The following is a 71,730-nucleotide window of genomic DNA, read 5'->3' on the forward strand; positions in this document are numbered from 1 at the left end:
GCACTTCACAACTCTCATCTGTTTTCTGCTGATTTTTCTTTTTCTATCCAGTTCACAAATTCAAGCTGATACATTGGCAAGTATATTCAGACTCTCCTACTTTGATGTCATAGACATGCTTAACTGATCATTTCCATGAAGGATTACTGCTCTCTAACAAGGCTTAACTTTCAGCTACTACGGGCTGTAGACTGAGAATTTGGAATATTGAGATAGTTGCATTTTCACAAGAGGAATTCAGGAGGAATTTTCATACTGTGTCTCCTATAATGTGGATGAAAGTTATAACCTTCAGCATTGCATTTTTAGGCTCCCTTTAGCCTAAACCCATACCTTGTATTTTTAGGCTCCAGGGGTGTCACCTCCCCTCACCGTGCAGCGCCCCTTTTGGCGGGGCAGCGCCTGCCCATGCTCAGCCTCACCGTTACCGCCGGCGGCCTACAGGCCGGGCGGGGGCAGCGCCTGCGGCCCCGCTGCCGTCGCGAGGTGGCGCTGCAGGCCAGCACTGGCGGCCGCCGGCGCCGCGTCCCCGCCCCTCCGCCATGGCCGATGTAGAGGACGGGGACGAGCCGGGTGTTCCCCTCTCGCACCCAGGTTCGGCGGGCTCCAAGGCGGGCGGTCCCGACAAGATGTTCTCGTTGAAGAAGTGGAACGCGGTGGCCATGTGGAGCTGGGATGTTGAGTGCGACACCTGCGCCATTTGCCGGGTGCAGGTCATGGGTAAGCGCCAGCCCGCAGGCCCCGACAGCAATGGCGGCCGCCCCCGCTGCGGGGCAGGGGTCGCCCAGTCGGTGGGGCAGGGGCTGCACTGCCGCCCTACGCTGCCCCGCCCTCATGGCGGGCGGAGGAGACAAGTACGGCTTACGGCAGAAGGGGGGCGGCTCCGCCGCGCCTCCTCTTTCTTCTCTGCACCCTCTCCTTAAGGAGGGCGCTGCGGCCCTCGGCACCCGGTGGCCGTCTCCTCGGGGGTCTGGCCCACAGCGCCCGAGGGTGCGACACGCGGGTGCGGGCCCGGACGGTCACCTCAGGCTGCATGCAGTTGCCGGGGGAGCGTCTCCCCGGAGCCCCCTCCCTTGACGGCAGCGGGCAGCTCTTCCCGCGCCACCCTCCTGCCGGGGGAGGCCGGAGCGCCCGCTGGGCTTCTGCCCGGGGCCCGTCAGCGTGAGGAGAGCGGCACTCGGGGAATGTGTGCCAGGCCCGGAGGCGTGCTGCTGGCCTGCCGCCCTGCCCTGTGTAGGAGTGCGTGCAGCGTGGAGGCCGTTTCCTGCGCGTTGGAAAGCTCCTCCAGCGCTGAGTTAAAGCCGAGCTGACCAGAGTGCTAGATGTGTGGTGTTGCTGGTGGTGGGTGGCTGTTAAAGAAGCAGTTGTGGATGTAGATGCAAATTAACTTCCAAAATCTGTTAATCCAGGCTCTCTGTCGCTTCTGCCCAAGCCTCCTAATTACTGGTGCAGTTTAACGCGTGTGAATGCGCCAAAAAATCTATTGAAAAGGTGTTAGTTTATCTGGTTTTGAAATCTGGAGAATCACTTTGAGAGCAGCCTTATTGTTGAGTGCCATTACTGTTTTCTGACATCTTTTACGAATATGATATTTATCCTGGATCTTTGTATAATTTTTGAATTCTTACTCTATTATGTATCTAATCCAATTTTTACTGTTGTGCCAAGTTGTCATGGACATAACTGTCCTCTCACTTGGGCTTGGTACAGTCTGACAGGAAAAAAGACCCAGGATTCCCTCCAGCAGCTTGCTTTTATAGGTCCAGGAACCATGATATTGCAAATCAAGCCAGGCTTAACAGAATTGAGACACAATATGTAATGCTGTCATTTTTCATACATGCTTTACTGAGAGCGTTCTTTGGAATGGAAAAAGCAGAAAGGTGTGTTAGGAAAAAAAAAGCCCAGACTGAAGTGGTGGGAGATTCCCATCTTTTATAAGCATGTTTTGGATATTGTCTGCTTTTATATGGTGAACAAAGACCCAGAGACCACCCTGGAAATAGGAAATTGGCTTCATCTGCCATATAAACCATAATATTCTGTTCTAGCCAACCTATAACAGGGCACTATAAAAAAGTCTTAAATGAACAAAATCTTACCCAGAGCTTTTATAAAAGTATAAAATAAAAAAGCATGTTTATAATTTTTGATATCTAGACCAAGGGAGTACTTTTCATCTGAAACTAGCAGAAAAATCTGGTAACCATTTTTTCTGAGAGCAAACCACATTGTTAAAACGTGAAACTTGATTATTACTTACTTCAGTTTAGCAATTTCACATTGACCCTGCTAGTTCCACTCTGGCTCCTGTAGAGCCACTGCGTCTGCAGGAGCCTTAGGTTGGAGGCAATGCCAGATTTCAGCTGGTACTTGATTGAAAACTAGTTTGATTTTTACAAGGGAGGAAAGTGTTAGCTATCTTAATTTCCTGCTGGTTTAACTTGAACCAGTGTGGTCTTCAAGGATCACAGAAACACAAGGGAAAGAAGCAATAATGCAGGTGTTAGCTGGGAAGGGCTGGGTTACAGCAGTAGTGACTTAGCTTTGCTCAACCCTTCAGACATCTTTGTGGTTATGATGCAGGAGTGGTGACAGCTTACCTTGGTGTGGTGGATAGTGATTTCTGTCTTTAGCTATCTGTACTGCTTCTCTGTCTGAAACTGCAAATCTAGGGCTGAGATAGGAAAGCTGATGTTATGGTGACTACTAGTCTGCCACAGCTTGCTTCGATGTACCATGGTACAAGTTGAATCAATTTGAATGAATCTTCCCAGCATCTTGGCCCTTAAACGGCACAGAAAAAAACCTGACGGGAACAATCAGGAACCTCTATTTCCTGTCTTTTTATCTCACTGAGGAAAGGGCAACTGTTTCAGAGTTTCTGTCTTCTTTGTTCTTTATTACCTGCAAAAATGAGGAGTATCTGGGCACATGAAACCTAAAATAGACATACCGTATGTGGCAGAGAAAGCAAAAATATTCAAATCTAAATTCCTGTAGCATATCATGTTCCTGGCATGTAGGAAAATATGGTCTGACTAATGACACGTAGGCCAGGGCCAACCTGTGGGACACTTGTTTAAACTATCACCTTTTCTTTGGAGGAGATGAAGATGTGTTTACTCTCATAATAGTTGAACACTTTCTGTTGTGTGTGGTAGGTGCACATAAGTCTGCAGCCACCAGTGCAGGGCAAAGGAGAAACACAAGCATTTTTCCACTGGATGTTTGTGGCACAGTGCTAAGCTTGTAAGTTGTAACTTCTGTATCTTACTGAGTCCTGAACCTGCCATCCAGTCCTATAGGCACACACTGGAATGCATAAAGATGATAAATATTTTTAATTAGATACTGTTTGATGTTTATCTGTTTGTTTATGATTCTATGATTTATATTATTAAATTGACCAGTATGTTTGTACATGTATGTGACTCTTGTGAAAATTGTGTGCAGGTACTTACTAAGGAAAGCCACTATATGAAAAGCAGGAGGAGGTGGGGGTTATGGTGAGAGATGTACAGCCAAAAAGAAAAAAAAAAAAAATTTTGTGAATGATTTCCTTAAAAGGAGATGCTGACATCTGGAAAACAAAGTCCTGTAATTAGGGTTTGGCTTTGTGCTTACTCTGGTCTTAATATGCCTGAGTGCCTTGGCATGGATCTGCTGCTTGTTATATCTACAAAATGGAGAAGGTTTTTTTTTTTTTGGGGGGGGGGGGGGTGTTTGGATTTCTTGTTGGTTTTTTTTTTTCCCATCAAAAGTTATGAAAATACTAAAGTCATGGAAAATAAAACTTGTTGGACAGTTTATAGTCTTTCTGATCTCTGTCAGGTATATATTTCTTTGTCATGTGTCCTGTTTTAAAATTTAAGGGGTAATTTAATGTTAAAGGGCTGAACTAGGCATCAGAGTTGGGATTTTTACCTTTGTAAATTGGTTTTAGAGTTTTTATTTTCCTCTGACAAACCTATTCTTAAGATGGAATCCTGAGAATCAAATTGAGTCTTGTTCTTGTTTACTTTTAGATGCCTGTCTTAGATGTCAAGCTGAAAACAAACAAGAAGATTGTGTTGGTATGTAGTGATTTCATTCGCTTGTTTTTCAATTGAAGCTTCTCTCAGTAGGGAGCACTTTAAAGTTTGAAGGGAATACTGATTTTGTTAATGCTCTAAAGTAAATGTGTTTCATTCTGTGTTGTGTCATCTTTTTACATTAGTAATACTTTATACTTTGAGCACTAATAGAATTAGTTTTCATGTCAGGCATGCAGTAGAACAAAACTTCAGATTTGCAGTCAACACATACACAACTGAGAAGTTTTAAGTTTCTGTCACCCTGAGTGTAGTTGGGGCGATCATAATGTACACTTTTGAAGTGGTTAGGAACAGGCTGCTTCTTTTTTTTTTTTTTTTCTGAGTTGCATGCCAGAAGACACAATGGTAATACCAATAAAAATCCTCTGTTTTGAAATCAAGTGTGTCTGGGTTAGGGGTTAGAAAGTGGTATTTTTTGCAGTCTTAATTCAGACATTGTGGAGACAATTGCTTGTTTGTTCATTCTTCATTTCAAAAAGTGGAATCACTTGAGTTTTCCATAATGCTCTTTAATCATAAATATACTTTCAGTTGCATACCAATATATGCAAAAGCAAATCTTTATTGTGGTGTATTTTAATCTGAAATAGTGAAAATTGTCTCAGTTTGCTTTAAATCTTTAACTTTTAAACCAGTGGTTAAGCCTTCCTTATTCTTTCTGTTTTGAAGTATATTCTCTCAAACTTAATCCACTGTTGGTTTTGATGATTGTTTTAATGAGAAAAGGGATTTGCTGTTCCATGTATCTTAATTGGCTTGCTGAGTGTCTTATTTAAGATAGTCAGAGAGGAAAACAAACCCAGAACATAATTTACAACACTCATTTGAGTAGTACCCTTGTATTGTAGTAAGAAGAATATGAACTAATAAGGCGAAAACAAAGTAACTAATACTGTTCAGGAGTAGACGGACACTTCTTGTTGTGTTGAAAGAGTTGTAGCCTATGAATAACTTCTGGTCTAAGATCCCATTTTGAGGCTATTTATTGTATGAAATGTGCTTCCTTGATGTCATACATTTAAGTTTAAACACAGCATTTCAGGTCAGAGTTTGGTGATATGGTCTTTCATGATAATAGTGCCTTGGCTATAGTTTGGTACTGGGGAAGATAAAGTGAAGAACTTGGATAGTTGAACTTACTTCCTGGGCAGAGCTGATAAATGTGTTTATACATTCACAAAACTGTATCGCTTTGTACAAGAAAGTGAGAATATATGCATTTCTTTGTTGGTAATTGGAAATAAGTAAAAGGATTGATGATAGATAGAGAACTGACTAGTATCGTAATGATCATAATAATCCAGTCTCAGTGGGTAAATCAGTGATGACCCGTTTTGTCTCTGCAGCTTGCAGTGGTTATAAACATCTGAGAATGATAGTTTGGACCTTGCAGTAGGTGTTAATTGGACAGCTGAGTGTGACTGGAACGTGTTCTTTCTTCTTTTTCAGTGGTTTGGGGAGAATGCAATCATTCCTTCCACAATTGCTGCATGTCCCTGTGGGTGAAACAGAATAATCGCTGTCCCCTCTGCCAGCAGGACTGGGTAGTCCAGAGAATAGGCAAATAAAAGCACTGGAAGTTGGTGGTTTTTTTTTGTGTCAAACTTACTGAAGCAGAGAATGTCTGACATGTTATGCTCCTACAGAAGAATGGAACATGTCAATTGTGGCATGATTTATTTAGTTTTATCTGCTAGAAGATAGGTGTGGCTTTGTCCTATGCTGATTGCCGTACCAGGAGGGGTGGTCAGTCTTACTGCAGATGTTTCCACAATAAAAAAGCCAAGAGACTCTACGTTAACAAATGTATCTGTTATGATTTGAGTGTTAACTGTATCAGAGCACAGAAGTGTGGTAGTGTAGATTATACCCTAAATACAGTTTATTTAATGTTTTTGTTTGGTAAATGAATTAACTTGCAAGGGTGACCTTATGTGTAAGTCTGAAACACTGCATAGTTTACTGTCAGGATCAAGAAATTGTTTTCTGAGTAATACTGTATACAAAAACAGTGAGAGTTTTTTAGAAAGTATTCTGGGTTTTAATCTAAATACTGTGTAAAGCATTTGCTATATGCTTTTTCTATCACACTATACTAAACATTTCTAATTTAGCTTTTATGACTTCAGAAAATTTTGTTTTCTTGTATCTCTGTCTGTTGCTACATTATATTCTATGCATGATTTTCACAACTATAGCATTAAAATTTAACTCCATTCATAATTCTTTAATTTCTATTTCTGTTAAAGATAATTGAGACATGTATATTTAATCCAGAGACTTTTGGTACAAAGATATGTATTTGATATCAGCTGTCTGGGGGCATAAACAATCCTGCTGGTTAGCTGAATAATATAGAAGGCCAACAAAACTACTAATTTAATAATCCCAAGGAAACCAGGTACTAATTAAATTGAGGGAAAAATGTTTAATTGTTTTTCGTGAAAATTCAGTTAATAGAAATTTATCATTTTATTGGTTACAATGTTTTGGAAGTGGGAGAAAGTATGTAATTTTTGTGGAAATTCTCAATACAGCATTTTTTATATATATATGAATCATGTCTTTTTTTCTTACAAATATTTAAGTGCTTGCCTCTGCCTTTGATTTTCCCTAAATATCCAAATTAATTACTATTAATCTGACCATATGATGTGGGATTGTTTTTTTTAAATATATAGAATGGGTTGAATTATTGCTTTAAATCTGTAACAAATTCAGGCTTGTTAAAACGGATAATAAACCTGGGTGAAATTGAAAAAATATTATATGCGTATCAAGTTTACTTTAAAGTTATCACCTTAAATGTTTAATGCATCTCTTAGCAGATGTATTTCTGTCTAGTTCTGTTTAAAGAGGTTTATCTTCTCTGTATAAAAAAGTTCCAATGTCAGTCTGTGTCATCAAGCATACATGTAGAGTTTACTGTGGTTTTGTTTAATACTTGTAATCTTGTTTTTAAAATATTTTGATTTTTTAAAATATAACTTCTGTTTCATTACAAACTGAGATCAAAGAATTTTCTCTGTCACTGTTACATTGTATGACATTGGTTGTTATTATCGCAGATGATGTCCGTCTTAAAATTGAAAACAACTATAAAATAGGTTAACAGTAGTAATGAAGTGCCTTTAGCCCTTATGTTGTTGAGGAGTATTTGTGTAAAATGATTCTTCCTAAAATGACTGAGAAAAAATCTGATGGGATGTGGAAATAGGTTTTTTCTGTCAAAGTGAAACTATATCTATTTACCACCTATTTTCTGTGCCAAAATGGTCCCAGGCTCAATCTTCTAACCTCTGTTAATTCCATCTAGTCCCATCAGAGGGCTTCTTTCTTCATTTTGCTTTGGTTTGTAGGTGAATATGGAAAGTACCAGAGTAATTTTCACTCTGCTTTCTGTTCACATCACCTGCGTGACAAGAGCAGCAAATAATTGTAGAAGAGCTTTCCAAAGTGTCGGCTCAAATAGGCATTTACGCAGATGAGGATGGTTAATGTTGAAATCAAAGCAGCTGATAGTTGTGTATCTTTTTGAGTAGTAACTAGAGGTTCACCTAGAACAAAAGGTAATAAATTATGTCTTGCATATTTTTTCTGAGATTAGCTGAAGTCCCAGTCTTTCTACAACTCTGCATCAGAGAAATTTTCTTCCGTTCCAAAACATTCCTTGACATTCCATTAGTGTAATTCTTATTAAGTACCATTTTTAGTCCTGAATTTGTTCACCTCTTGTACATGCAAACCAGATCAATTTTGTTTCTCACCCGAATATACTGTTTTATTAGTAGGTAACATGAACTTAAATAGTCATTATTGACCGGTAGATTAATGCTGATCTGCTTTTCTCTGTTGTTTAATAAATGATGGGCATATCTTGCTAGAGTCTTCTCTCAGAAGTGACTGGAGTTATGAATATGCATCCAAAGAGCATACTTTTTCACTTTGCTTTTTATGAAGCTATGTTCTTTTAGAGAAAGTTTATGTTCCATACGAATTGGGATTCTCATTAACACAGCAGAATGATTTTTAGAGCTCTGAATGTGTCTTTCTTACACAGGTACCATAAACATCAGGTGTTTTCTTGATTTGCTTAGACGTGAATATATCAGCAGCTGGTGTAAGCTTGAGTTCACCCTCAGGTCCCCAGCTACCAGCGATTTGTACTGCTGTTCAAGCTCTGATAGCATTCTTGTTAACTGCAAAATAGGCTTTGATGAATTTTTATTTCCTCCTTTCTTGCTCTTCTGTACCCAGGATGTTATGGGAATATGTTGCTGTAGGCACTTTTTTCAGGAAAACCACCAGAAGAATTCCACAGTTCTTCCTCTGAATTTTTCCAGTTTTGCTTTCTCTGCTGGTACTAGCTGCATTGTTTAGTCATTTATGTAATCCCCTGCATGGTGCTTGCATTCACCTGGTAGAATTAATGACTGCTGTACCAGCAAGACTTTGAAGTACTCAGCTTTAGAGTACACTGTGTTCTGCACACATAGCAGTTTGTGATGGATGGCTCTCTCAATCACAGCTAGAAAAACACGCTGCTAATGTAATTTTTGTAGAGAATAAGCATGAGTTTTATGCCAAATCTATTCAATGCAGACAGGGTTAAGCATGGAAAACCAAAATGCTACATAGAGTGACAAAAAGCAGCAAAGAAGGGCTTAGCACTTACTGTTGGGAGTCTTAGAGGTGCCTATTGTTACTCCTGATGTTAGTATTTGTGATTCAGCTCTTCAGTGTGCTCTAAGAGTGAAAAAAGAGAAAAGGGAACTTGACCTTGACCTCAGGAGTGCGGCTTGACCTCATTGCTACTGGAAGAATCATGGAACTGCTTTTCCTGATGCCATAAATACCTTCCTTATATCCAAAGAAAGCTTTAGCAGCAAAATTGCATGACACATGACAGAAGGGGGCTTAGCCCCGTAAATGCAACACATAATTTTTCTTTTGGGGAAAAAATGGGGCACAGGCTTCCTGGTAGTCAGGTGGAATTTGCCTTCACTTGATTATAATCAGCTTTGTTCTTTTGTTGATGTCACCTCAACCATACACTGTTGCTATCTGCCACTTACTGTCATAAAGCTCAGCAGGGAAAATAAACTGAGGCCATAGTTGCATCTGGCAGTGTCTTGGCAAGATTTGGCTGGTCATTTGAAGTGTTCTTTTTTTCTGTGAGTAGGATATGAAGTCAGAACTATGTTTTGCATATAGGGATCATTATTTTTAGAACAGCAGCAGGTCTTAGCCTCTGCATGTAATCCGCTCAGACAGAGCCACATGAGGCATCAAGGTTTGCGTGAGGTATCTGTGGAGCTCAGTCATTGATGTTGAGTGTAATTTGAGTTGTGGAAGCATGGATGCTCAAAGCACTGAATTGTGTGATAATTTTAAGTTCAGTGCCTCATGATGTCCCTGCCTGTGGCAGCGGGGTTGGAACTAGGTGATCTTTAAAGTCACTTCCAACCCAAGCCATTCTATGACTCTGTCTTCATCTGTGTCAACTTCTGTTTCAGACATGGCAGATATGTGATAAAAGCTTTTTATGAAATCAGATCCAAACTTAAATAATTCTTAGTACATTGGTGTGCCACTAAGTTTGGAGTGTGCACATATTGCAAACATGAATCTGCATATTCTCAGCAGCCAGGGACAGTGCATATAGAGGATATCTTCATACATATAAAGGTTATCGGGGCCCATTCGAAAAAACACCAGCTGAACAGCATGCATTTGATGCTGCCAATGAAAAGGCTTGCCTAGGATGTCATCCCTCAGCTATACATAGCAAACTCAAAGCTCCTTACAGAGAAACCTCTTACCAGTCACTTTCCACAAATGGTGCATGCACCTAAAAGTACTTAGTCAAAATCCTTCAGAGGTATTTAATGCAAAAGCAGTTAGTCTGTGGTGTTGTTTAGAAGCCTGCACGCACCACCAGCAAGGAGGAAGTGCAGGGCAGCTGTAGCACAGCGCTTGGGCTAGTTTCTCATTTTATTTCAACCAGGCTCTGCCACCCCAAGAGCTTGTCAAGATGTGTGACATGGGGGGGCTTGACAACCTGATTGCCAACACAGCCTATCTGCAGGCAAGGAAGAGTGGAGATGGAGACACAAAGGAGATGCAAAAGAGACGTAGGAGCCTCTCGCTGCCCAAGGTTGATCAGTGCAGAGATGTTAGACAGTCCATTGTTGCTGATTATGACAACATCTGTGAGCAGCAGCCCATTGGCAAGAGATTCTTCAGAGACTTCTTAGAGACAGTGCCAGAATATTTGGTAGCTAAGGACTTCCTGGATGAGGTGTCAAACTGGGAGTTGGCAGAGGACAATGTCAAGAGCAGTACCATGGAGAATATGATCACCAATTTTCTTAAGACAGGCTCCAAAAACTATCTGGCTTTCATGAGCTCTGACTTGGCCAGCAAATGCCAGGCAGCTACTGCAAATGACTATGAGAATGTTGTGCAGATGGCCAAGGAGGAAACCAAGCTCTTCCTTAAAGGCAAGCCGTTCCAGGACTTCCAGACCAGCCCCTTCTATGACAAATTCCTCCAATGGAAAGTTTTTGAGAAGCAGCCAGTAACTGAAAAATACTTCTATGAGTTCCGAGTGCTGGGCAAAGGTGGCTTTGGAGAGGTAAGAGCTATACTTTTACAGATGTGGGTCATTCCTTCCCTTTCAAGACCAGCAGTTGGGTTTACAAAGAGGAACTTGCAATGGGTTAAGTAGTTATCTAAAGTTTTGCAAAACTTGCTCCTTCAGATTGTCCATTTCATAAAACTTAGCCTGAGTTTATCTGCGATACGGGGTCCAGATACCTGTTAGTGAAGAGCTACTCTAGAACTTTTATGTTCTGTCGATGCTAGTAAAAAAGCAAGTTTCTTTACAAAAGCTTGTGTGACTGTTCATATATTTAATCATTAGTATTCTCCTTAGCACCTTCTTAGCCTGTGCTAGCACGCACTCCCAGATAATTCTAGATGTGGTTTAGGGAATAGCACAGATTAGGATCTGTTCCCAAACGCAGTATGAATGAAGCTACTTTTGTCCAGATGGAAGACTAGCTATACAGGTGCAAGCTGTATATGCCACATATCCTTATGGACAGAGAATTGTTCCTTTTATTTGCTAATACAAGTCTCTTAATGGTATCCTCAAGAACTTTGCGTGAGGTGCACCATACAGTGGTCCGAACAAAGCAGATTGTACACTTGATTTTATGCTGATTTTCTGTGCTAATATACTCCACCATAGAAGTTAGCTTCAGCAGCTACTAATAGGTATCTGTGATTCCCCAGTTCCTGTCTTGATGCTCTATAGTCTGTATGTATAAAATTCCTTCATTACCTTTCTGCCTGCATCTTGCTTGTCTAGGTTTGTGCCATCCAGGTGAAAAATACTGGCAAGATGTATGCCTGCAAGAAACTGGATAAGAAGAGGTTGAAAAAGAAAGGTGGAGAGAAGATGGCATTACTGGAGAAAGAGATCCTGGAGAAGGTCAACAGCCCTTTCATAGTCACACTAGCTTATGCCTATGAGAGCAAAAGCCATCTATGTCTTGTTATGAGCCTCATGAATGGAGGGGATTTGAAGTACCACATCTACAATGTAGGAGAAAGGGGTTTGGAAATGAAGAGGGTCATCTATTACTCAGCTCAGATCACTTGCGGGATTCTGCATCTCCATTCTATCAAGATTGTGTACCGGGACATGAAACCAGAAAATGTCCTCCTGGATGATAACGGCAATTGCAGACTGTCTGATCTTGGATTGGCAGTGCAAGTCAAAGAGGGAAAAAGCATCACTCAGAGGGTGAGTATAAATTCATTGAACATGGGTGGTGGGAAAGGAAGCTGTTCTGTTTCTAATGCATCCAGGTCCAAGACTTAATTCCCCAGGATTTGTTCTTTACTAAAGACCTTAGGTGGTCATTTCAATCTAAGAGACAGGTGGTAAGAAGATTTGGTTGATTAACTCTCTAGATGCTGCTGTGTAGTAAAATAACTTCTCTTACTCAGAAATGGTAGAATCATGTTTACTTGTTTCTCTTAGATAAACTCCTGAACCGATCATTTTAGAGAGGCTAACACAGGTTCCTGGAGCAATAGTGTGTAGTCAGGGATTTAATTACTTGGTTGTTTAATGAGTAGCAGTCAAAAATATGACTTCTCCTGTATTCCATTTTTGCTTTTAGAAGAATAGTTTCTTGTAGATTACTCTGAAGTAATGCTGCTGATTTTATTGCAAGTGTTCATGGTGCTGCACAATAAACCACTGCCATCTTTCCCTCAGTAATTAATTCCTAAAAAAGTCGGTAGACTTGATCACAGTTTGCAGATGTGTGTAGGAAGAAAGAGATGGATGATTAGCTGGTTTCTGTTGTTTGAATCAGATATGCAGCCTGGAGTCATCCCAAACTAACCTAGATTTGTAATAATGTCATGAGTTTTCCACAAGAAAGGTGTGTTCAGGTAGCTTAACTATGAAAAAAGCGTATTTATCCCGAGGAGTCTGGAGCTTAAAGATGTATATAATGAGGGAATGTGTCAGAAATATGTATATGAGAATATGAAGAAATGAAAGCAATGTTGTGAACTGGTCTGACTGCTTTATGTTAAACTCCAAGTCTTTCAAGTTCCTCTTTAGAAATCCAGTAGAAGAGAGATGACCTGCTGGTAGCCTTTTGGATCATTGAAGTACACACATCTTTTGATGCTATTTCTTAATACAGTGATTTGTAGTTTGATGGATATTTTTTTTTCCTGGCCATGTAAAAAGTTAGTATTATGAGAAGTTTTAGTTCTCAGTGAAAGAAATTCTGGAAACTTACGTAGTTTAGATAGGAAGTAATTTTTTAATGAGACTGCATTGTTTTAGATGTGAAAATACAGTTTCTGTGAAAGCTAAGGTAGGCTTTTAAATAGACCTTGTGTGAAATGGGAATGTTTTGTTTGTGAAGATGGAATTTTGATCTGTGAACCCAAAGCTTTGCAAGTTACAGATGTATGCAATTGCTATGATATAAAAAGAAATAAAAATTGTTTTGTCCAAGGGCAGTTTTTCTACTTGCAACTCTGTAGGGATTGGCAAAAGAAACAAACAAAAAAATAAAATAAAATGAAAGTGTATTTAGAAATGTCTAACCACTTCTATTGGTAGTAGGGTAGAATCTCAAAGCAGTAGTAGACAAAGTTGTTGTTCCTCCTCATTTTCTGTGACAGTCATGAAGTTGTATAATGATTTTTCTTCTCTTGTTGTTCACTGGTTCTAGGAGTGCTATTCACTCTTATATGGGTCCTTTTATTAGAGAAAAAACTGCATTGGATAATACACTACATGATTGTAGTGTGTTAAAAGGGATTTCTGCTAAAGGCAGTTCTCTTTGTGCAAGAAATTGAAATAGAAGGAAGAAAAGTACAAATATTTTTTTTCTCATATTATAACTATGAGGGCTATAAATGAATAATAATTCCCAGTATTATTTTGCATTTCTGTAAAGTTGACCTTATTTGAGTCATTTGAAACCAACTACTACAAACATTTATATAGTGTTAGATGTTACTACTATTTTATAGTAATATCTTACACAGGAAGACCTAAAAACACCTTTACAAAATTCATTGCATTGAGCTTCACCATGTATCCCTGTAATAAATAAAATTGGTACAGTTAATTTTTATTTACTAATCACAGTTATATTGTGACTTAAAATTGGCAGAAAGTTTATATCATAGCATGCTTTTTGAGTATGACTACCAAATTGTTATCACTTTTATACAGTCTTGAGAGAAGGTAGTTGTATACGCTTGGGTTTTTTAACCAAAAAGATACATGGCTGAAAGACAGATCCATTAAATTAAATTTAATCAGTTGCACCATTTTGTGGACACATAAGGGCAATTTTATAAGCTAAAGCAGAAAATCTGTTCTTCTAGGCCAAATTTGTACTGTACTGTATATCTGAGTGAAGTGCTTGTTTCTGGATTTTGGATGATGGTCCCTGAACTTAAAATTTTCAGTCACTAACTATAGGGAAAATATTACTGATTATAACATAGAATCTTTTCATTTCAGCTTATTTAACCATATACAAAGAATCCTTCTGGTTTTATGGATGTTGTAATACAATGAACTTCAGAACTCCAGGAGTTCTGAATTTAAAGCCTTGTAACGCTCTTTTATGACTTGGATCTTCCATATCATGCTTAAAATACTTTTCTATTGCACTGCAAGAGTAAGGCCTAACTTTGCTTTAATTGTGTTCATAACTCATTCTATTGCCTGAAAGTAATTAACTAATATCCATAGTACTAGATGAAACCATGGTTTAACTGTCTTGTACAGTCATTTATTTGACCTGTTAAGATAAGTTTTGCTTAGCCAGTCTTGCACATATTATGAAGAATTAAGATAGTTTATTTGTTAAATGTAAAGTGGAAAGGATTTTTAAAATTGCATCTACTGTGATCTTTCTGTAAGGTGATGTATTTAAAAATTTGGCTTTTTTTTCTGCTGTCTAATGCAAGCTTCCCAGCTTCCGTTGTTCAATTGTTTGTTTTTTTTCGTTTTATTTCATGTTTTTCATCTTAGAAACCAGTAGCAGCAACTGTTGAATTTCTTGTTTTGATGAAGTACTGTTTCAGAGGGGGGGAAAAGTAATGTGCTTTTCTCAGTTGTATTGTAACATTTTACTTTCATTGAACAGATTTCTACAATGCAAGCTACCCTTGCATTCAGTAAAGCTATTCACATTATGCGATTGTGGTCATGCTAAGTATGGACATCCTGTTTCAGTCGCATGCTCTGAAATAAAGAAGCAGAATGCCTTTTTGAAAACAGAGCACTTTCCTCCAAATTGTTTTCTTCAGGTGTGAACTAAATGAATATTAAAGATGAAGTAAAATAATTAAAGATTTTTCAACAACTGTCTAAAAATACCTCTCAGCGATTTAGTTTTTTCTTCTTGAGTACTAATCTTTTCATGATCTCTCAAGTTCTTCAGGTGTTAAGTGGATTTTCCTTGTGAGTAAGCAAAATAACATAGAAAATTCTTCCCTACTTTCTATTTATCAGGAGGAGCCATTTTTTTAAGTGCCTACTTAAAAATATATTCATCTGCCTGTGTTTAACTGTAACTATGCTGGTATGAAAATATCTCTTAATACGCTGGAAACAAAACAGCGGGTTTTCCACCTTTTTTTCTATGTCTTTATTTTTTGCTGCATATTATAAGTAGAAACATCATGTGATGACTTTGATCATTCCTTATACAAGGAATCCTATATGGATTTGTGTGTATTTATTTAATGATATTGCAAAAAATAGAGTATTTTGATGCATTCTGCAGGTTTTGCACACCTCTAATGAGTCACTGAAAATAAATTTCTTCTGCTTTCAAAGCATCAAAAAAAATCCTAGCCCCCCATGTATGAATAAATGCACATCACCCATAGATCAGCTGGAGGATCCATAAATCCCTTTTGTAAATCTTGTTAGGGATTAGGTTATCACATGGCACAAGTGATAAGCTAGTTAACGAGTTCCAGTTTTAGACATTTTCCAAGTTTTCAGTAAAGATTTCTATGAAACTTTAATGTTTATGAGCTGTTTACCAGCCCAAGATTATTTTCTTCGTGAGGGAAAGGTTTTATGAATTTTAGAGGGGTGACTTCAGTGTGGTCTTCTTATAATATGTGTTTATACTGCAGAAAAAGCACTGTGCAACTCATGATTTAATACTTATGTAATTGAACAAGTAGCCTTGGTACCGTTTATCGTTACATACACTCCTTTTGAAATATGTGTGCTTTATATCAATTGTTTGTAATTATAAATAAAAATACCCTACTTACAAAAACAATGCTTCTTGCAAAGGTCTAGAAAGAGTTGGATACCCAGCCTTAGTTTTCTTTCTTGCTGCTAAAGCAGCAAGTGGAAACATCTGCTTTTCTATGTGAATGTTATTTTGAACATACATAGGCAGTTGTAATTGGTACAGTAATAATTATGGAGTGGTGTGCTGATTGGTCTTTGTGAAGTGCTAGCCGGCTTTAAAATGGAGAAATCATAGAAAACCTTCCTGTAAGTCTGAGCAATAACAGTAGGAGGCAATTGAAAGCTGCTTACAGTGTATTTTTTCTTCATGAAACAAACATGGATGAGATGGGATTTTCTTATGGTATATACATGTACCTGTGCAATCTACTTAGAAATGTATATATGCACCGTTAGGCAGAGTTCTTACTGACATCGCTGGAAACAGAAATAAACTCTTTGCCAGTGATAATTATTCAGGACTTTAGCAAATATCATGACTTTTCATATAAAATGCCTGTAGGATCTGTTCTGATGTGTTGATCATACCATGCATAAACTAGATAGTATTTTAAAATTGTGCCTTTTTAAATGTTGACATTCTCTTGGGCTTATACAGTTGAAATGGGCAACAAGGAGAAACTAAGAGCCTGCAAAGATGGTCTTTGTGCAAGCAAAATGTTTTGTATAGTTACATACTCGCTTGGTTGATTCTGGAACTAGTTCTTTGTGCGTGTGACAGAAATGAGGAGTGTGCATTCAAAGTTTATCCACTCGAACAGTGTAACCTGGCATCCTTTTTCTTGAAATCTCTGTCACTTTTTCACATACAACTCAAAATTCACTTTTTGTATGAGTCAAACGCTCCTTCCCATATCCTGAAGAGTAATACTACTCAGTTTCCTGAGAATGGTTGTGAGAAAAGTGAGCATGTTCTGTTTACTACTACCCTCATATCCTCCCCATATCAAAACATAGAGGACTTAGGTCCATTTTTCCAGAAGTCAGTGTGTATTTGCTGTTTATTTCAGGAAGAACTTTTTGCCCTTTCTGGGTATGGCTTTTCTGCAAAGCAACTGTTGCATGTAAATTGTAAAGTACTTTTGTGCAGATGCATGTGAGCCAAAGAGCTTAAATATTGACATAATAACAGTGAAAAATAAAACAAACATTTTTGTAGTATTTATAAAAGTGCATTCATATCTTCAGAGGTTTCAAGCTTCTTCACAGTTTTCCTGTGGTATGTTTTATATATTTCAAGGACGTAATAATATTTTTATAGGAAAAACATGTTTTGGTTAAAATCTTACTCAGAATGTCCTTTTGCCCTCCTGTATGTTTGTTTATTGTAAGATTCTATTTCTTAGGAAAACAGAAGGAAATCTATTTAGATGTTCCTGAAACTTGCAGTGTAATTTCAAGGCAGTAGAGAAGTGGGAGGAGGGTTTAGACTTGTAAAATAAAAAATAACTCGTCAAGCTATTCTACAGTTGACCTTTAGCCACTGTCACATGCCGTTCTTATTGGATAAGAGTCTATAAAAGTTTATTCTTCCTTTGCATTTTGAAAAATTACAGCCCTTCACTTGTTCAGGATTAGTGACTGCTTTTTTACAGCTTCAAAACCACCATTCTGCTTATGTATCTTTAAGTATGACATGTAACACTGACTATATTTTACCAGCAGAACCTTGTTCTTAAAAGTGTTGATAATCACAGTTGTTATAAAGTATGTCATCATGATAAGTATTTCAGGGTTTTTTAATCTCTGAAAATATAATTTACAGAATGCAACTTTATCTGCTATGAATGCCATGATCACGAGGGGAGCAAAAATTATCTTGTAGGACCATTCTGCCTCCTGCACTTTTGGAGGTGGCAGAAAGGGTAGCAGAAAGGGCAGTCATCTAAAATTCTGAGACTGCAGCGTGTCTCATGAAATGCTTTTCTTGCACACGGCGTGCCACCCATGAGACCTGTTTTTCTGTCTAGGAAAAGACATTGGAGCCATTAATCTGACAGTTAACAAATGCTATATCATGTTCATAAGAAAGCAAGAGGTAAGATTCCTTATCAGGTTCTTAGAGCTGCTAGAAAACTTAATTAAACTCTTTGAACTTTGAACGCTATGTAAATACGACTCTTTAGTCCCTTTGTCTCTTTAGGCTCATTATTTATTATAAAAAATTATATACATTGTGAAATGATCTCTTTGGTAAATTATCTAGTGGGCCACTTGTTGGTTCAACATTGTCAAAGAGGTTTTTATTTTGTTGGGTAAGAAATGCAATATTTAGCTGATAACTGTTGATTTGACAGCTTTGACCAGAAGCAGTATTGCAGGAACTGTAAGCTATGGGATGATGAGGAATGTGGTGCATCTGTTCTTCTTGGACCGCATGTGATATTCCATTTACTGTAATGAGCAATGACTTTTTTATGAAGACAAAATAGAACTCTGAAATTACACAAGCAAGGGAAAACTGTGTGGGCTTGGTTTTGTGCATTGTTCAAGTTTATAACCTGATAGTGAAAGACAGCAGGTTCAAAATACATAGAGGTGGTTCTTAACACAAGGGGTAGTTAAGCTGCAGGACTCTTTTGCAAGAAAGAATTTATGTGGATTCAGGGGGAGAGTGGACAGTTGAGGGAAGACAACTTTATTGAGCAAAACCATTTCTGTCTCTGGAAACCCTTGAACTGCAAACAGTCTGAGTCTGGAGAGAAGTATCGATGTGCATGCAAGGTTCTTATTGTCTTCTCTTGGAATCCATTTTTTTTGCTAATTCACAGACTATAAAAACCTTGCATATACACTGATGTTATAAATCCAGTAAGATAGGTACTGGCCATATGGGCCTTTAGTCTGATGCAGCCATTATCCATCTTCCTGGATTTACAATTTTGAAGAATTGTACCTTCAATGTTAGTCATAATCCTAAAAGATAAGGTGGATGAAATCCCATGGATTTCCATGACAGCCAGGCCTCACTGTCATTTGCACTGCTTGACCTACAGGGGCTGTACCTACACTGGAGGGCCAAGACCCGTAAGGGGGCACCTTGCAGTTTTGTTCTGTTGGTCACACTGGCACTGAATCCAGAATTTCTCTTTGTCCTGTTTTAGAGAAAGCCACCTACATGCGGTGCTATGATACTACATTTGCATTCAATATAAAGAGCTTCATAAAATATATACAGAGCTAAGTAGATGGATAATTTTCTGCCCTATTAATACTGTTTATGGCATATTCTGTGGTCATTAAATAACCCATAAACATCTCTGAAATGAAATATAATTATTCCCGCATTATAGATGGGAGATGGTCAGGAGAAATTTGAAGTGAAATTAAAAGGAAAATTATGTTACAGGAAGATTAGAGAACCTGACAGTTCTTGAATTCTAATTGTGTGGTTATGAGTCTGTGCCAAGTGTTCTGCTTGTCCTATATGCTCTCTCCCTACAATGTCTGTTTACTTCACTGACTCTGAATGCATATTTCTTCTGATGATACTTCACCAAGGTGAGGATGTTAGCAGGTTCTATCTCTGATGGGGATCCGAGGAAGAAAACAAGGAGGTACTCTAGAGTCCAAAGTTAAAATTGGTGCCCAGTTACTGGTTTGTCCTTCCTCAAGCCGTTTATCCCTTTACTTTTCATACAGTGTGAATCTAAACTGAAAACCATGCTGTAACTGTGTCTGTTTATCTTCCCAGTTGTGAGCACAGACGCAGCCTGCCCTTACTGTCACAGAAGTGGCTTTCTCTTTCATTTGTGCATCTTTCTTGATTTCAGACTACATATGTCCAAGCTTAAAAGAGTAAAAACAGATGGTAGATTTTATTACTACTCCAGTTTGAACCCAGAGGCAATCTTGTTTCCTTAGTTGTTTTTTTTTTCTTTCCTAATATAGCAGAAATTTGTTTTGTCCCTTTTGTGCTTTTATCTATGCAGGGTTTTTAAGGCAGACAGGCTTTCCTCTTAGAATTATGTCCCCGTGTGAAAAAAACTTTTGTCTTGAATTTTATGTAAGCATGTGGGATTCAATAGCTCCTGACTTATAGTCTTTCTCATTATCTTTTCTAGTACTCTGAACAGGCCTTCTTGTGTTTCTCTGATTCAGTAGCCCATCAGTTTATGATGGGCTGTCCCATCATAAGGTCCTTCCCTTTCCTAAGCATTAACAAGATGCCAAAATCTTTGTTCTGTGAGACTTTACAAGAGTGCCTTTTCTCCTAGTTGGATTTGATTTTATTTTCTTTTAAGATAGTTGCCTATTCATTTGATCAACTGGCTTCTTGTTGCTGTATGAACACGTGGTGAGAACGTGTGGAGGAGCTGCAGTTATGTGTGATTCATTTAAATTACGCTCTGTTCCTCTTCACGGTGGCTCTTGGGAGAAAAAATTAAGATTCTAAAGTGAGTGACAGAGGAAGATCAGTTCTTCTCTACATCTAGGGCCTATTAGCTTGTGTGCAGAGAAGAGTTCTCTGTGGTCTGTTCCTGCATTCCTGCAGGGTCTGTTAAGGCCATTGCTGAAGGAGGGGAGGAACAGCTGGACAACAGAACAAAGCAGTCAGTGGCACCCCTTGGAGGAAGGAAGGACCAAGCCCCAGGAAACAGCTGATAGAGCTAAACTGAGCTTGTTTTTTTTCCCGTGTTCAACAGTTCTTGTGCCATGGCAAACAAAAGATAGACATTCTGATTTGCTTTACTGTTTGGTTTTTAGTATCTATTGAGTTTGTTTTGCAGAGATCTGTGGGAAAAGGTAGAGACAGATCTAAATGCCATTTCTCCTCATTTGCCTGTTTCTGTTCTGATGAAAGTGCTTCAGAGAGTTCTGTTTCTTTCTCCCCTGCCTCTGCTAGAAGCTGGGATAATGCTGGTGTTTAAGGGACTTTCCCTTCTCAGGACAGCAATCTGAATAGGATGTCTGAGCATAATTACGCTATGGGCCTCAGTCTGCCCAGAGCTGTGGTGTGCCAAGTACCCGTTGACTGTACTGGGTACTAAGTGCACTTAGTGCTTCTCAGGATCACATCTTGTATTATTGAAAGATTATAGTTATGTGACCTTTTAAAAATTTATGCAGGATCTCATCTCACAAAAGAAACATTTGTGTACTTTCAGATGAGTCATTTCTACTATGCCCTGTCAAACCCACTCAAAGCACTTAATGGAACTTCTTCACTAATGTATATGAGGATAACATTTGGTCATTACATTTTAGAGGATTATTGAAAAATTGTATTTTGGGTTGTTCTCAAGATAGAGAAATAAAGGGAGAAGTAGATCTTTAACTGTTTTCAAAAGCAGGTAAATGAAAATTTAATTGACTGAAATTGAATTACTATTTTTGTATTTCAGACAGCACATGCAAGTTAAGGCATCCTGCTCATTATCACAAAAGACAGTACGAGATGGAAAGCAAACAAGAAAAAGCTAGTATTACTCTTAACTACAGAGTTATGTGACTCTGTGGGGCATATGATTTCTGCCTTCTGTAAAAAATGTTTGGATAATACCATATTCTTTGGCTCCTTTGTGATATTCTTTTGTGGTGTCCCATTAGACACTTCCAGGTAAATGAAGATGTAATTCCATGTGTATTTGTGTCTCTGAGATCTCTTGAGTCATCAACACATATGTTAAATGGTTCCTGGTCTTAGCAGGAATCCTAGAGGAAAAAAGAAGATAATGTGCTTGTTCTTAGCATCAGTCAAAACCTAATGCACATCCTAGTGTAAAGCTGACAAGAAAGGAATTCAATTTCTGAGTGTGGGGTTTTTTTGTATTTCCCTGTTGCCATTAATAGAGTGAAATTTACCCATGTAAAATAATATCCAGTAAGAAAGGGTTTTTCAGTTAATATGCTTCTAAATTTACTTATAAATTGTATTGAGTGAAAACAACTATCAGATCATACAAACCTAGTGATTTTTTTTGTGTTAAACACACCTGTAACCCATAATTAGGGGTATCCATTCCGAGGCATGATCAGGTAACTCTGACTGAATTAAATCTTGAATACCAGCCCATGAAAAATAGAGTCCTTTTCAAAAATAATGTGTTTATCTTTTTTGTGATATCTTTTAATTCCTTTGCTTTCTGTTTTTAGGTATTTTCCCCTTTTACATTGGAGTATAATTTACAGTATATTAATCTACTCCTTTGGGCTGCTGGGAGTAACCTATTACTTTGATTCATTTTTGCTTTAGGAATCAGTGGATACATTTTCTACCTAATGAAATATTTTTTTGCTACTCAAATCTCACTACTGCTAGTGAGAGCTGGATAGTTTAAAAACGCCTTTCACTAAGTTCTCCTTACCTGTTTATATAAACCTTTGAGTCAGCGAGGCTGCCTTTCATGTTGCCACGGTATCTTTTTTCTTTGAAAGATGATCTGATTTTTGACATTTTGTTTGGTATAATGATTAGTGCAGGGATGTTAGGTTTTAGCTTTCCTCTAATACTATCTCCTTCCCAAGAAACAGAATTAAATCTTCATTTGAAAGATGTATGTTCTTCCAGTTCCAGGGGTTTGAATAATTACTTTGTGTTCCTGAATACAGAAAATGCTTATGGTTTTGTCATCTTTCTTCCCAAATAAATTTGGCAAAGCTCCACATATGTATAAATAGTGGAAAAGACTAAAATTTAAGCTCTTTTCTTCCTTTCTTCAAATTCTGATTTTGATAAAGGTTGCAGAGATCTGTATGTTTCTTCCCCCTGTTTGTTTATGTGTTTCTTTCCCCCTAAACATCAGTGCAGAGTACTTGCAAAATGTGTTTCTGCTATGAAATGGTAATATGTCAGTGGGTTTTGAGCCTTGGGGGTTATGAGATCAGGTTTAGATTCCTGCTTCTCAGCCGTGTTCCTTCATTATGATTATAGGAAAGCTTTAGGATTGGTAGTGATTTTTTCGAAGATTAGGTGTAAGTTTTGATGAAGTTCCATGAGAAAAACATCTCTCATAAAATTCTGAATTGGAAAGGTTTGACGTATCAGAGGAACGAGATAAGTTTCTAGACTTTTCTCAGATTGAGCTGGATCAGCTCAATAACAAGCCAGAAGATTTCAGTGCTACCGATTTAGAATTTTGACTCTTAATTCTTGTTTACAGTAGCCCCAATCACACTCTCTTACCATGTTGGTCCATCTCTACTTTCTATTAAACTGTAGTCATGAAGTCGTCTTGGTCTGTGATTATGGTCTTGTTTTCTCTTGTGTTGAGTACCATGTCAAAGCACAGAGTTCTTCTATATGGGGTGACTTGTTGAAGGTTATGTGGAAAATGCACATGGGAGAGACTGAAGTTACCTGGCAACTATTTCTTATGAAAAAGTGGAAGGAAAGAGAGGCAGTCTGAAAGGAGCTGCCTTGAGACACAATTACAACCAGAGAATTCTGACTTTTCCAAGTCAGATTTATCCAGTTCCTGTATAATGATGCTATTGCAGCTAAGTTATATCTTATCAGAAAGACCATACTGTGCTGTCAGGGTACGTTTTGATGATGATATGACTCATCAGTTCTTCAAGGCATTAGTGCCCCAGCTTCATCTCAGTAAAAATGTTTATTGCTTCCCAGAAGGGGAAAGTAAAAAGAAAAAAAAAAATATTGAGAAGCCTATTTAGTGTCTGTGTTCACTAACCTGCAGTGAGCTCTGTGTGTCCCCTTTTGTACCAGACTTTCCCTACTGCTTTCAACCTCTCCTCTCCCTTTCAGGTTTCATGACCTTCTGAGGCCGTATGAATTGCGGTTCTGTGGTCTGTATTTGAGCAGTTGACCCTCTTTCTGAACAGAGCAATAATTGCACATAAAAATGTAATGCTATCAGGGTTTCTCTCAGTATTAACTTTTGCTTAGAGAAATTCAATGCAAACAGTGCAAATTACCTGTGGAATTATGTCAGCTGCTGCAGTGCCCTTATGGCTCTTCCTTACTTTTGTGGCTTTAGCGAGAAGGGGAATGGTTCACTTTTTTTTTATCTTGCTTTCAGCCTGGCTGATATTTATGTTGTTCTCACCTCAACCAAATGGATAGTTTTTCTCTATATCCCTAAAAGTGGGGAAAGAAAAACCCTCCAAACCCAACCAAACACAAAAACACGAAGAAGGAAAACAAACTGAATTTAATTTTCTGTCCATTAAGTTTATGCTGTAATTGGTGCTTTGATATTCCCTCGCACACATTGTTTACAGTAGAGTATATGCCATAATGTGTAGTGGTATGACTCAGAAATACTGAGCCTGAAGTTGCAAAAGTTAGAGGAGTTACACAGACCACATGAAGGAAAATTAATCTGTTGAGCTGTGCTTTTTAAAAACATAATTTGGCCAAATAAGCTCTAGTTTTAGTTACCTTTTTCTGACTGTCTTGCTTTGGAAAGAATCTCTGTCATTACTTGTGTTCTGGTAGCAATGAAAATGACCATCTTGAATAAACTTTGGTGGGATTTGCACAAACATATTTTTTTAATTGTAAATTGTAATATTATTTGAACATCAGTCCCAGTATTTCAAAAAGGTAAAAGAGAGTCAAGCAACTTCTGAAATAATTATCACTGTTAACTGCATCTGGGAAATATGTAAAATAAGATACAGCATCAGATGTGGAGGGAAGTGTTGGGTCAGCTGTGGGAATGCTATTCCAATGGAAATATCAGACCCTCAGTCATGTAACAGTGCAGCAGAAAGCATATAGAGAGTTTGTTGTCCTCCTCTCTTCCCTCCCAGGTGAATCAGCTCCCTGGAGAGAGGCAGCAGGAGCTGTTTTGAACACTGTGTAGGCTGACCCCAAGGGGAATGTGCCAGGCCTGGCCTAGGAAGGAAGCAGGCAGATTCCTCTCTCAAAGAGCAGCCACCCCTCTTGAGGAGGGGTCTGTTAGTGCTGTATACAAGTAGTACTCTTTATTCAGAGAGCTTTTTTCAGTTAGGAAATATGAACTTGTTCTTTCACCTGAATGCATGTAATTTACTAATTATAATTTTCATAAGTTTACTTTCTTACAATGGTTTTACAAGGTTTTTCTTGGCCCTTGATGGTAATATTTCCTTTCAGAAATCAACAGGGAGTGAGGGTGAGAAGTTCCTCATGCAGCTCAGCTACTGTCTTGATGAGAATTTTCTCATGGGCCAGTTCTAGCTACTGCATAGGGTGGGAATCAGTGATTGTTTGTCTGATTTTTGTCCTGGTTTTCATTTTTTCAAATTGATTGCTAATTGTGTTTACAGAAAAAGCTGGCAACACTGTCTTCAATGGGAAAAAAATAACATGGAAGAATAAAGCAATTTAAACATAAATTTAATTAAAAAAAACTTCAAGGTAGAAACTGCACAGACATTTCACCTTTGAAGAGCAGATTTAAAACAGTTTCCCCATATGCTGTTTAAAGACAGGTATAGTCCCTATGCTAAAACAGTTACATCTCAGAGATCATAATACAAAATATATCAATTGCATTACTAATGTTTTGGAAGAATTGTAGACTAGTTTGTTTAATTGTATGCATTTCATTACTGACATTATACAATAAACTGGTCTGTATGTTTGATAGGCTGGGACAAATGGTTACATGGCTCCGGAAATCCTGAAGGAAGAAGATTACAGCTATCCTGTGGACTGGTTTGCAATGGGGTGTAGTATTTACGAGATGGTCGCTGGGCGAACACCATTCAAGGATTTCAAAGAAAAGGTCGATAAGGATGAGGTTAAAAGAAGAACTCTGGAAGATGAAGTGAAATTTGAACATGCCAACTTTACAGAGGAAACCAAAGATATTTGCCGGCTGTTTTTGGCTAAGAAAAAGGAGAGTCGTTTAGGAAGCAGGTATGCATTACTTCTCCAAGTCTGTAGAAGCCAGATTAAGGCTGCAATCATTATTATTTTGCATATTACTCAAAATGAGCTTAGATCTTTACTTTCTGTAAAGTACTGAATTTTCCCTTTCTCTTCTAGGAAGAGAGAGTTGGAAAGTTGTGAAGGTAATATGGAAATAAACAATTTTGTTGTGATTCTTTCTCTATCCTCAAACTAGTCATAGGAGCTCCCTTTTGGGATTTTGTGGGGTTAGACTCGGAGAAGGGAGCAGTCTATTCTACCTTCATTTCCTAAAGGTAATGGGTATTCAAGTAGATACCTGCATCTCTGCTAACGCAGACTGAATGCAGAATCTTAAACTGTATCACTTACTGGAATGATGTGGGCAAAAATCCAGATCTGCAATGTGGATTCTCTTCCCTGCAGATATCTAACTTAGAAGGCTGCGTCATTGGCTTCTTACTGAGGAGACCTTAACCCCTCTGCATGACTCAAGTGCTTTAAAAAAAAATGCAGTAGAGTTCCTGATCATCCTGACTCATCCCAGGGAAAAAAGAGAGGAAAATAATATTGGGCATGATTTCTTACAAAGCAGAACAGTTTGGGGGGCTTCAGGGATGGCTTTGGGTTGATGAGGGACATATCCATGATTTAGCTATTTCAAGTAACTGTTCAGTAAGACAAAAATTGGAAGGTTAAGCATTGTAATAGTTAGCTTGTAACGTCTCTCATCCCTGTGAGATCTGTGTGTGTGTATAAAAAAATCATTTACTGCGTTTCTAATGAGACAGATGTGGGATCTGCATTTGCAATATAGACAAAATAAAAGAAATATAGTAAAAATGTAAAAAAAAAACCAAAAACCAAATCCAAAACATATAGGAAACTGATAGTACCTGTTTTGACAATACACCATTATTTGGATTGCCTATAAATACAAATGTATGTATGAGGTGCTTTTCCAATCTAAAGGTGGAATAGACACAGGGACATAATGAAAATACACAGTCTTCTAAATCTATATTTCATAAGAATGTGGAACAGTTTTGCAAAATGTTAGTCATATATTTGCCTGAAATAGTTAACTTTAATGAAAGGTAACATATAATTAATATATGAATTCTTATTATTCAAGTGCTAAATGAAGACAGCTGCTCTTTGTGCCTGGTGAGTTTTCCTAACAACTCTGCAAGGCTGCAGGAAAACAAAAAACTTCCAAAAGCACATGGAGTGTGTTTGATACAAGGCCTGTATTATTTTCAATGAATTTAAGAATTACCTGAAAAGGAATTTAATGCTAAACCAGTCAGCATGCTTTGCAGATATTTAGTCTTGCAGCATTTTGTGAAGTGAGTAGAAGAAAATGAAATTTAGAGATTCTTAGTGACTTGGTTCATTCAGCAAGTCTGAAGCAAAACGAGCAACAGACTATTCACTTACTGTAACCACATTCTCTTTGCCAAGGGAATCATTTACAGTCATTCTGTCTGCTTAATGTTACGTTATTTCTCAGCAGTGGGAGAAATATGCACAGAAAAGTAATTGTGCAGATTATTTTTAATTTTCTGCTATTTAAGATACTCTTGAATGCTGTACATAGAGAAGGAAGGCAATATGATGTATACGGTGCTTGGGCACAATACAGAATAAAAGCCTGCATGTACCTTTTAAAGAGAATGATACTATTCAGGACAGCTCATCCTTATGTAAAGATTAGCACTGTAATTCTACTAAGGACAAGAAGACCTTGAGTTAGCCATATAAGTGCCTGTTGCATAAGTTAAAGCTGCTCAAGGACTGCTTTACTTTGCACACCTGACCTTTTAAAATTCTCCATTTTTATTGAAGACAATGTCACTGGCTAACTCAGGAATGATATAAACCTTTTTCTCCACTCAAGCTTTTTGGCATCTCAAATCCCAAAATCCCAATTCTGTAAAGTGATTTTTTAAAAATTATTTTGTATCTTTAATGGAGGAATAAAAAAATGACAGAGTTCAGATAAGTTAAATTTGCTTTTCCTGTTTAAGTTACATAAACGTGCAGTTCACATTGGAAGAGCTCGGGTTCATCTCCAGCTAGTTGGAAGATGCCTCAGTTGGTTCCAGTAGATGGCGTTCCTGTAGCTTTATGGTTTTAAATGTTTTATGGCTTTGGTGGTGTCAGGAAATGCATCAGAAGGATAAATACTGCTACAGTCCATTCTGGAGCCTTCACCAGCTTCTTTGGCTTATGTAACAGAAAGGAAAAGCAAAATAAAGTGAAACTTTTGTGGGTGCATCTGCCCAATAGGAGTATCAGCACTACGAGCTCTCTAGTGTCCCAGGACACTTGTTAATTTGAATAGCAACTCTAATGCATTTCAAGCTAACAGTGAATGTAAATAAATCACACCAGGCTCAAGGGCTGCTCAAGTACTTGGTTATCACTAGCTAGTTAAGTTAGGAGATGATTTTGCAAGACTATATGCAGAAGTCATGATTCCTGTTGGCTTAATCTATACATACATAAGCATGTTCATACGGCTCTTTTGGATTGAAAACAGCATATTTTCATAGGCCAGGGTGCCCACATGGCAGCATCTATTGTTCTTCAGGATGTAATTTAGCATCCTTGTCATTGTGCTGTAGAGTGGTTAGTGGCTGGTAAAGAAGAACCAGGCAGCAGAAGCATAAAATGATAGTTCTGTACCAAGGGAGCTGAAAAGTACAGCTGGTTGTTTCATCTCAGCTGTGCCTGGGTAGCAGCAAGGCAGGGTAGAGGCACAGCAGGACAGCAAATGAGGAACTGGCAAGACTAGCAAGCTAGAGGAGCTGTTCTGCATACATAGTATAAGGTCTTAAAAAATTGAGATTTTTCTATAGTCACACAAATGTACTAATTCTTTATGGTGCTTCTGCACATCTGCAAAGATAAAAAGACTTGCCAGAGGTTTGCATTACATTTTGTTCACCTCAAACATTGTCTAGAAACACATGAGGTCTTACACTTTGCTAAGTGTATGATTTTGCAAGGAATTGAGAAAAGAAAAAAACAACATGTTGGTTGGTAACTACCATTTTCTGGGGCCAAAAACCAGGCAATTTTTTTTCCTTTGCTTCCATTTTCAAGACCACTGCATACATAAAAAAAAAAAAAAGAGTGCATAAGTGTAGAAAATGGTGGCCCTCTCTTCTCTTATCACTAGAATTTAAAACTCAAACTTTGTATGCCGTGATGCTAGAGGCACCATTCAAAAACTGTGATCATTGATCATCGTTTCACAAACACATATTTGAGGCTGAGACTAATCTTATAACCAGAATATCCTACAAGTTTCTTCCTGGGTCTACAATGAAACAGTTTACTGTTTCTTTTACAGCAAAAGTTCTCCCTGAGCTCTGCAGTTGTTTTTCAGAAGATACACTTAAAATATGTTTTTACAATTATTTTAGTCATTTCTGGATTTTATTATTGGGTTTTAATAGTATTAATGATTATGTTTGTGACAGTGGTACACATACTTTTGCTATTATTGTGATTTGTGAACCATGCTTAAAATATTTGTTAATTTATAATAGTTCATTTGAATAAGAAGACTCACTAAAACTGGGAGTGCTTATTAGAGCAACAGAACCGAGTTTTATGTTGTAAATACCTAGCTGCTTTGAATTAAGATAAAACCAGAAATGTCATTTGTCACCAGTTCCCTGTTCAGACTGTTGTTCCCCAGAGTCAGTCCCTAGATGTATTAAACTCAAGACTGGATACATTGGGTTAATAGATATTCTGATCTTAGTTAATATAGAGCTTTAATATGAACTTTCATTGTTGGGCAGTAAATCCAGTGATTTGCCTCCCCATCCTGCGATATCTTCAGTTATGGTTAAAGTGTATCTTTGGTTATGGGTATCTCAGTGCACTGGCAAAAGCAGCACTGCAACCCTTGCATGGCACCTTGCCCGGACTGATTTACCCTGAGAGGCAGAGTAATGAATAATGGGCTCAGGGTATTTTCTTCTTCTCAGCTTTGCTTATATTATGCAATGAAGTGTTCTTTCATTATGAAGAAAAGAATTGTTTTGCATGAGATATATATCTTTACCTTCTTACAATACTGTCACATACACAACACAGACACACCTCTGTCTGTCCAGAGCAGAACATCATACTGATTAATACACTTTTGCTTTATTGCAGAAATGAAGATGATGACCCAAGAAAACATAGTTTCTTCAAAACGATAAATTTTCACAGGCTAGAGGCAAACCTTATTGACCCTCCATTTGTGCCAGATCCATCAGTTGTCTATGCCAAAGATGTTACAGACATTGCTGACTTCTCTGAAATACGAGGAGTTGAGTTTGATGACAAAGATAAGCAGTTCTTCAAAAAGTTTGCAACAGGGGCTGTCCCTGTAGCCTGGCAGGAAGAAATTATTGAAACAGGACTGTTTGAAGAACTGAATGATCCTAACAGAGTAGATTCTGGGGGTTACGCAAATGGAGGCGAAGCTAAGTCAGGAGTTTGTTTGTTGTTGTAAATACCACATTGTTAACAAAAAAGAGTAGCACCCACGTCAGAACTTTCCATGTTCTGGCATTGTTTCAGAAACTCAGTGGATCTGTTTAAGAAGAACCAATCAGTGTAATATAACATTGGCACGCTTTGTAGGACTACCAGCTGTATAGACTATATTATTTTCCTTTGCTGTAACAAAAAAGATCGTATTTTTTGTTTTATTGGAGATTTACCAAGATGAAGCACAATATTTCTCCAAGAAACTTAGAATAATAGAAATTCAGAAATACAAAAAGCAATCATAAAGTGAAGAGGCAACACCTTTTGAAAATTACTGACTACCATTTTGGATACAACGATTTGCTGGTTTTCTTTGTATTTTCTTGTTATTTCTACTAACATTTCCTCTTTCTTCCACAGTTTTCAGAAAAGATTTTTAATTTTTAAGTAATATTCACAGTTAGACAATGGAGCTCATATACCATGTCAAATGTGGAATCTTACTGGTTAGCCAGACTGTCTGTTGTTTTCTTAATTTCTGTTAGTTTTTGGATGATTTGTTTGTAGTATGTTCAAATTGTCATAAAATGTAACAGAAGGCTCTACATATCACTAGGAAATAAAACTGACAGGCTCAAACTGTTCAAAGTTGATTTTAACAGTGACGGTAAGATTGCACCAATTTAATTGAATAAAGAATTTATTTATTATTGTCTATTCTTTTAAGTTGTAATACCATATACAAAGAAAATGTGTTTATAAGTAAATACACATTATTTTTGACAATCAATTTTAAACTTTTATTAGGTTTCCTGATAATTTTTGATGATATTTTTATCATAAATTAAGCTATAAACAGGCAAAAACAATTTTTAACTGGCTTTTTACAAGACATGTATTTCAGTGCAATATAAATTTTAATTCAGTAGTTGCAAAATGTGTTAAGTGCTGTAGTGGTGGAAAGGTTATGTGTGCAAATTGACACTATCTTTAAATGTTTATTGATTCTTATGAAAATGTTGATGTATTTTATTTTTCAATTTCATGGCAACCTAAATTGAGTTAATTGGAAACATTTCTGCAAGTACTTGCTGCTGCTGAAGCATATTACTCATAAGATGCATCCTGCTGATTTTCTGCGATAAGAAAATTGGTGGTAGTTGTTTGCAACAACTTTTAAAACTGATTCTGCATGCTGTTTGCTGTAGTCCACGTAGCCATTATTTCCATTGCCCAAAGTGGAAGCTGAAACCACTCCAAAAGAACACACATCTGCCCTCCATTACAGTTTGGTGAGACCAGTTAGTGCTAGTGGCATCAAATTTATGTCCCAAATTGGTACACCTCAAATCCATAGAAATGCCATTTTACAGTCCTCCAGAGCCATAAGGCATTGCTGTGAAATAGCTGTATGTTTTCCAGTGCATAACTAATTTTCAGTGTATACATGTTCCCATATGGATAAAGGTTATGTATAGACAGAAACGGAATTTAATGTCATGTCAGAATCATATATCCCATATGATACCAGGTGTTGCAAGTCTGGGTTTTTCCAAATGTATTGCAATACTGAGATCTGTGATTTCAGGACATCATATGCACAGAACATTAGGTTATTTAGTTTTAGAACCCAAAGTCCTGTTGGGATTTATTGACACTGTATATCAGTGAGATACTGTAATGTTAAGTGTTCCATTAATCATTCAGAGAAACACATCACAAGTCTGATAATGCAGTTTGGCACAGTGTATGACAAAGAAGAATGTATTAGTTTGAAATCATTTTAATTTTCAGAAATTCTCTATTTCAGAACATGGAAAACTGCTGTTTGCACTATGAAGAGAGAGAGCAGAGCAAAGATTATGTCTGTATTTCTGTTAGCATTTTGAGTGTGTGTCTCAAACATTCTTTTAAACTTTTAAGGAATATGTTCGGTCAGAATGGTCGACTTGTTCTTCCTGTCTCTGTAAAGTTCTTTGTTAAATTTTCAGGAAGATATTTTAACATCCTGCTTCACTTCAACAAAACAATGCCAGCGATCCTAAAAGATGTACGCATTTGCTGAATTGTCCTATTGCAGTATATGATGCTCCTCAATGTGAGTAAATTTAAATATATATATGCAAGTGTTCAAGATCAGAGCCCAAGTGAAAAGTATTGACCAAGTCATTAGATGTTCATGATGAAAAATGAGGGATGAAGTTGTGGGAGAATAACCTTGTGGTTGTGGCATACTTAGTTCTCTTGGCAAAAGAAAAATGTGTAATTTGAAACTGTTATTTTTTTCTTCTGGCTGTCTCTTTCTCCTTTGCCAGCTTTGTGGTGTCTCACTTGCCTGCCTCTTTTTCAGGCAGCTAAAATGCATTCAAGTGTTAATGTAATCTAAAAAACTAAATTGTGAACTCTATTGCATTAAATGTCATCTGTGAAACGTTACTGAGTGCCCTGGCCATTCTGTAGTGATTGTACTAACAGTTCTGTCTTTCTTACTCTGTTTTACTTAGTACTGCTGTTAGAACTACTTGGTAATTTTAATTGTAGAAGGCTGAAATGTAACATTCATAAGGGCTTGAAATCTGTTCTTACAAGAACACCATTTAAAGTACCCTAGACAACACTGAAGAAAGGCTGCTGGCGCTGAGAGTGTATGAAAGGAGAAGCTTTCCAATATATCTCGAGTCCAAATTTTATTTGATACCGTCCCTGTTACCCTTACCAATACCCCTCCAATTCTAATGAGCATAAAGAGACAAAATGAGGTTTAATATTAACCTGGTGAAGTCATTGCCACTGATAATCTTTGTGAACAATAAAGCTGTAGCTGTTTTATCTTCACTTGTATCATGGCAAAGGCTTATTTAGTCAATAAACACCTTGTGTTGCAGCAATTAGTTTGCTTTTCTATTCCAGTACAAAATAGAGATGGTAATTAGAACCTGTGTGCAATTTCCAGGCTATCAAGTAGCATCTGTATGGCAACTTTACATTAATTTAAGAGCCTCTTAGCAAACATAATACTTGAGACAGCTATTTCTTCAGCCATAAACAAATGAGAATACAGAAAGCAAAATAGAACTAGGACACGATCTCCAGTTAGAGCATGTAATTGCCTGTAATTGTGCAGTGTATCTATAAAGTGATGTGTGGGTTTTTATGCTTTTAATATCAGCATTGGTTTTTACTAATAAAATGTTCATAATATTGTAATTAAACATTATTGCTTTTACAGCTTCTAATGGTACATATGTAACATTTTTCTGACCTGAACATCCACATCTATGATTAAGGCAAGTAAGTATGCTCATGTCATTTACCTTAAAAAGTATAAATTGCTTCTTTTAGGCTATGATAGTAATTTTTATCTTTTTATCATAAGATTTTTAATAACAAAAGATTTAAATTCCTTCAATCTATTTATGAACTAATGAAATGCAGAAAAATATTTTATATGTAGTGTTTTTCTCTACAATAGGATTTAAATTAAGAATTAAGATCTTAGCAGCTATGGCTCATAGCAATACAGAAGCACTGAAAATCCTGCCAGTTCTGGGACTTATCCTAAAAGCCAAGCAAACACATCAATTTTGAAATCTATGGATAGCAGAAATTACTTGCTTTCTGTAGATGAGACCTGACACTTGTAATGCTATGGATAAGGGTCACCTCTGATCATTGTGGCTTAGGGGAGTACATTTGAAACATTGCATTATGATAGCCCTAGGGAGTTTTACAGACACATTAAGGAATATATGGACAGAAGGTGAAAACAAATGCAATTAAGCATACAACTTTTTATCAGGCACTGCATTATTACAGCAAGTAACACAAATCTAGTATTTCATTTTAAAAAGATTAGTGTTATAAAACGATTGTTTGATATTTCTCTGACTTCATTTATATAACTGAGCAGAGGTAGTGTAAAATTCTTACCAGTTACCCCTCTGCATGTGCAAAAATGTGAATAAATACTTAGTGTTTATAAGGGAGTGGAAATCTTTTAGGCATCTCTTGCCTGGAGAAGAGGAAGACCAAGAACACAGAGGGGTGTTACTGTGTCTCTTGCAGTGAAAGTATCTACGCCCATGGGAAAATACAGCTGGTGACACCTGTAGGTAGCATCATTCACACCGTTCTCTTGAATTAATTCCCTTTTTATGATGTAGTATGTTGTTCTTGCATTCATTCCACATCTGTACCCTCCTGTCACCTCCAGAAGGCTAGCACAATTCTCAGTGAAGCAACTTTAGCCTTTAGGGAAGCAATGTTAATTCTGTAGCTTGGACAGAAAAGTTGCCATAAAGAATAGCTGTCAGCACCGTTTTCAGCCAAGAGTTACTCCAAGTGTTGAAATGCTTTTTCAGGGCGAACATGGGAAAAAACCATGAGTCTCTTTGAAAGGGCTTTGGATTTGTTAGTTCTGTTACTTTTCCTCTGACAACTTCGGGGCAGCTTCAGTGGTTAATTTCTCCCTTTCTTGTTGACCAAGTGCAAGTGCAGTCTGTTTTAGTAGTTATTTTATACTGTTTGTGCTCTTTGTCCATGCTTTTCAATGTCTGAGCTTTGTCAGTAAACCACTTTCTTCCAAGTGTTTTGTTTTCTGATTACACCAACATGGTGCTATTGCAATGTGTGGTAGAATGACTTCTGAAAAAAGAAATTTTTTTGTTTTCTTCTGTACATAATCGTTACTTGAAGCTAAACATAAGTAATTAATTTTGACGTGTGTTTTATCAGAGTTCTTCTTCACCAAACCTACATGTTGGTCTATATGATTCATTCAAGTTGTTCTGACAGTTACATTTTACAGAGTGGAAAGATACAGTGAGACTGAATGAGGCACTGTATACATGCCCTTATGATGGGAGTTCCTAATGATGAATGTTTCCGTGATTCATGTTTTTATAAAGAATGCCAAAGGGATGACTATGGATATCTCAGTTGTCATAACTTGTAGTTCAGTTAACAATAGTGGAGTGACTGTTTAAAAAAACAGCTATTGTACAGGAATGTTCAGTTATGTTTGCTTTGCAAGACTTCATGTAAGCATGACATGGGATGTGCTAGACATGTCTCGTGACTTTTGAATCACTGTGGTAAAAGGTCTGCTGCAAGTAAGAACGGATTTGTTAATCAGTCCTGCCTGAAAGCATTCCTACAGTAATATATACTAGTCTGACTGAACACCTTTTGAACAGCAGTGAAAGCTTTCTTTAATCTGCATTGCTAGTCTGCAGTGCCTGCTTACATGTCAGTCTATGGAAGTGCATTGATGGAATTACAGAGAGAGAAATTGTTCCGATATCCTGGACTTCTCAGGAGAATGTAGAGCAGAGCCTATTGCCGTAGTGGTTGCTTCTGAGGGCTTGAGCTCATTTCTGACATCAGCATGTAAATCAGAAGTGGCTTTAGTAATATGAAAGTGGAGAAAAGTCATGTTATATGATGCATTAAGTCAGTTCAGTCAAACAAAAGTTCCTAACGGGAACTTTCTCTCTAGGTCAAATGACAGTAGAGCTATTTCTTGATATAAAGGGATGATCAGAGTGGAACTGGTGAGAAAGTGTCTGCCACAATATCAATCAGGGCGGTTCCTAAAGGAATCCTGTTTGTGCACATTGAAGGAATTAAATTTGTAGTAAGAGGGATGGCCAATTTTTGTCATTATTGGTAACAACAACATCGTGGTCATAAAGAGGAATCACTGGTACCAGTTACCAGTTTAGCCTGTTGCTCTGTAATAAACTGGAGAGAGGTGCCTGATTTACAAACAAGCCCGAAAGAATTTTGCTTCTGTTTCCAAAACATAATACCAACAGGATATCATGAACAACAGGAGGAAACTGTTGAACTCATACAGAAGGCCAGTTGACAGAAGAGTAATCTCAAACATGGTTTCTGGAAGCTAGCATCAAACTAAAGAGCTATCAGAGGACACGTGCATTAAAAAAATTAAGGAATTGCATTAAGAAGGATGAACTCTCTGAGATTCCATAGCTGTATTGCACAACTGCATCTTTTCATCCTGTATAGAGGAAGAAATTAGAAAGTGTGCTCTGTACTAAATGGTAAGGATACTTCATATGCTGCTTAAAATAATCAGATAATGGTATATTGTCTGATACAACCTAGGAGTCAGTAGTTTCTCATGCTTTCATCTTAGTATAAGATGAAATTCTCTCCTAATGAGAATCCTTCTCTGTTAAATGAAACAATGGATACTGGTTTTCCTGAGTTCCCACCCCTTTCCTCCCCAGGTGATTTTTCTGATTTCTTCTGCTCACGTTTTTGCTTCTCTCCCCATCTTTCTGTGTCAATGCTAAATCAAAATGTTGCATTCTTTTTGATGTGAATGAAAATGTGGTGACAGATGCTGGATGAAAAGTCCTGTAACTCATGAATTCATAATCCACCATCTACTACACAGCAGAACTAAACCCAAATACATACTCTTATATTCAGTCCTTCTAAATACTCTTATGTTAGTTACACTAGTTCCAGGCAGGGAAAATAATACTGGTCCCAGGCAGGGAAAAGAATAAAGAAATGGATGATGTCTTTAGAATTTTCCATATGCCTTGTGCAGAGAATAGTGGATCAAGTGTTTTAAACAAAGGAGGGAAGGAAACTTTGATTTCTTGCCAAGAGATTGAAACCTCCTGATCTCTTACCAAGCTAGTTTATTTTGTTGCCAACAGTTTCCTCACCTTAAAAAGCTTCTTTTCCTCTGTGAAACTAACAGCAGTGAAAGAAACAGTCTCTGCAGAATGGCAACATGGTAAATATCTGTTCCACTTAATATGAAGACAGAGTCACATTCAAATTTAGATACAGGACCAGAAAACACAGGCAGTACCAGGTGCAAGGCTGTCCTCAAATAGTTCCTGACCAAATTTTACTTTTTTTTTTTTTCTGTTAAGTACATGAAAGTTGCTGTCTTTGGGAATGTTGATCTCCTACTGCACAAAAATTATTTAACTGCCTTTGCTATTGAATAAATCCTGATTTTCAGGATTTCATATATTCTGTTCAGTTTTTTGTTTTTATAATGTTGAGATATACTGAATTTAAGAAACTGAACTCCTTTGAAGTGACTTGAATGCATCAGTTGTGAAACTTGGCCTCCCTCAAAACTGGTGGATTAGTTATGATGCAGTTTACACCGTATTCTCAGTGTTATTACTAGTCATTTCAGAGAAAATCTCTAAGCAGCTGTGGAGCACAAGTTCTTAGATATTCCATGTGTCTTTTTTTTCAGGAGAAAGAGAAAATTAAGATGTTTGGTAAAATCTGAAGTCAAAGGCTGGCCTTGGGTACTATAGGGACAGAATTTTTAGTTTTATTGTGCTGATAAACCCAAGAGTAGATACATGTGATGAAATTATCTTCTGTGTAGCAATAGAGCATAAATCCTGCATAGCCCTTCAGCCTGTTGTCCCAATCACATTTGTACAAGGCTGATTAATTGGGGGATTAATCAGCTACAGGGATCTGTTTAGTCCTTAGTTCAGAACTAAAATAGGGGAAAGTTTTTAATTTGAAAAAATTATAAATTAAACCAATAATGGAAATGATACATTTTAAGGGGAGGAAGTTGTAATTAGTGAGCTGTATTAGCAAACATGTTCCAGTTTTTGTCTGGATGGACACAGGGATAACTTGTTATTGTGAGATCCATGGAACAGCCACTGCTCCAGACTGCAAACCGTTGTTCTGAAATGACCATGATCTTGACGTTATCTGAAAAATAAACATTTTAAAATCAGTCTAAGACAGGATATACAGGGCTTTAACTTTTCATTTTAATCAGGAATGGCAGCAAATGCATTAATTGTGTTTTGTTCCTGTAACCTTCCGGTAAGGGAAAAAAACAGACTCGTTCTATAAAAGCTATTATTTTAAATGAACAATATTTTTTTTTTTATTTTTAAACAATAGCAAGAGAGGATATGCTCTCTGGATCTCTTTTTTTGCCCTTGCAAATACACTTAATTCATAGTAAACCAGGTGAATGATCTTCTATTTATTTTTTCCTTTGTATAGCTAGCAGACTGCACTTAATGCTTCTACCATCAGAACTGATAAATAAGAGAATGAAGAAATAGTGTTTCAGACTTCGATGTATATCTTTGGGTCACTTAGATATGAAAATATTTGGACTGTTTAGAATAAATTTATTTTCCAACAGTGAGTGAAAAACACTTAGGTAGCCTACAAGCAGCAAGCGAGAACTACACCATCTCATTTAACCAGGCATACTAAGCTGACCACAATGAAGTTTTTGTCTTCATCTCTAGAGGAATGGTTTACCTACCAATTTCTCAGTTGCTCAGTGTATGGTTTAAAGATTACTGCATAGACATTTGTATAATTTTCTCTTTCTAGTGAAAACATAAATGGTTTTGTCAACTTAAAGGGCTTTTATTTCTTTAAAGAAGTAAATCAATGAGGAGAGAAACACAGGAGAAGACACTTGAACAGCTTGAGAGCACAGTGTATGTGCTCAGTAGAACTCGGTTTAAAAAATCTTTTTATTACAAGAATCTGTGTGGTCACAGATGCTTATCTGTGCAATTCTAAGTGGTACCCTAAGGATTTTTTGAAGGCTGTTCTGCTGCTTCAAGTTCAGACAGCGGTGTTTTGATTTTACTTTGTGCTTAATGTCAACCCTTTTAGAGCAGGGAAAGTCTTATGAAAGAAAAAATATTTTCAACTATATGGTAGGAAAAGTCCTTAGGATTGTGCATGGCCTTATGAAAAACCATAGTCCCTTTTTTCTTATTTGAGCAACAGCCATAAACTCTAGTGAAAGAATAATTCAGATTACCAGATGCCAGAAGGATTTAGTCTGAAATGAGTTGTTTAAAAACAAGAAAAAAAAGTGTACTGAACCCAGAACTGCTTGACTCAAACTGCTCACAAACTTAAGAGAGGGTGAAAGAAGGATGTTTTCTTTAGTTAGTAGGGATCTTAATCAGCTAGTTGTCTCAAGAAAGTGATTTATTATGTATGACTTGACCCAAAAGAAGGGGAAATCTTATTTCTAGGAAACAGAAGAGTATGTATGTCACAGTGGGATTTTATCTCTGTTGGTATTACAGAAATGAAGTTAGAAGATGCTCTTTTATTTTTTTTTCCCAGAGTTTACAATTCTAGCATTAAATATGGAAATTTTCTATATGATTAATAATGGCGATCATATTTGACTATTCAAGATATCCATTGTTGGGAATTTATATCCTGGGTTTAGATTTTAAATGAGCCTTGTGGCATTTTCCCCCTACTACTAAACTGCTGTTGAAGAGCAACTCAAGTTAATACAGGACACGCTAAAATAGAAAAGAACTGCAGCTGAAGAATTATGTCTAAATTAATTTTAGGAATTAAATTTGCTCTTGCCAGGAATATGTGTCATAGTACATCTCGCATATAATTTTTAGCTTATTTTAATATTTACATGTATATATAATTTTCATATAATGTATCATCTATGTATTTATCACTTTTAGCTGACAGCCCCCTTAGTCACCAAAGGCTTTAAAAAGAGACTGAGTAGGTCTGCTTTCAAGTGAATATGCTAAAAGAAACCAAAACCTTTCTCTCTTTAAAGTATGATGGTATTAGCCCACAAAATATCAAACTAAAGCAGGACAGTTCTCTGCAGAGAATGCTGAGGCTTATCAATGGACCCTGATTAAAAAGTTTGCAAATAATCTCCTGTGCAGTGTGCCTTACAGGGTGAATTCCTTAATTTTGCCTTCCATTTGGGCAACTTTAGCAGCCTTCTAATCTGAATGTAATTGACATTGCTCCCCACTAGGTTCCTACAGAAACACTCTTTATTTCTAGGTCTGGTTCTGAGCCTTTTCCCTGCTGCAAGTAAACCCTTTTGTTCATTTCCACCTTCTTGCCTGCTGTTCCCTGCTGGCTGTGGGTCTGCCCACCCTCTGCTTTAGAGCTGCTCCTCCAGAAAGGTCAGTGCTTCTCCAGGAAGCTCCCCTCTTCTCACAGCAGGCTGCAGCCAAAATAAGGGAAAGCATAGTCTACCACTCTGCTCTCTATACCGTATAGATAGTAATACCCCATGAATAGAATCTCTGCATAAACCAGAAGCAAATTAGAAAAAGAAATACAGTCTTAGTCCCATCATTGTTTCTTCAGTGTTATTTTTCCACCTGTATGTTTAATCACAGGGTAAGAAATCTGCTGCAAATGTAATTAAAATGGAAATACAACGATGGTAATGATAAGACTACTCACAGCTTTGTACATAAATGCAGTGCAGGAAATTCCAATTAAATGATGATTCTTGCACAAAGATAGAAACTTTTTCAAAGTCAGTGGTTGAGGATTGCAAATGAAGTTCTGTCTTTCCACTATAGAAATGGCACTAATGGCAAAATGTGAATACCCACTGGCTTCCCCTAAATTAGAATTTCTTAGGTCTGTGTTCAAGAACACTGTTTTAACAATAACTGCTGGCAGTTCCTTATGCAACATAAACAAATCTTCCTCCCATCTAAATAGAGTTTCCAATTTATGGCTTATCTCCCATGTTTACTTAAGGACATGTACATGTAAATTGGCATAGGTAGATAAGATAAATTGGGTTTGTATCTTGGTAATTTGAATTCTTAATGATTAAGAGGCCTAATTTATTATAAGAAATTTAAATTAAGCCTTCTTCTAAGCATGTATTTAAATACAGAATGCATAGTTACAAGACGTGTATTATAGCTGCCCTACCTAGAATTCACTGTGGGTTTTGATGCAATGACTAACAGAAAATCTGCTCTCACTGAGATCATCTCAACCATTTTGAGAATTACCAGAGGGGAGGGAACAGATATAATTGTATTTCTCAGTCAGAGTTAAGGCAGATGCTTAGTATTTTCTGGTGCAGTATTTCAACACTGTTCTGGGCAGTATCTAATGGATTTGAGAAATCTGCTGTATAGCATACATTGTGTGAATACAAATTCATTGCCTGCTGTTTTCTGAAGCAATCTATGCAAATAACTATTTCCTCTTTGGTGATTTCAGTGTTTTAAATGTGTTTCTCTATTTTTCTGCTGATTACACAGGGCAACAGCAATCATTCTTCACAAGTCTTGGTTGATAACCTTTAATAACCTTGTTAATAACCTTTTTCTATGTGCCAAATTTCAGTAGTCCCACTTGACATGGAGTGGAAGGATAGATAGTAGCACTACAGCAGCCTTAACACTGTGTCTTCACCTATAGACAGTGACCAACTAAGCATTTAAACACATACTAAGCAAAGAACATACAGCTCTAGTCTTCATTAGCACATATGAAGTATGGTTCCTTCGTCAGCTTCATACATCATCTTCCACAAAGGGAAACTGAACTCTGATTTCTACTGGAGATCGCAACCAGATTTGCTCCTTAGGATGTTTGTAAGCACTTTGTTTTATTTGGATTATAGAATTACTGGGAGGGGGGAGGAAATCAATCCATTTCTGTGGCCCTAAATTTGTTAACGAATAGGTCTCTTGGATATAATCAATATGTCTTCAGACCGAATGTTAGAATGTGCAATTACGTTTTCACAAATCTATGCAGATGGGTTTTTATTATAAATCATCTTCTGATGTTTCTTCTGATAGCAAACAATTTAGCAAATAAATAAAAAATGAAGATTGGCATTATAACAACAAAGTACCCATTACAATTAAAGCATCAGAGAACTGCAGTAAAAAGGATGCAGAAATTTTCAGTCTGTTTTTAATACTCAGGTTTCTCTGTAGTTTAAGATTTTCTCATAGGCTCTGTGATCATAACAGACCACATTTTGACAGGTTTTCTTCATTTTTTTTAGTCTTCCTCTTAGTCAGATACTTCCATTCCTGTATGGGAAGTATCCATTCCTATATGGGTAGTATCTCCCCCTGCTTAGGGGAGCAGCATGGAGAGAAGACACAGCAGTTTTACTTACTACATGAGCACTTGAGTGCTCACTTGGCTTTTTGTTGGCTTTACCTGCAGTATGAATCTGAAAAATACCTTCCCTGAGCCACTATGTATTTAAAAATGTGTATTTTACCACCATGTGGTAGAAACTGTTGTTGCCTTTAAAGTATATAGAGATCAGTTGAATATACTGGTTTAAGTACGGTTTTCTTTCAAAGGATTGCATCTGGCAGTAGGAGGTAGAATGAACATTTTTAGATTGTATTATGATTAGGGAGCAGTGGAGAGGGAGGCCTGTTGCATGTGCTTGTTGCAACATGGGAGAAATTGGAACCCACAATTTAAAAATAATTCTGAACTTTTATTGGTGGCACTTTTGGGGAAATCCAGTAGTATTTACTGGGAATGAAACCTGCAGGAGCATGCAGAAACAAATGAAATGGGCATACGAATCATGTGATCCTCTTTTATATTATTCCTACAGTATTTGTTCATAAAACTATATTTTAGACTACAAAGTGTATTTACTGCTCTTTTAAAACCACAGATAGTTAAAAATCAACAAAAATCAGTTACAAAGAGGTTCTAATTTTGTTGAAAATTATTTAATAACTTGCTGTAAGGCAAGTTAGTAAAATCTTATGAAAAAAAAAATCCGTAACAAGTCAGTCTGAAAATAACGTTGGAATTTCCCACACATTGGGACCAGAAAAAAATGCTGACTGCCATTTTCCATTTTCAAAAGTTCTCTTTTTTTTTTCCAACTTCCTCTTTAGAAATCAGATAAATAAACAGATTGCGTAACATAAAAAGTTGACATTATCTCCATTTGTGAGCTTTGTGACTTTGTCTGGGCATTCCACAATTGTGCTTACTGTAGGGATACTCCCTACAAATGAATCTGTTAAGAACAGATGGACATAGGACTCCATGAAAAAATCCTGAACATCTTCAATATCATTTGTGTTAATGAGAGATGAAGGTGGTTAGCTCTTGCAGTGTGGCAGGAATATTGATAAAGAGTTAGTAAATAACATCAGATGAATATATTACTCAAGCGCTGTTCCTGTATACCAGCTGGTTAAATATAACTTCAGTTTGATGCCACAGTTACTAAAGTGTATGTATGTAACACACACTATTTGGATTAGGAAGTAAATAAAATACATCCTAAAGAAGTAGGTTACAATGTATTTTTTAACCGCTAAAGGAGGTCCACATGGCAATGGTTTATATAATACAGTGGACTTTGTGCTAAATAGTACATAAAAGCTAGCTCACTGTAATTTTTTTTTAGGTAATGTATGCCCAGAAGGACTAATAATAGGCCTTATGAGTCACAAGCATTCATAAAGTAAGCCACCAGAGTTTTAAAAACATAACAGTTGGGATCAAGTTTATTTGAAGTGAGCAAGTAAATTAATATGTTTTAAAAAATAGTGACTCTTTTAAAAACACTATGATAATATGCTTCTAAATTTTTAAGATCCTTTATTCTATGCAAAACCAGCATGTTAATTATTGGATTAGCAAAAATGCCTTTCAAGACCAAACTTGAACCCATCTTCTTGGTTTTGAAACACATTTGGAATGCTTGATTCCCTCACAGTGGTCCCAAGGGAAAATGTGTTAGCCTCACCAGTGTTTGTTTACTCAAGAAGGCATAGTTTAGGCATAGCATTTGTTTTTTAGTGAAGAGCTGCTTTTTACTTTAGTTATCCAGCTGGCTTGATACACATACAATTAAATGATTTGTTCAAGATCACGAAGGGAATCAGTGGCTCAAGTGGGAGAAGAAAGTTGGACTGGGAAAAATGAAAATACTAGTTCCCATCATGGCACAATTTCTCAGTAGTATTTAAGTAAATTAGAGGGGCAGCTTATTGTATTTCACAGTCATCTGCACAACTCCCAGCATTGTATAGACTAAATTTACATCAGTAGGGAAATGTAGATGCAGACAGAAAACTGAAGGGGGGGGGGGGGGGGGGGGGGAAAAAAACAAAACCCAACCAAAACCTCAAAACAAACAATACCCCCCCAAACTGAACACCCCCTCCCCAAAAAAGACCCAAAACAACAACAAAAAACCAAACAAAAACCAAAACAAAAATACAACACACCACCCCAAGAAAAGCCCCACCTGCTTTCATGACAGGTATCTAAGCAGACATTCCAGATAAAGAACAGAAAAAATTAAATGAAAATTTGTCTTCCAAAGCTTTTTTGTTTTGTAGGTATCACTTTTAGGGGAAGAGTTGAGCTGTGTAACGAGTCTGACATGCTTGTCTTTAGCCATTTATTAACCAGCCTATATGAATAGTAAATCTAGGATTTTTCTGATTTACAAAGTTCCTTTGTCTTCTTTTTTTTTCCCCTTAATTATCTTTCCCTTTTCCCATGTCAGTATTGTCATGAGACCCATCGTGTTGGTATGATACTATTTCTTTCATCAATAAGATTAGATTACTGCAAATGACTTTTGTCTGTTGCATGCACTGATTACTGATAAAAGTCATAAATTGTTGACATCTATGATAACAGAAGGTAATGATATGGACATTGGCTCAAAATTGGCAGCACAAAATTTGGTAGTTAAAGGAGTAGTGACATTTAGCATTTTCCAGTGTAGTTTTGGGGCAGGACATGGTGTTCCAGCAAGGACAAAGACTCCTGTGATTGCTTTCTACTCTCCTTCCAAACCTACCTCACTTCTCCAGGCCTTTAATTCCCTCCAACATAAATTTTTCAACAGTTTTCTGTCCTTGTAGGCTCTTCATTTCAGCCTCAGTCTCCTGGCTTAGCCAGTGCTGGCTTTCTCCTTGGCTTGCTGCCCGAGTCCCCTGCTGAACTCAGGATGTGGTTCTGCCAATCTAATTGTGGGCTGCTACTGAAAGGGGTAGTCCCATTCCTCCTACTGTCTGCCTTGGTCTCCCTTGTGAGCCGAGTGAAGAGAACTAAAGTTGTACGATTTGTTTCCTTTCCGTTCAGCTCTCTGAATCAGGTCATCCTGGGGTAAAATGAACACCAATGCAAAAAATCACAGCCAGGGTTGGAAAGGATAGTGGAATAGGGAGGGGAGACACCATCTCTTCCAGCAGCACTTCACAGTTAATGTGAGTTTTATCAGTAAACTTCATTTTCAGCTCCAAACTGCTCACTCTGCCTTTTCCTGTTCTTCATCTTCCCCCTTTAGCCCCTCTTTCTAATGGCTTCCTATTTGCTCCCACCCGTACCAGTTTAATAATAACCCCATCCCAGTTACCCGTCAGCTGATGCCAGCTGTCTTGCCCAGCTCCTTTTTTAGTTTAAGTCCTTGCACTTCACTTGTCTTTTGTAGACAGACCTAGTCAGTAGCAGTGCCTGTGGTCCCTTGCTCAGTTGCTGTTTACTAAGTATTAGCTTGAAATGGGAGAAAAATACTTCAGCAGTTAAGACAGATACCTTAGTTTTACAAACTCTTCTCAAAACAGCTTTATTTAAGAATCTCTTGTCATTGAAAAACATCTGAAACTTTACTCTGACTGCATGTTGTTAGAAAAATGGATACAACCCCTAAGAGTTATGAAGTGAAATTCCTACAAACTGAGCTTTCCTCACTTCAAGTCCTTTGTATTAAAAGTAAGCAGTGAAACAGTTTTCAACAATAGGTAGAGGCTCTTTTTCCTACTGTAAACAAATGCTGAATATCTGGACAAAAGTCTCCTCTGCGTAATGCAAGTCAGATCCCATTGACTTAACAGGAGTTGTCGTGCTATATATGAGAGCAGAATCTTGTCTCTGTGAATAAAGGAGTTTTTTCAAGAGTGAGGGGGCTCTGCACAATGAATGCATTTTTAGCAGCCCTTTCTGATTCACTGGCAAACTACCAAACACGAGAACTGTTTCTGTAGTCTTTCTCCTCTCACAATGACAGACATTTTCTTTTTCATTTTTAATGGGAAGTCTTTTGTATTTTTTTTTCTTATGCAAATGTGTCTTATGTTTCTTGGTATTTTGTACAATGAAGCAGAAAGTATTTCTCAGTCATAATATTTGTGAAGTTGGTCCTTCCTGAGTTTATTGTGTATCTTCTAATACCAGTTTAAAACTTAGCTGAGGATAAAGAAGCAGATTTGAGTCCAACTTACACATACATCTCTCACAATTCAAAAGCTCCTTTTAAACTAGACTGGGCAAACCCCTGTGGAAGTTACAGCAGCCCCAGGAAGCTACCCAGCTGGTGCCAAAATTGTATCTTGCTGTGATCCACCCTAGACCCAAACTAGAAAAGAAGGGAGTGGCTTTCTAGTCTTCAGGAATCCTCCAATGGGCCAAAGTGAGATTCCCTTTAGCCACACAGAAGAAATACAGCTTGGGCTAAAGAACTGCCCTCTTTAGAGCTTCTGTACTGGAAACTACAGCAATCTTGCCTCCTATCTTACTTTATTTTTCTCCCCAAGAGTCCTGCATGACAGTTTTTAAAAGGAATTTAGCAGGTATGCAGTTACCATATTAAAAGTTTGGGGGGGGGGGTTGTGTTGTGTGGTTTACATTTTTATCAACGTCATACAGTATTTTCTTTATAGTAAGTCAAGGTTATTTTCTTCCTGTTGCGTTTTGGAAAACATATTACCACTAACACCACTACAAAGATCAGCTGTGCAGATAGAAATGCATTTCCAGAGAAACAGGAAATTGTAAACTGAGGACCATTCCCGGTGCTCAAAGTCTGTAAGGTGATGAGCCCAACCTGACAACCATCAGACATCCATATTCAGAACCACCAGTGTCACTCGTTCATTTCTCTGAGTGGAACCAACTGAAGTATTTCAGCAACCATCTGACCAAACATGGGCAAAGTCCCTGTGGATGGCAGAAACAATTGTTCTTGCTTTTTGGATGGTGTCAGCAAGTGGAGAATATTGCTTCTGACCCAGAATGTCACACTGCAATGTTATTTGAGGGTAAGCAAAGTCTTGCTGTCTACCTGCATGTAATTGGATTTCATCCAAAGAGGAATCAAACCCCATCTTAAAAGGTGTTTCTAATCTCATGTTTAAAACCCTAGCAGAGGTGTATTCACTATCTCTCCTGATATAAACTATTTAAATATTTAATTGCCCTCATAGTCAGGAAATGTCAACATTAGGTTTGTCTAGCTACAGTTTCCAGCAAATGGATACCACTGCCTTTGTCAATGAGGTAGAAAAGGTCATGCTATCAAGATCTCTCTTCTATACTTCAGTACATATTCAAAGTAATACCGTCTCTTGTAAGTTTTTTTTTTTTTTTCTTTCAGAAGCTGAAATGTAGAAGCTTCATATTGGAAGATAGCTTGTTTTCTGCTCCCTGGATCATTTTTCAGTACTCTTATGAACTATCACTAATATTTATATATTCCCACTAGTGTAAATATCAAAAGTGGATGCAGAGTTTTTTGTAGCGTTTCTTCACCAGTGTGCACACAGAGACCTTCTTTGTAGAAGAGCAGTTCTTATGAACACTGGATTGAATTAGTTCTTTTTGCCATAGCATTGTGTATGCTTTGCTGAACAAATGAACACATCAATCATTCTATCGTTTCTAAATATCACCACCAAAGACTTTATACAACCCCCTAGACTGCCAACACAAAATACCTTCAGCTTACGAATCAGCATCTTGAAGGATGCCACTGGAAACACATTAACTCACTGACATCTTGCCACTGACAATTACATTTTGAAATGTCATGGGGCCAGTTTTTAGGCAAGTTATTTCTGTGTTCATCAGGTGTTTTGAATCAAAACGTCTTGTGGCACTAAATCAATAGCTTAGAGAAATCCAAGTTTCTAATGGAATTGTGATTAGTTTTATCAGCCAAACATTTAATTATTTAAAAATGTGAAGATGTTTGTTTCTGCTCATGAGGGCCCTGAGTGCACTAAATCGGCATTAATTGCCCTGACCAGTCTGACTGCGCTCTTGCGCTGCATGGTCCTGGAGCCCCATTTTACTTGACTGGGCATCACCAGATATGTGTCTCCAGCCCTGGCTATGCCTACGCCTGGACATGGTTCCTGCCGATTTGGACCCTGGCTCCAGGGCTCAGGTCCAGGCATGGGCTCTTGTCTGCCCCCCAGGCCTGCCCCATTCCCTAGCTGGGGGCAGTGGGATGGGCTCTGCTGGCCATGTCCTGCTGCACTCACCCTGAGGGCTCCCTGTGGATCCCAGTCCCAAGGGAGCTGCTGGCCTGCACTGTGTACTGACAACGTCCTGCATTAAAAGGAATGCAGGTTGGGAAGGGATGTTGGCTGTCAAATACTGCACTGTAATTGCAGCTAATCCTATAGCAGATCATGCTGTTGGCATTCATTGCTCTTTATTAACTGAATATGGATGGACCTTTCCATTTTTTTACCTGTGAGCAGTGTCTAGCCAATGGTTTTCTATGTTCATGAGTTAAAATATTTACTCTTTTGCAACCTGGAAATGTTTGATTTTCAGTGGGGATGATGATCCACACTCTATCAAAGTCAGGCTCAGCTGTCTGAAATCACTGATTTTGGAAACTAGTGTAACAGTTACGGTAGTCAAACTGAGCCTCTGGACTCACTAAAGCCGAGCACAAAAAGATTCCTGTGTTTTATGATGAGCAGACTGAAGAGTTACAGTGGTTGCTGAATAATACTAGTTCGTCTAATACTTTGGTTGACATCTCCTTTGATGTTTTAAAAATATGAATATGTTTAAATGTTGACATTTCATTGTATAACATAGGGAATGGTTGTTCCTTGGAGGCAATCTGATTTCTTTATCAACTTTAATGTTGAATCAGTATGGCGCCCCATCCAAAAAGATGGCTATAGGCACATTTTGCTGACCTATTACTCCTTAACTGTGGAGGGAACCTATTTGGATAAACTGGGAAAAATAATTCAGCAAAGCAGTTGCTAGAAATGAGTGACATGCAGTGTTTTTCTTGGTGACATTTAGAAGAATAAAGAAACATGGAGATAGCTTATTTTAGGCCTGAAATGGAATATATTAGCTGACTGATGTGACACAGTAATGAGCGAGTGACATTTTCTGATGTAATTTTAGAGAAAATAGAATGATTTAAAAGATGTACTGTAACAGAAGAGGCTATTGGAATCAGACATTCAGGAGGAAAATAGGTTTATTCTATTTTATGCTTCACATTTACTGCTGTCTGGCATGAATAATGCTGCAACCATCATAAAGATTTAAACTAACCATGCTGATAAATAGTTAATTCCTCTTGTTTGAAATATCCCTTGTATTGTTGCTTTTATGTTTTTAAGATGTAGATTGTTTTAGCTTTTTCACTCAGGTTTGGTCTCTGGCTTATTTAGTGACTATTTTAAGAACTGCTTTGATGTAGTAGCTCTCCTGTTACACTTGAGTTTTGCAAAGTCCCTAATTAATGGTTCATTTTTTACATTGGCTGAGCAATATATGAGGGTGAATACGTCAGAGCTGACCCACAAAGGCTGCTGATGTGCAGAGGCTGGTGCTGCTCTGTTTAGTGTTGGAGAGAGGGGCTTTAAGGGAACAAGCTCTTGATCCACACCAGAGAATAAATGGAGACTGTTCCTCTCTGTCAGCCCGACAGATGGAGAATGATGTGGTCTTTTTGGTCTTACTTTGACCTCTGCAAGTGTGATAGAAAATGAGTTTTTCAGGTCTTATGCTCAAACAAGTCATGTTTCTCAATACCCTTACAGAACTGTTACACATACGTGTTACCAGGGGCTTCAGCATGGTGGCACAATTACAGGGAGTTCCGAGATGGGAATTAACACTTGCTAACCGTTCTGTCTTCTGGTGCGTTTTTAATACGGTTGTGCTTCAGTCACAGCTGCTGCGGGGCATCACCTCCCCGACTGCGCCGGCACCCCCCGGTCAGCGCGGCAAGCGCGCAACGGTGTCGCAGACTAACCATTGCAGTGCTGGGGGCACTCAGCCGGTAGGCTCCCGCCGCACTGAGGCGAGACCCCCGGGCCGAGCTGTGCTCAGGCCGGACCGGCGGATCGGGGGCGTAGAGGGGGGAGCGCAGGTGCCATTTAGGGGGCGATCTGCGCAGCGGCACCTCTCCTCTCCCTCTCTCTCTCCAGAGATGGCGATGTCTCGTCTCCGCCGGCCGCAGGCGCACGCTGCCGGCTCCAAGCATTTCAGAAACGCCGTCAAGGCGCCGGAGCCGTTCCCCTGTGCCCTGCTCCCACCCCCAACCGCCGTTTCCCCGCGTGGGGGGCAGTGAGACCGGCGGGTGCCCGCAGCCCCTGCGCTCCCCCGGCCACAACCACCGCCGCGCGCAGGGCCGCGTGCCACCAGGGCCCCGCTTCGCAGTGGCGCGACCGCTGTCCGCCAGGGGGCAGGCGCGCGGCGGGCCGGGATTGGCTGGCGAGGGCGGAATGATGTCGCGGAGGGTCCCGCCTCGCGCGGAGGTGGGGAGGCTAGGTCCCTGCGCGAGCGCTACCCCGCCGGCGGCTACTTAGCAGTTGGGAGCGGGCGGTCGCCGCGGCTCTGTGTGCCTGGGAGGCTCTGCCGCCGCCGAGTGCGACGCAGCCGCTTCTCGCCTCGTCATGTCTAAGGAAACGAAGAAGCCCTTCCGCCAGAGCATGACCGAGTGGCGGCAGTTCATCTACAACCCCAACAGCGGCGAGTTTCTGGGGCGCACGGCGAAGAGCTGGGGTAAGGGCTCTCGCGGGCAGGAAAGGGCGCGTGGCGAGCCGCCCCGGGGCCGCCGGCGAAGGCGAGGGGAAGCAGCGGACGGAGGCGAGGCCCGGGTCGGGGGACGGGCAGCTGCAGCAGCAGGGCCCACGGGGGATGCGGGGGCCGCGGAGGCCAGGTGAGGCAGCTCGCGAGGCCGCGGCGCACGCGCCCCGGCAACGGTTACAACCGCCGCCGCCCGCCAGTCTAAAAATAGCTCGGTGCTGTGGCAGCGGGAGGGCGGCAGCGCCGCGCGGAGCAGGTGGGGACCGGGGGAGGAAAAGCAGTTTGCGGGAGCGCGTCCCGAGCTGACTCACCCTCCCGCCTCAGTACGCAAATGCAGCGCGCTGGGCCGCAGGCTCCTCCTCCGCGATCCGCCGAGGGATGGGGGGGAGGGGGGCTCTCCGGGGGGGACTCCGGGGCCGCCGCGGTGACGGGCTTCCGCCGTGGAGGTGTGGGGCAGGCGCCCGCGCCGCTCTTATCTGTGCCGGTCGATGGCAGCCTGCGTGCGTATCAGTGCAGCTCCTCTTCTCCATCCATTTCGTACCCCCACCCCCCGCGCTTCCCAGCATCGCAGGAAATCGAGAATGAATGAGCGCGAATTGCCTTTGTACTTCTAGACGGTAGCGGCGGATCAGAGAAGGAAAGCAAAAAACCCCCACCCAAAACAACCAAAAAACCCCGAAAGTTTGAGCCCCAGTTCCAGATAATCTACAAGACTGATCATTGTGTGTCGTCGTGCGTCATCGTGCTAAATTTATTCCAGTGAAAGGCTTCTGGGCCTTCTGTTTTTCTGAAGTGAAGCTTGTAAGTGAAGGTTCTCCAGTAAAGCTTGTGAAGGCAGTGTTTGTTTTCCTATTTTCAGGTAGTCTTCCCATTGCTTTCCTCTGAGCTGTAAAGCATGTTATCATAATCTTGTTGCTTCCAATAAAAATATTTGGATTTTTCTGAGTATGTTTTCTTATATTAAACAGTTGTATAAATGCTTAATATTAGGATGTTTCTTCAGTCCTCATGAGACATATTTACTGACTTCAGAAAATGTAGCGTCTCCTCCCAAAACTTGGATGTAGTTGGGATACTTAACAGTTGTGCTTACAAAACCAACAAGAATCTCAGCGTGGCATAAAGGAACAAGCCGATACATCCTTGGCCCTGACACAATCTCAATGAATACTAATGTTGAAATAGGAGGAGCCTTAAGCAGACTATGCTATGGGGTGTGCTTTCTTCACTGTGCCAATGTCTCCCGGCCTGTCAAGAGAGGGCCCTAGCTCTGACATGAGTTCTTCTCCATTCAGATGGAAATAGGAGCTTGTGAGCTACTCTGCCAGTTGAATAGCAAAGGAGAGGAAATTTCCACTGTGCTGTTCTCCAGTGATTTTCTGTAGAGACAGGTTTCCTCAAGTGCGTGGGCTGGGTGAATGGGTGTATGGATTGCAGAAGTCTGTTTGTCATGAATCTGATGAGTGCAGAGACTGTGGGCATGTTAGAAATAGCTTGTCACTTCTTTTAAAATGTGGAGATGAAACAACCTTCTCTCTTTTAAACCTATCTAGTAGGATATGTCACCTTACAATGTTACCAGTCTGTGCTAGTCCAGAGCCAATACTTGGAACTGATAGGACTTAGTTGGTAACTGAGTTTCAACAGCCAGCTCCCTTGATGATGTTTTTCCATATTGGGAAAGTTTGTACTCTCCAACCCTAATGATTCTGTGATTCTGTGTACAGGCTTAGATAGCAGTTTGAGTAGTTTTACTTCATTAATAAGTTTTCTTAAGTGGTTTAGCTAGTTGTAATGTAGTTGGTGCTATATACCTTTTCCTTAGGCTGGACATAAAAAGGTAACTGTTCAGCAGCACTGTAAGTTGTCAGTGTGTTTTTTGACAGTATTTATCGTGGCATTTTGTGATTGACATATTTGGCTTATTTAGTTTAACTAAAGTAAATTATGGTCTCCGACTGTTCTGGGAGGTGGTGTGTTGCTTTCTGTTTGATTTTTATTTTTTTGATTGCAGAACACTTATTGAGTGTCTCTGTTGGCATAGAAGAATATGCAGGGTTTGGTCTCACTTCTGCAGTACTGCTGTGGGATTAGAGCAGTCTCACTGACTATTCCTCTTCTGTTGCCAGTCTCCCCACTGAAAGGTGGGGAGGTAGAGAGGAGAGCTCTGGTTGCGAGTCTGCTGGGCTATGGTGTCTCCAGGGGCAGCATGATAAGAATTCGATTGGCTCTGATTCTTCCATACATATTTCTCTTGTCTCAAGACAGCTTTTTCACAGAAATAGGACAGAAGCAGTAGAGGAACTGTTAAATAATTAGTCACAGTATATGCATGTTTTGCTTTAGACTGAGACGGTCCTGGGGGCTTCTGTAAATTATAACTGCAAGGCAGTGATTCTCTGTGAATGTGAGTGCTGTCACACTGGAGTACTCATCTGCCATTCCTACATTAGGATTAGGTATGTTACCTTTTAGAATTTGGTAAAACCCCTTGTACCAAGACTCCTCTTGCTGTAAAAAAAAATGAGGGACTTTTACTTTACTTTTCACAGACTTGAGGGATAATTCAGTTTGCATCTCTCATAAATCAGAGCACCTTCCCCATCCAAAATGAACACCCTTCCCCAACCACTGTATATTTTTAATTAACTGCCATAATCATTAGTTGTATTAAAGAGGAGATACTGGAAAAAACTGTTGATGACTTTTGTTGGTGGTGGTCTCAGCAACAAGGCATAAAGGGTGCTAATAGTCTTCCCAGAGGTGGTGGGAAGGAGGATCAGTCCTGGGGTACTGATAAACACAGGGTTTATCAGGTAGGGAAAAGAAAAGAGTACTTGGAAGGCTGCCATGTGGTGCCTTCCTATAATTAAAAGGATTAGTGTTTGGCTCTACCTGTAATGGCAAGGTGCTGTGCCTGCCTAGAATTATAGCAAGAACAGAGCGAGATCATCATGAAAGTATTTTAATGGGATGCTCACTGTGCACTCAAAAGCATGCAAAATCTTACAAGATAGACAGTAAGATTATAGAAAAATAATATGTGCCAAAAAACCCCAATAGGCAATACAGAATCTAGCAATACTACATTTGTGATCACACCAGGTGTCATGTCAAGCCTGTTTAAGCCCTTCTGTAAAGCTAGTTGTGTTAACGTGCTCAAGGTAGATAGAGGTGGAATTGTCTTGCAGTACGCAGGATTTCAGACCTACTGAATATTCTTTTGAATGCTCAGATGTATCCAATGCACAAATATGTGCTGGAATTTAAACAAATGAGCAAACAAACAAAGGCAAAAAACCCTAAAACAAACAACAGACCAAAAAAAACCCCAAAAAACAAACCCACAAAAAAACCCAACAAAACAAAGCCAAGCAACATCAACAAAGCCTGACACCTTATTTTTAGGAGAGTTTTTCATAAGTCAGTACATATATGGTCTTGTCAGTCATTGTAACAAAAGATCCAGTTTTGCTTCTGTTTCTTCTCCACTGAGTTGTTGCTGGGACCATAAAGTGCTGTCAAAGTTTTAACTGCTTTTCTGACTTGGTTCTTCTGTGTTTGTTATCAGTGTTTTAAGCAGGGTTTTGTTGTCATTTAGCTTTCTTCACAAGCAGTGTAATATTAAACATTCTGGCATTGCTGTCTGTGACTGCAGTAGAAGTACTTACACATCCAGGTTGTGAATTGGAGAGAGACAGTGCTTTTTTCTTTTTTTTTTTTTTTATTGTGGCAGATGGACATTCCTGCACAGCCAGGAATTTGACTGCAGTCAAAATCTTACTAAACTTTTCCATTATACTGCCTATCAGCAGAAATGAATATTTGAGAAATTGGTAGAATATTTTATGTTCCATGGCACAGATCTGTGAAGAAAGCAAGCTTGCCTTCTCTTGTTGCTCTGGTGGTACAGTAAGGATATATAGGGGATTTGTTGGGTTGGGATTTTTTGTATGTTGTAAATGCTTCATCATGACATTAAGCACTGGCTTTTGTGATTCTTTGGAAGTGTTGCACTAGACAGTTTTCATTGTCTCCTGAAGTGTTCAGCATGTTACATGTGGATCCCTGGCTTTCTGTGAAATAAACTGTAACATAGGACCAAAGTTTTATTTATTTTTTCCTGATGTCTTCCTTCCCTCTTTCTTCCTCTCCCTTCCCCTAACATCCCCCAAATTTGGAAAACAATAATTCTTAAGTGGCTAGGGAATAAAGTTGAAATGTTAGCGATTCTCTAACATGCATAGTTATATTAACTTAAGGCAAGGAAATCCATCTGCAGGTGAACCAAAAGTCCTTGGTGTTGCTGGCATTAGTGGTAGCCTCTAGTAACATTACTTAAGTGTTTAAATCCCCCTAGTTACAGGTACTGAAGAATGATCATGCAGATGATAGGATCCATGCAGGAACCATAGTTTTCATTGTTGCAGATAGTGTTGAACAGTTACTTCCATGTCTGCTGTGAGAATGTTTATGTTCATACTTGTGTATATCTACCTATGTATTACATATAGGTATATACGCCAATCTGGTTTATGCCAGATTGACATGCTTTTTTGTCACTTTGATCATGTAAAGTCTGGAAAGCTTGTATTCATCGTGGAAGTGATGGCTAGGTATGTGATATCTTGCATTCACCGGAGTCAGAAATTCTAATTTTCATAGTGGAGAAGTGTTTAATCCCTGTAAATTAATGGCAGACTAATGATGGCACCAACATGTTGGTTCAGAAATAGCAGTTTTCCAGATTTGACTGTTGGTTTTCTGTGTGGTTAGGATATGAAGGGGCTTTGGTACTGTGATGCCTTGGGGAAAAAAAAACAACAACAAAAACAACCAAAGAAAACCCCCAAAAAAACCAATGAAAAAGAAACCTGCAAACCAAAGCAAAACAAAAAAATCAACTTGGTAAATTGTAATGCAGAATTTTGGTTTTGGCAGTTTTCTTTTTTAGTGTCAAAGGCTGAGAGACTTGAAGGGTTTGGTGTAGCAAGGTCATCTGCAACAACTGAATTGAATTGTATACTGGATGTGGTAGCTGTACTTTCCTTGGAGAAACTGTGAAGGATAGTTTTCCACTGTTACTTGAGTACATCTTGTTTCCTCACAAGAAATACAGTGTTATGTGAAATTATTTTGGCAGACCTTCTTGACAGGTTATGGCTTGTCCACTGTGATTAGCTTAGGATAATTGATACTAATAGGCTCACAAAGAGCAGCTTACTCAGCTTGGAGCTGTTGGAAGTTGCAGAGGAGGTTTTTTTTTTGTTGGGTTTTTTTTTTTTTTTTTTTTTTTTTTTTGTTTTTTTCCTTTTTAGTGTGGCAAAGGAGTATAAATCGGGTAGGTTAATAGTCAGTGTTCTTCAGTGCATTTACAAACATAGTTAAAATGAAAAGTAAAAATAACCTCTGTGTGTATGTATGCACATGCGCACTTTGCTGGACTGGGAGATGTTAATGGAGTTTCAGGACTGTGAATAGAAAAAGTCTTCCTTGTTTCTGCTGCAGCCCTGGTGGATAGGATGTTGCTGGGAGGGAAAGGGGGTTGGACTAGATGATTGCCAGAAGTCCATTTTAACCCTAGCAGTTCTGTGATTCTGTGACTCCATAAGGGGCTGTTCACAGGGCAGTCTCCACCAGACATTGGGGTCCCTTTTGTTTTCCCCAGTGACATTGGAGTCCCTCTTGTTTTCCCCTCTACTGGCATTTCCTCTGGTCATGAGGCCTCCCCAGGAACTGCCTACATGTAGCAGTTCTGCCACCCTGCAGCTCTTGGCAGGAGAGGAGGAGCCCCGGAGCCCACTTCTCTGCTGGGGTAGAGAGGCTGTGTAGGTAGGTAGCCACATCTCCTTGATTTGGGGAGTAAAGGAACAGAGGTGCAGCAGGCTCAGATTAGCTCTTCAAAATGAGGTCCAAGGCCAATATTGCAGATGTTACAGTAATAGTAGCCCAAAGCAGTACTATATCTAGGGCCATGTCTGCTTAGAAGTGCACCACTGTGGGGCTGTGATGCCCATCAGCAGGCAGGGATTTTTTTTATTTTTTTATTTTTACCTGGGAAGTCAACATCATATTTTTGTACTTAAAATACAGATGCATTCTCAAATTGCTAAATGAAAAAGTTTTCTCTTTGTTTTTATGCTAATTGCCACAGAAGGTGCTTGTCCTGTTTTACATGTCAAACTCTTTTGTTCCATTGCAACTGATCAATGCATGTCTTGGTCACTTGATAGAAAGTGTACTTTTAAAATAGCTTCATGAAAGTGTAGATAATAATTGATTAACTTGTAGGGATCAAGGTGAGAGCCGACCATAAGTTTTGTAAGGGAGTTCATTTGTTTCTGTGATACCTTCTGATTAACACCCATTGTATTTTGGATCATTGTTCCTTTTTGCGTCTGATTTGCAATTTGCAAATGGCTGGTATGCCAAATACAAATGCAACTTCTGCAGTGGCTTTTTTGATGGTGATTTCTACTGTTTGTTTTTATTTGCTTTTTCAGCTTCTAAATAGCTTCTAAATAACCTTAGAAATAGTTTATAATAGAGGTCTAGCTGTCTTGTTTATTATATACTAAGCTTGTTCTTGTGTTCAGGTACTTTGCTACTTCTAATCACCATTTTGTATCTTACATCTCAGTGGTTCCCAAATGTATTTTAAATAGCTGAGTGCTTTCAAATTATTGCATATTCATAAGTAACTTTCTCAACATGTGAAACAAAGCTAAAATGCAACCAAATCCAGTAACATTCAGCTGGTTGCTGGAGAGAGCTTACGGTAAAGATAATTTGGGTACCATCTCATTATTTTAATACTTATACACTCAGTTCTTCTGGGAGAAGTAATATAGGTACTTGACTCTAGCAGTTGTGGATTACTGGGGGTTGTAGTACACTAGAAAATATTTCAGAGCAAAATATGAGCATAGTTTCTGGGACAGGAGCCAGAGGTCAGGCTTCCTCCTGTCATCTTGCAGTGAACTGTCCACATCACTGGGGTACAATCATTTTTGCTTTTGATTTTTCCTTTCCTATGTAAGGATGAAAAACACTGTACTTGTCTCTCTTATATAATCAAGTGTCAGTGGTAGAATGTTGCATAATGGTTTTGATGTGCTTTTCTTGACCTGAGTTACATCTCTTTGGCTTCCTGGTAGCAGCCTTATAGTTAGAATGTTTCATAAAACTTGAATTTGCATCATTGTTCAATGCTTTTGAATTAGAAAGGTTTTGAATATGCCTTTCTCACATTCTTTTTGACAATGTCTGAGCATGTGTACTTAAGTCTCAAGTGTTCAGCTTTAAAAGAGAATCACATGCTTTTTTTTATATTAGTATTGTATACTTGATCATTAAAACAATTGCCATTGTATCTTATATGTCTTTTAGGCTTCCATCCATATAGTACATATGTTTCATCTTTAGTTGTGAGCTGGCTTCAGGTAAACATAATTTTTAAAATGTACTCTAATAGTAATCATCAATACATAACCTCAGAAGTTCTGAAAACAGCAAAAAGTATGCTGTTAATTTTTTATTTTAATGAAATACACTAACATGGGTCCATGAGGGTCAAAAAAACCCCCAAATAATACAAGAATGCAAAACCTTGTTTGAAAACTTAGTTACTAAATTAGTTGAGCTGTCCCAAATTCTAAAAAGCTTTAAAATTAGGGTTATGCATCATACCTCTGCAGCTGAGTTCTAGTACTGTCATCTCCAAAGTAAGATTTTAACTTTGGCCTGTCTGTTACCTTGTCTTTTCAGTAAAACAACTGATCTGTATCTCCAGAGTGCAAGTCTATGCATGCATCATGAAAAGAGGGGTGAGGAGTAGGGAGAGAACAGGGAAAAAATAGACAATCACAGGAAGTTTCCAAGCTGTTTTCTGAAGTAGCCTTCCTCCGTAGCAATTTGTTGCAGATGAGTGAGAGGTACAGTGTCGCAATAGGCTGTTCCTTTGAGGCAATTTCCTCAGATTTTGAAGGTCTCTTCCTTAGGTAACTTTCAAGTTGAAGCTAGTACCATCTGTGTAGTTGGTAAATTCCAGAAATGTATCCAGGTCCTTGAGGTAGATTGATAAAACAGGTGGTTGTGTTAGGCAAAGTCTTCCTGTAAGTCTGAACAGAAGGATTAGTCTACTTTAAAAACTATGCAGCAGAAAACATTTTCAGGGTGAGAAGTCTCTTGTAGGAGGACGTATGTGTGAATGAATGCTCTGTGTGGAGCTCTGTCAAATATCAGCTATGTTATTAAAGCACCAATCACTTCTGACCTGTTACGGATCCAGCGTAATAATTTCATCTTTTCACTCCATTTTTTTGTCTTCCCTATGACCCCTTCTTTTCCAGATACAAAACTATAATTCCATTAAACAAGGGAAACTCTTCTTTCTCTAATGGACTGGGGAGTCATCTTTGTCAACTTTCCTGTATAGCTCAAAGACAGTTTTTAATGCTTTTCACTTAAAGATTTCAAAATGCCTTCTAAATTTTAAGAGCCAAAATGTATGAATAAAATAGTTTTGAACGCATTATTTGTCACTGTGCAATACATATGTGTGCTAGAGGCATATTGATTTACAACTACCATTAGGAGTGGGAAGGGGCTGGGAGGGCAGGGAGGCAAAACCAAACGTATTGCTTATTTCCCATTTTGATTTTCAAAATAGGTAATGGAATTAGCTGAAACTAAAATAGTAATTTTAGCTTTTTGTTTACAGGTTTGATCTTGCTGTTCTATCTGGTATTTTATGGCTTCCTAGCAGCACTCTTCACATTCACGATGTGGGTTATGCTTCAGACACTGAGCAATGATATACCAAAATACCGTGACCGGATTTCCAGTCCAGGTAAGAGTGTATTTATTTTTTCAAAAAAACCTGTCTTGTTTAACAGCTAAGTTTCAGCTGAGAGTTTGCTTAAATTATGAACTGCCTGTAATTATTATTAACTACTTACAGGCTTCAGAGAGTAAAACTTGTCATTCAGTCAGCAGCTTTTTATGCATATGTGCTAATGTTTGCTGTTTTTTCTCTTAAGTTCTTTTCAGTTGAACGTGTCATGTATGTAGACTGTAATTTTACCTGTGCATCCACACAACATGCTGTTGTATAAGTGGGATTATCATTTAATCATACTGCTTTAAAGAAAATATAAACCAGTTGTCTTGGATGAGGTGGAAGGCCACTTATGATTAGTTTTACATACTTTGAAGGAAGTGCAGGAAGGCTGTACTATGAGGGTGATAGGCTCAAGAGTGTGTAAGGGCTATGATGTGAAGTCATTTCCAGAGTTTTCATTATAGTATTGGATAGCTTTCAACCAATGTGAAATGGCTGTGGATTCTGCGGGTTGATGGCGTATTATGTAGGAATCCACTGAAGGGAGAGAGTCCTGTGATGGGGCTTCTGATGAAGCTAAGTCCACGTAACACGTAGCTGCCACTAAAAGTTGTGTCTTGTTTCCTGGAACTGGTGCTCCTTTGTGTGCATGCCCATCTAGCCCCACTGTTGGCTGCTGGTTCAAGGAGCTATATGTGACAGGAAAAAAAACACTTCATAAATAAAAATGAATAATAAGGTACTGGGTTTGGTTCCCCCCTCCTCTCCTTAATTTTTCCCCCTTTTTTTTCCTTTTTTTATTTTTTTTTAGATATGAGTTTAAATATATCAAAAAAGTCTGCCATTATAGGCGCTATTTTGCTGTATCTTCATACTGGAAAAAAATAAAGATTTTGACTCCGAAAGATTTGAAAGATGCTTCTCATAGTTCAACTACACCAAAGAGATAACTGTTTTCTAGTTACTGTTTCTGGAAAATGTGTTAGTATTTGACCTGTATGTGCAACTTCAATGATTGGGCCACCTGAAAATCTGCTATCTCAAATTTTAGAACAACTTGGCTTAGGGGCCAAATTTATGTTTAAAACACAACTAAACTAGATGGCTATGCAACATTAATGTTTTGGTAGAAGTTAGAGGACAGTATTTTTTAAAATGCTTTTCCTTTTTTTTCAACTTCAGACTCTTGAAATTGACTAGCATCTTGCTGCTGCATCAACACATGATACATGATCTTAACATGAGCAAGATGCAGTTGGGCCAATATGATAAATGTCTCTAGATTCGGAACAGAATTTATTCTGATGTAGTGTTCAGACCTTCTTAAGCAAATGTCCTCTTATAAGGGATTTTTGAGGATTTATGCTGTTGTTTTTTTTTTTTATGGCTAAGAATGGGCTAAAAGTTGGAAATGATGATAATTATTGTTAATAATATCATCATCATAATTGACAATCTGCTTTATGTAAAAAAAAAAAGGGGTGAAAATGAAGGTGGCTTAGTTGGCCATTTCTCCCCATTTTCTTTGTGGTAGTCAGAACTTTGGTAGTGGAGGGTGCCATGGGTAACTGCCTTAATACTGGGCTTGAGTGACATGTTTTTCTCTTGTGCCTCTTGTAGTTCAGGGGATAACTGCTTTTAAATAAGTCAAAAAGGATGTTTGCTTAAAAAAGTACGTATGCCACAATTAGTTTTTAATGTAAGAATTCCTATAACATTGCTGAATGATTTTTTTAGTTGTCTTTAATACTCATACATGAAAGTTAATAAAATTGCCTATTTGTGTTTTAATGTTTCTCTTTAACTCTGTCATTTTTCGCTTGCAGTGAAACATGTCATGTTCCTGGCTGTAAAACTTTAAATTATAAAAAAAAATTATCCACACACAACCTGGATGACGTAGGTCAAAGGCTTTACTCTGGTGTTAAACATACTTGGAAATCTCACACTTGATTTCATAATTGATATTTGACTTGCATTTTTCACTGGGATATAATATTATCAATCAAATCCAGTTGATTTTAAAATGTGGGTTTTTTTTAAATCCTTCTTGGAATTGTAGGAATATGTAATCTGTTAAAATCCTAGGTGTGATCCTGTGTTGAGGCTGCTAATTTTCTTACTCTAGAAGAGCTCAAATCCTTTGTCTCACAGTCTATGCATCAGTCCTTCAAGTAGCTTTTTCTGTAGAATTTACACCATAGTCTCTAGGCATACTGTGATCTACTGGAATTGGAGTAGTTCCTTCCTCTTAGGATGTTTGTGAAGTTTCCCTGAAGCAATAAATCCCTTAAAAATAATGTTTTGTTCATTGATGGCTAGTTTAGGTACTAGTTTAGGTTGTCATATTTACTTTGAAAAATGGCATTTAAATCTTTCATTTACAGTATAATTCTATAGATAATAACAATCTCTTCTCCCTCAAGCTACCTTAGTGTGTAAAACCCCTTCAGCATTTTTTCAGCCCTGTTACTAATTATCTTGCATTTTGTTGAATGCCAGTTCAGCATGGAGGTCAGATGATGACTGTAATGGTGCAAAGTAATTTGCAATCAGAAATGTTATTTGTAGTTTTATATGGACTCTCAGTCATAAAGGCATTTAGTTATGGCTTGCCTGGAAATAATTTAACTGCTGCTAACGCAGAAAGGAGGCTATATGATATATTTGCAATCCTATAAAAAAGGTAGAGTAAAAAAGGCATTAAATGATACCAGTTTTCTTTAGAATTTAAAAAGATATTTGTCTGTGATAAATTTCTGGTATTATTATTTCCAAATTTCAAGTCTTTGTAATAGTTTCTGCCTTTGGATGAGAAGCTTGGCCATTTCTGTAGGTGAATTCTTAATAGATCTGGGCTGCTTAATTGTACTTTTTATACGCTTTCCAAAAGCTTACTGAGATTGACTAACTACAGTAATGACTTAAGAATCTGACATCAAGAGAACTCTTCCCACTGTGGTCTTATCTTCTCAAATATTTCTTTTGTATAAACAAGGCCTAATTTTATTTATTTATTTATAATTCTGGGAGATGAGTTTTGTTTTGTTCCTTAAATTTTATTAATTTGGGAGTCTAGGTTTTAATCGGTTTTGCCAGAGGATGGGAAGCTACATGGCAGCCTAAGCTGCTGCTGTAATTGCAGCTTCTTCCCTTATGCCAAATTTGACATAGTTCAAACCATTTTAATATTCTAACTTAGAAGAAAACTAATCTGGTAAAAAATAAGTTGTTGGTTATCAGTTCTCAGCTATACTTGAAGAGACAGATGCATGGCTATTCATCTGTTAATCACAACTGCAGGAGTTTTATCTATTCTAATTATTTGTACTAAGAGTTACCCTAAGGTACTGTGAATGAAGCAATCATAATGCCCTTTTTTGAAGATTCAGTCTCTTCTGCAGTATCTGGTGGTGTAGTGCTGTTTCATCTGTTACTGAAGCTGTGGTGAATAACAGAAGCATTGGGTATCCCTGTTAGTGACAACTCCTGATGGTACAGGGCTGAATTTCTTAGCAGAGTATGCCTTTTGCTTTCACCTACTACTACTACAAAAAAAAAAGCCTAAGATTTAACTTCGTACTTTTCTTTACCGATATCCTGGGAAGAACAGTTCAGCTCTATCAAGGACCCATACTCCATGTCAGTGTCTGCATTTTTCATCCTTCAACACAAGGCTGGACTTGAGCATTTAATTATCTATGTCTTTGTTTCTCCTCTTTGTCCTGGCTCCCTGGCTGTAGATAGTTCCTGTTGCCATACCTGCAGCCAGCAGCTGGATAAAGCCAGCCAGAGGCCAGCACTGAGCACATGGGGGAACCCTGACTGTTGCAGTGTCAGGTCATAGCAGTCTGGGAGGCAGCTGAAGTGTTCATAGTTACCACAGCCTGACTAAGGCATACCCTTAATAAAGTTTCTTGTATTTTCCATTAACAGATGGCATCTAAACTTTCTGTTCGAGGAGAAGGAGGAAAGGACTAGCAGCTAACCTGGCTTGTCCGTTTTGATTGAGCAATCGTTCAAGCCATCTTTATGTATTATGAATTTTTAAAAAATAGTTTGTTTCTTGTGGGTTTCTGAGATAAATACAATCACAGCCTCACTGTATATTACCTAAATCTTTGAAGGATAGCTTTAACTGGAGGTTTTCTGGGTGTGGTGTGGGGTATTTTTTCAATTATTAAGTTCATTTGCTAAATATGGAAATTGGGACATGAATCAGTGTAATTCTTTGATTGAAAGTGATTAAGTTGCTGATTTTGCTATTTCTAATCAGTTGGGTTTGGTTTGTGAATTACAGTTATATGGATTGAATTTAAGTATTCATGTAATGATGATTTTGATAACTGGCTTCAAACACAAACTCTCTTACAGTACTGTGGAATATAGAGGTAGCCTTGATGGTTTTTTACAGATAGGTATTTTCCAATTTATGGATATGATTTTTTTAGTTGATTAGAGTGGTGGAGGGAAGAGAGGTTGTTCAGTTCTTTACTTTCACTTTTTCTTTTTAAGGACTTATGATTTCACCAAAGCCAGACACTGCACTGGAATTTTACTTTAACAAGAGTGACGCCCAGTCATACGCAGAATACGTTGCTACACTTAGAAAATTCCTTGAATGTAAGTAAATTACTGCAACTGCCCAAGTAATTCAGGAGTCTTAATGTTGAGTGCATTAGTTTCCTTTTTTGCTTGTAGTTACCAGTTGCTAATGGAGGCTGGTTCAAGTTCAAACTTACTCTAGACATGTGAGTTATTAAAATATATACATTATAGAAAAAGGTAGGTATAAATACCAGTATTAGACAGGAAGCCTGAGCATGAGGAATAGCGGAGAATTTTGGGTCCTTATACAGTGTTTCGGCAACATGGTTATTTAAATGCTACAAGATACAGAAATTACATATGCTAAAAGAATTCAGTGTAAAATTACACAGGTCATTTATTTGGAGGCAATGTTTATCAAGACTTAACTGATCATAGTCTTCATCTAATTGGTTTAGTAACTAAGTGAGAATCGTTTATTCTTAAGAACTTGTTTGCCTGTTTAAAAAATGAGGCACACAAAGATTAAATTAATTGCAATTTATTAACTTTCACCCTGGCACACAGTATTTACAAGCAGAAATATTAAAACATTGAATTTAGAACACGGAGAGAAGGTGACACAGGCCAAGACTGAAGGATGGCAAAATCACTAGTTTAAGTCATAGGTTATTTTATATATGTGCCTATATGTACACTTAATCTAGTAATACACAAATCAGTCTAAAGTGAGGAGGTGCTGTAAATTGAGGAGGTGCTGTAAAATCTCACCTGTGCTCATGAGTTGTTCTGTTAGCTATACAAGCTACATACTTAAATCTGTCTGTATTCGGAGTTCTGGTGCCTACTAAAAGCTTCCATGAGAAGGCTTTACTTTCAGAGCTCTGCCAAGGGTTCCTGGGAGGAATGCTGCATTTCATGATTACTTGCCTCTCCTGCAGTTCATTGGGTTTTGGACTCTCCCTTTAAGGATGAATTTTCCCATTTTACTGTGTTTATGCTTAACTGGGGGCAGAGTGTAAGAGAGGGGAACAAAATCACAGAACATGTTAAATGTGAATAGCTGGGCGTTTGTGATGATGTGATCTGTGTACTTGTACTGTGTACACAAGGAAGTGAGAAACAATTTGGGGTCTTAGTATAATGTAAGTTGTAATACCTGATGTATATGTAGAAACGATTTATTATTAGTCCTTGAAATACTTGAAGTTTTCCTTTATAAAGGAAACATGCAAAGGGAAAACTGGTTTTGTTTCCAGGTAAAAAATTGAATGTTTATATTTTAATACATTATTAGCTTAGAATACGTAATTAGAGTTAGTTTATGTACAGAAATCAATAAAGTTTTGATTAATGATATGATTTGAAAAGCAGGACAGCATTATTTCTTCTGTAGTGCTCTATTTATTCTTCCATTGAGTGCCACTTCTTGATGGGCTTTGAAAAAGTGTTTGTTAAGATGGATATGAGACATAGTGATCTGAAAATAGTCCTTTGAGAAAATTCCTAGATAAGTAACAACTATAAATTACATGCTTAAATAGTCTTTTGCAGGTTTTGGTTACTTGTATGCTTTATACCACTGATTCACAAGCTGTTTCTGTTTCATAGCATATGATGATTCAAAGCAATCCCAAAACATAAACTGTACACCAGGAAGGATTTTTGATCAGAATGATGTTGCTGTTAAAAAGGCATGTCGATTTAACCTCTCTGAGCTTGGCCAATGCTCTGGAAAGGAAGATAAGACCTTTGGCTATTCTAAAGGAACTCCCTGCGTGCTTGTGAAAGTAAATAGAGTAAGTGACTACTTACTTATTATATATTCTTATACAAGTGCTCTCAACTACCACTGTATGAAAAATGACTGTAGAAAAGGACTGAAATATGTGCTTAGTTTGCTTCTCAAGATATTTATATTTCTGGAAGAGTGTAATTTATGGAAATATCTAGCAATTCATGTGTTTCAGAGAGTAAAATGGAATGAACTTTTTAAGCATTCTAATACTTACAAGTATTCATTTTTATTTGCATCAAAATATCCAAACCCCCCGTTTTAAGGAGTACAACTCAAGTTTTTGCTTACTGTTCTATGTAACAGATTCTAAACCACTGTGCAGGTACATTGTGTTTTACTTTGTTCTTGAAATGTAATTAGAATGTAATACATTCTGTAACTCCTAAACTACATAAGATGATGAAAACTTTACTGAGTAAGTATTTTACTTTTCAGTGATACTACACATTACTTGAACTGCTAACTGGTTTTAGCTGTTAATATTACATGCAGAATATAAAATAAGAAAATAATCCTTTCTGTAGCCACTGTAACTATTTGAGCTTATAACTTAACAATGTTTTAGATCATAGTCCTAGTCTGAAATTGTGCTTCATTAGACGGATTTGCGCCCTGTATGAACTCTCTCATATTAAGTGGGGGGAAAATTCAAATTCGGTATGTAAAACTGGAAAGGGAAAGAGACTGTAACTATTTTAACTCTCTTTTAGATAATTGGGTTAAAGCCTGAAGGAGAACCACGTATACAGTGTGCATCTAAGGTCAGTTCTGAATGTAAGAAGTAAGCGTGTAGTTAATTTTCCTTGTAATTAGGATGAAAAGTAATTTATTTCACTCTTTTCCTTTCTTGTTAGACTTTGTATTTGATTTTCCTTGTTTTCAACTTGATGTATGTCTAGTTTAGTGTCTTTAATTTCTTCAGTGTGTTACAAAAATACTTTGTTGTTGTTCTTTCATCTTTAGATGGATTTGAACTACCTGGCTTGCTTTAGAGTTGAGAAAAAAGCATACATGTTATTTGTGATCATATTTATTTATTTGTTTGTTTATTGTGAGTTGCATTTTGTTTTCCCATTTCATAACCTGTATTTTTATTTTTTCTCCATGCTGCAAGTGCACCTTAGACAATTTTATAAATGATGGGTAAGACACGGTGTGGAAACTGTTACTGTTCAAGTAAAAGCTGCCTTCAAATCAAGTGTAAACTACTTATAATGACTAACCTATTTGTTGTGTACCAATGGATTTACACAGACTGTTTTATGGCAACTATAATGATTACTTTGACTTCTGCATATTTTTCCTAGACTGCTTGGGGAGCAGTGAAAGCCTTGGTAAGTTAGTAGCTTGAGCAAGGGATGGAGTCATGGCTCTTAGCTTGAGATGGCTGATAAAAATGTAGGCTGGGAAATTTCAGCAATTAATGAGACAAATACTGTAAGTGTTCCTGCCTTCATCCTAGGTACCTGTAGTAGGCATAAGTTTTAATACTTGATTTTGGTGGAGTCTTTTGAAAATTTTGATCTCCCTATGACAGTCTGTTGCCAGTAAAGGTGATTCTTTCTCTTATTTGGTACTGATTTCTTTATGTCCACTCTTAAAATTGTTGTTCCACTGGAGGAATTATTTGTTTCTTTAGAATAAAGCAAGTTCCTTCTACTTTTATTAGTACTCTTTCTTCTTTGACTTCACTAGTTTATAATTTTTCATAATGTGGCATCCCAGGCTGGTCAGAAGTTTGCCTCTAGCTGACTTGTTAATGACAAGGTTTTTCTATCTGTCATCATATTGAAAGTAGTAATGTTTCTTGAGGTGAATTTGCCATCTGTAATACAATGTGTCTTTATTTTACTAATTTTACTATTTAGGTCTGTCTTTTGGTTGTTTCCCAGTCTGTATCTGTAGATGTGATTTCTTGAAGTTCAGGGCTTTCAATTTCATGTTGCTACTTTTGCTGTCCACCCCGTAGTTTTTTGTGATCATTTCAATGGGATCCAGGTCTCTGAAGCGTTCTGATCTACACTTACAGCTTGGTGCCATCAGTGTAAGAACATTTATTTTACATCTCACAAGTCCTTGTTGAGAACAGTGAATAGAGCCCAGGACAGTCTTCTTCATTCCTAACTAAGCTTCCTTGGGATGTGTTGAAAACTAACGTTCAAGTCATTTAGAAAATATTGGTAATAATCCTGTTTTATGATGATTCTATTTCTTCAGCTTTCTTATATGGATGAGACAGTCTCTATGTGACAGTGGTAAAAGCTATACTAAGCAAATCAGAGATGATGCTTTTTCTTATCCTCTTAGTTGATTTCACTAGGAAACAAATAAGTTTGATAACAATTTAGTTGATCTTGGTGGGGTCTTTTGCTACTTTTTTATCCTTAAGATACTTGCCAATAGACTGTATTGCATGTTATGGTACATATTTTCTTGCATCCTCTTTCTTTAAATACAAGGTACTGCTTTTTTCCATATACAATTAAAATTCTCTGATCTACATAGATGTGGTGGTTTTAAATTTTGAGATTATTAATCTTAGTAGTTCTTCAGTGACTTCCAGGGAAGATATTTGTTGATCTTTGCTACTTTGAATGCATCTATTTTATCTTTAATTAGCCGGTTCTTGTCCTCACTCATCATGATTTAACTGCTTTGGAAAGCTTAAGTCTTGGTTACAATTCCTCCATCTCTGTAGACCACAAAGCAGCAGCATCAACAACTTTCATTTTCTCCTTTTGTCTGTGATTCATCTTTACACTTCTTTCTGTTATGCCCCTTGCTTATTGAAACCCTTTACTTAAAGGATTACACTATTCTTTACATCAGCTTGGGAGGCCCTGTTTCCAATTCCATTTTTATTTCTTTGACTCCACAGGATATGAGTGCTGAGTAATGGTCTCTTCTTCTCTAGTGGATAAGGTGGATGCTTACCTGGAAATTATATGTTGTGACTGTTCTGGATCTTGATGCCAGGATGTCCACTGTGACCCTCTTTGTGTGTGCACTGGAAAGGTGGAGAAGGATAGCCCACAGGCTTTTGTGCATTTTGCAGACAAATTTATAACTGCATTGTGTCTGCCACTGTATTTGAATGTTCCCTACATACTGGCTTATAACAGAAGTTGAAGTTTACTGGTCATTTGTACTGTATTGATTCTCTTATTCAGGGTGTTTACCATATCTTTAAGTAACTGATGTGTTCTGTTGTGGTGTTTTGGCTTTCTGTGGGTTTTTTTTGTGGTTGTAGGTTGTTTTGTTGGGATTTCTTGTTTGGTTGTTTTGTTTTGGTTTTTTTTTGTATGTGTTTTTTCCTTTTTCCTTCTGTGTTGCTGTCAGCAATTGTGGATTGAAAGAATTCAGGATGGACTGCACTGGATGTTTCCTTCATGGAATATATGATCATAATTGTGCAGTTCATAGTACAAATACAACTTACTAGTAATTTTAAATATTACATCAGAAATCTTTAATGTCTGAGTGACAAAGGTGGATTTTGCTTAAAAGGTAATTTAATTGAGCAGAGCAAAAATCCTACTATCAAGTTCGTTTCATCTTAGAGCAGATTTTTTTAACCTGCAGATTTGCTCTTCAGCAATTTTTCTTCCCCCTTATTTGTGTTTTTAAATATTTTTTGTTGTTTATAGTTAGCTTGACATATACTGAGAGCAGTTTGGAGAAGTGTCTGCCTGGACTTAATGCACTCTGACTGTTAAATGGGAAAAAAAAAAATAAAAATGAAGAGGCCAAGCCTCATACAAAATGAGGCCAAGGGCTTCTGTCCACGCATCCTGCCAGTCTTTGTCATCTGAAACATCATTCAAGTTTTTCACTTGGAAATTCCTGTTCTTTAGGCATTCTTCTCTGAGGCAATTCTTCTTTCCTCTCCTTGCACTTTTCCTATGGGATTTTTTTTTAATGTAAAAAATTTAAGTAGATCTAGTATTTCTAAGTCAACGGGCTTGATACTTGGGGATGCTTTTCTCTCTGCTCCCACACAGTGCTAGTTGTCATCACTGTAATTTCTGTAGATTAGAAAAGTGAATGTTTGCACTGTCAGACACTAATTACAGCTGGATTTTCCTCCTGCACCCTGGAGGAACTGAGCTGCTGTAGTCTTGAGATCTCCACAAAGAGAAACAAGCCAAAAAAAGGATTGTGTTTCCAAGAAGTTTGGAGATCAGTGGTTGTTTAGGTCTTTAGTTTGGAGCCGGAAGTGTGCAGTTTCATGTATGCCAGAACATCTTGCAGCAGTATTCTTTCAAGTTAAAATTACCTTTACTGAAAACCAGCAGAGATATGTATATTTTTAAATTGTGTAGAGATATTAATTAGGATTAATTAATTATGAAAGAAAACATCAAACCCCACAGCAGTTGCATGAATCAGGCAATTGCATGTCCCAGATCCTTTCTGCTATTGCACTGATAGCCTAATGCGTATATATTTGTGACTGCGTGCATGCCTTGTGTTTAGCTGCTCCAAAAACTCCTATTTATCTTCCTTATGTTATCCTGTATTCCAATTTCAGAAATTAGTATTTTCCAGCTGCATGAGCTTTAAATAAAATAATAATGGCGAAAAGCAACACATTTCTACTTAGTACTTACTTTTACTAGCTCAAGGTCTAAAATACTTAATAAACAAATGGTAGTAGAATGGTAGTAATTTAGACTGCAAAGGAGCAAGAACATCTTATACAACATACTGTATGTTCTTTTGAGGAGATGAGAAGGTATTCTTGACCTGTGGTTTACTATTTTTTTATCTTTTTGCTCCTTTTTTGCTTAGTTATATTAGTGCAGCCATCTTTTAAACTTTGAACTGTTGTCTTTTTAAAACTGTAGTGGGTGTATATTGTAATACAGAAAAAACAATGAAAGTTAATAAAGTACTTTGAATTTGTGAATTACACTGAACAAGCAGTGTTCTGAAGATACATTTAGCATTTTGGGGGCTGCTCTAGTGGCATTTCCATTTATTGTGGTTATATGTTTACCTTGTTATACAAAGGAGCCCAGAAAGCCAGCCTGGGTTGCATCAAAAAGATCATGGCCAGCAGGTCAAGGGAGGTGACTCTCCCCCTCTATTCTGCCCTTGTGAGACCCCTGCCACCTGGAATACTTTGTTCAGCTCTGAGGCCCCCAACATAAGAGGGATGTGGACCTTCCTGGGCGAGTCCAGAGGAGGGCCACAAAGATGATCAGAGGGCTGGAGCATCTCTCCTATGGAGACAGGCTGAGAGAGTTTGGGTTGTTCAGCCTGGAGAAGAGGAGGCTCCAGGGAGACCTGTATTGTCTTCCAAATACATGTGATTAAAAGGGGAAAGCTGGAGAGGGACTTTTTACAAGGGCATGTAGTGACAGGACAAGGGGTAATGGTTTTAAACTGAAAGAGAGTAGATTTATATTAGATGTTAAGAAAAGAAATTCATTATGAGAGTGGTGAGGCACTGGAATAGGTTTCCAAGAGAACTTGTGGATGCTCCATCCCTGGAAGTGTTCAGTGCCAGACTGGATGGGGCCTTGAGCAACCTGGTCTAGAGGAAGGTGGTAAGGGGTGGAACTAGATGTCCTTTAAGGTCCCTTCCAACCCAAACCATTCTATGATTCTGTGATACATGTGGGCACTTCCCAGTGGTCTGAACTTGCAGTAGTTTGATGTCCTGCCAGGATA

At 38.1% G+C, this 71,730-nt stretch overlaps 3 protein-coding genes across 5 annotated transcripts in view; all 3 read left to right on the plus strand.

The window, feature by feature from the left end:
• The first annotated feature begins 491 nt into the window (after window positions 1-491).
• Window positions 492-9,213, plus strand: RNF7 (ring finger protein 7). 2 transcript variants are annotated; one of them, XM_057417138.1, is made up of 3 exons: window positions 492-713; window positions 4,029-4,076; window positions 5,547-5,603. In XM_057417138.1, the coding sequence occupies exons 1-3, from the start codon at window positions 543-545 to the stop codon at window positions 5,601-5,603; spliced, it is 276 nt and encodes a 91-aa protein (XP_057273121.1). In that variant the 5' UTR covers window positions 492-542. The 2 variants fall into 2 exon arrangements, with proteins under 2 accessions (XP_057273121.1, XP_057273120.1); XM_057417137.1 differs by having other exon boundaries at window positions 499-720; window positions 5,547-9,213.
• A 478-nt stretch (window positions 9,214-9,691) lies between these two features.
• Window positions 9,692-32,671, plus strand: GRK7 (G protein-coupled receptor kinase 7). Its single transcript, XM_057417120.1, has 4 exons — window positions 9,692-10,734; window positions 11,473-11,910; window positions 25,473-25,744; window positions 29,915-32,671. Exons 1-4 carry the CDS (start codon window positions 10,132-10,134, stop codon window positions 30,255-30,257), a joined length of 1,656 nt encoding a protein of 551 aa, XP_057273103.1. The 5' UTR covers window positions 9,692-10,131; the 3' UTR covers window positions 30,258-32,671.
• Window positions 32,672-50,551: 17,880 nt separating this feature from the next.
• Window positions 50,552-71,730, plus strand: part of ATP1B3 (ATPase Na+/K+ transporting subunit beta 3) — a 27,556-nt gene continuing 6,377 nt past the window's right edge. Inside the window, exons 1-6 of one of the 2 annotated variants that reach the window (XM_057417131.1) lie at window positions 50,552-50,842; window positions 59,589-59,717; window positions 64,224-64,331; window positions 65,868-66,055; window positions 66,765-66,815; window positions 67,362-67,388. In XM_057417131.1, the coding sequence (XP_057273114.1) occupies window positions 50,734-50,842; window positions 59,589-59,717; window positions 64,224-64,331; window positions 65,868-66,055; window positions 66,765-66,815; window positions 67,362-67,388 (612 nt within the window). In that variant the 5' untranslated portion in view covers window positions 50,552-50,733. The remainder of the gene's footprint in view (window positions 50,843-59,588; window positions 59,718-64,223; window positions 64,332-65,867; window positions 66,056-66,764; window positions 66,816-67,361; window positions 67,389-71,730) is intronic. The other variant, XM_057417133.1, reaches the window with a different exon arrangement.

This window comes from Pezoporus wallicus, unplaced genomic scaffold (assembly GCF_028554395.1).
Source record: "Pezoporus wallicus isolate ANWC-B61680 ecotype Strahan unplaced genomic scaffold, APGP_CSIRO_Pwel_v1 contig_360, whole genome shotgun sequence".
Taxonomy (NCBI): Eukaryota; Metazoa; Chordata; class Aves; order Psittaciformes; family Psittacidae; genus Pezoporus; species Pezoporus wallicus.

Excerpts from the sequence above, each read along its gene's own strand:
- GRK7 (XM_057417120.1), top strand. The coding sequence starts at position 10,132 with ATGTGTGACATGGGGGGGCTTGACAACCTGATTGCCAACACAGCCTAT. Across the intron at positions 10,735-11,472 it reads GCAAAGGTGGCTTTGGAGAG|GTTTGTGCCATCCAGGTGAA; the intron begins GTAAGAGCTATA and ends TTGCTTGTCTAG. Across the intron at positions 25,745-29,914 it reads GAGAGTCGTTTAGGAAGCAG|AAATGAAGATGATGACCCAA; the intron begins GTATGCATTACT and ends GCTTTATTGCAG.
- RNF7 (XM_057417137.1), top strand. The coding sequence starts at position 543 with ATGGCCGATGTAGAGGACGGGGACGAGCCGGGTGTTCCCCTCTCGCAC. Across the intron at positions 721-4,028 it reads TTGCCGGGTGCAGGTCATGG|ATGCCTGTCTTAGATGTCAA; the intron begins GTAAGCGCCAGC and ends GTTTACTTTTAG. Across the intron at positions 4,077-5,546 it reads CAAACAAGAAGATTGTGTTG|TGGTTTGGGGAGAATGCAAT; the intron begins GTATGTAGTGAT and ends CTTCTTTTTCAG.